The sequence below is a fragment of the Corvus cornix genome, chromosome 22 (genome assembly GCF_000738735.6).
Source record: "Corvus cornix cornix isolate S_Up_H32 chromosome 22, ASM73873v5, whole genome shotgun sequence".
NCBI classification, from domain to species: domain Eukaryota; kingdom Metazoa; phylum Chordata; class Aves; order Passeriformes; family Corvidae; genus Corvus; species Corvus cornix.
Window position 1 is genome coordinate 3595468 of NC_046351.1, and position 71117 is coordinate 3666584.

Sequence of the window (71117 nt, forward strand, 5' to 3'; positions counted from 1 at the left end):
TGTCCAGCCCTGCACAGGGGTGGAGTCCCCATCCCTGGGGGGATTTAACAGCTGTGGGGATGTGGCACTTGGGGACATGGTCAGTGGTGGCCTGGCAGTGCTGAGAGTTGGGTGGACAGATGATCCTAAGGGTCTTTTCCAACCCAATCCATTCCATGATTTTATTCTGTTTTATTTCTAAGGGACTCCACTACAGCTGTGAGTAAGAACCTGCTCTGCCCTCAGTGTCCGAAAGTGACAATTCCTGTTCTGAAGCCACAAAGCCCCATCTGATGATCCAGATGTGGCCAGTGGTTGTGCAAACTGGGCTTCTCCCGTTCCTCTGTTCCAAAAAATATTCCCGGAATGACTCATGGCTGCATCACCAGCTGGATGGGAATGTTTTACTTGATTTGTCACGGTTGAGAAATGCGGGAGTTTCTAAGCAGATTTTTCCCTGGAAGTTTTGTTTCATCCCACAAACGGGCAGAAGATAAAGCACTGCAATGTCCCTGCCCATCAGCCACCCCCGGGTATCTGCCCTTGTTTTCCGAGGCGCACTGATAAAAATGCAGGAAGGAATTTCTTAATTTTCATTCTTTGCGCGTTGGGGTGAATTTACTCTTCAGGTGCCTCCAAATATGGGAGGATTTGGGGGTGGGGAGGTGTTTTCTTGGGAATGTGTGGAATCCAAGGAAAACAGGAGCACTTGTCATTAGCAGAGGCAAAAAGAAATTTTCTGTTCCAGGTATTTTTGATGGCCAGGGAGCTTCAGCCACCAGCTCAGCCACCTCCCCCCACAGCAGGAATTCTTTCATTCCCAATATACTAAAAAATGACAGCTCTGACAAATCCACTTTTACCGGAGGTTTGTGCTTAACAGGTATTTTTTCCAGCATTATTTTTCCCTTCTAAAAGCAAAGCATTATTGAAAGTGTCAGCCCCCAAAACTCCCATAAATAATGAGCTGGGAAGCAGGGAAGGCCACAGGCTTCGGCTGCTGTGAGAATTCCAGCATTTACTCAACTCCCAAAGTCCTAAACCAGCTCTTTCCCTAAAACATTTGCAACCAAACTGCTCCCTGCAGCACTCGTGGATTCAATGACAGAAATTGTTAGGAGTGCTGTAATATAATTTGTAAATGATGTTGATTTACTCATTCCAAAGGCTTTTGAAGGAAATAGATTGTGTTCATTTTCTCCAACAAGCTGCACATTCAGAATAACCATTTAAATATATATGCAATTAAACTAATGATGTTTTAGAACATCCTAAATAACAACACAGAGCAAGGACAGCTGTCCACAGCCTCTATTTAGGTTTACATTTCTGCTGCACAGTTTGCTGGTTTAATTTATTATAAATATTGGTCAAAATTATCCTTTTTGCTGCGTCTCCAAGAGCAGCAGCTGCCCCCGGCTCAGAACTGGCCATGAGAGGAGCAAAGGATGGAAGTAAAAGACAATAAAAACCGTTCAGGTGTAAAATTGGGGTAAATCTTTGTGCTTTCAGATGGTGTAGAGACACTCCAGGGGAAAGGAGGATTAGGCCTTGGAATATCCAGTGTAATTATGCAAATTGGTGCTACAGAAAGGGCTTTTAACTGGGGGTGCTCAACAAGACTTGAACAATGCCAGGGCGTTGATCTGGGTGGGTTGGTTCTATCAAAGGCTTCTCATGGGCTAAGGAAAGGAAACATTCCAGGACCTTCGCTGAGGTGTTCCACCTTCATGGAGTCATGAAATCAGGGAATCATGGAATGGTTTGGGTGGGAAGGACCTTAAAGCCCATCCAGAGCCACCTCTACCATGGGCAGGGACACCTCCCACTGTCCCAGGCTGCTCCAAGCCCTGTCCAAGCTGGCCTTGGGCACTTCCAGGGATGGGATCCTTGTTTCCTATCCAGTATTTCCCAGGAAGGGATTTTCTTTCCCTGCACAAATTTCCTGATTAATTTTGTCTTCTCAGTAAATAAATCTCCAAGTAAAACTCACTTCCAGGTAATGGTTCCCCGTTTGAACTCACATCAACTCCCAACATCTCCATCACCTCTTCACTTCAATAATTGCTGCCTCTGTTTGCCACCAGCCCGTCTGAGGTGCTTCCAGTCCGTGCAGGAATCACCAACATTCAGCTCATTAGGAGACGAGACCCCTCATTAACTGCAAGTATTGAATGAAACAGCTGAGTTGGTAACCAAACCAGCAAAGGCACGGCCGCCTCTCCCTGGGCTTGGGGACTTTGTCATCTCCTTCATGGATTAATTACATGGCCCATTATACTGAAATGTGGGGTTTGATATTGAGACCGGGTTGCTTCTTGAATTTTTCTACTCTGCAGCTGCTTTAATGTCCTTTATCTTTCCGGGAACCAGCAGCAAATCACAGATTTCTGAACCTGAAGGATGAATTTAGAGTAGTTTTGGATGTCTCTTATTTAAAATGAGTTCAAGGAGAAATGTCCATGGAACAACCTGCAGAGGGGGAGGCTGGTGCAGCTCTGCCCTGCCGTGATCCCTCTCTGGAGGCAGCCAAAAAAAGGGAACAGACCCCAGCCCACCCTGCCCTGCATCCCTCGGCACAATCCCTGCCCTTGGAAGGGATTTCACCCCTTTGGGTTCCCCTCTCCTCCAGCCCTGTGGGTCTACAACCGTGACCCACCAGTAACTCCTGATTTCAGACCCCTGAAAACCTCTGGAACTGGGCTAAACTGGAAAAAAAAAAGCTCTTTGGCTCGTGCCAAAACTGCTCTGGGGACTGAACCAAAATGTTGTAAATGAAAAAAAATCAGGATTTTTTCAAAATCCACCCAAAACAAACAAAATTGATGGGATCAAAGGTGTTCTACAGCTTCAGGACAGCCAAGCTTGGATTGAGTCTCTGCTGGGATGGGGATAAAGCTGTGGCTTTATCCAGGCTGGGAGGTGACATCCCACCAGGGGATGGGGGGGTTCTGTTTCCCCTCCCAGCTGGAGCAGCAGCACCTGAGGGTGGGGCACCACATGCGGAAGCTCAAGGAATTCTTGGACATCAGTGCTGGAGTCTCCTGCCCAGTGTCAGGGAATGAGGGGATTTTCAGGCTAAAACACCCAGAATAAATTAATTAACTGACTAAAGGAACACTAACGAGCTGTGCAAGTACCTCCATAAACTCAGCTCTGCTCCAGCACCGAAGGAAAATTCAGGTTTTGATGAGGGTGGTGACACTTCAGATGACACTTCGAAGCCAGGGATAAGGACCAAGCACTTGGAAATGAGGGATGTGTTTATCTGCAGCAGCTGCCGAACTGGGGGAATGGGAAAATTCAATTTGTCCCATAATTATCTTTTGTACAAACAGGCAGTGGCCCTCCAGCCAGGCAGCTCCTAAAAAAGCCTCTAATTATTGCATATAATAACTCCCAACATTAATCTTGGCTGTTGCTTGTACAAAAATTATAAATTACTGCACCAAATCCTATTACTGCAAATATTAAAAGTTACTCAGCATTTATTGGAGCTTTGATTTTTTTTTTGCCTTGTAACTTTGAGTTAATTCTCTCCATATTTCACAGCTCCAGCAATCACTGCAAGAGAGGTTTGAGAGTTTCAAAAAATTCATCGCTGTGAGATTGGACTCATATGGAAAAAGGAAACATCATGAAGCCAGGAATATTGGGAATATTTCCTGGATTTGGCCAACTCCAGAGTTTCATTCTTGCTCGTGGGGTGTTCCTCACGGGTTGTTGAGTTTATAAATCAGCTGAATATTGAAGTTGTGTTTTTGAGCCCCCAAACCACCCCAGTCTCCCATTCCTGCAGGAACCCTGGCCGGGGAATTGAATTCTGGGGAATTTACACCTGATAATGCTCTCGGGAGCTTTGCTGGAGCTGGACGGGGAAAGAGGAAGAATTAGCACAGAATTCAAAGGGATCCACAAATATCATCGAAATCCAGCCCAGATTCTCACAGTTATTATTGGTCTGACATCCATGGGTGGAATTTTCAAGGCTTCTGTTCCAAACCGGATGGGTAAAGTCTTAAATGAGCTTCTACCACTTTCATTACTGTCAGAACACGAGGTGCTTTGAACACTGGAAGGTTTTGGGATTCTGATGTGCAGGAGGACTCGAGACCTTCCAGGACCATCTTTACATGCCTGAAAATTCATGGAATCATGGAATCATGGAATGGTTTGGGTTGGAAGGGATCTTAAAGCCCATCTAGTGCCACCCCTGCCATGGGCAGGGACACCTCCCACTGTCCCAGGGTGCTCCAGCCTGGCCTTGGGCACTTCCAGGGATCCAGGGGCAGCCACAGCTGCTCTGGCAATTCCATCCCAGCCCCTCCCCACCCTCACAGCCAGGAATGCCTTCCCAAAATCCCACCTATTTTGTAGCAGGAACAGAGACAGGCCCAGGTAGCAGCTGAACAAAAAACATTGCGCCCATTTTCAGAGCTTTTTCCAGAAACCAAAGAATCTTATTTTTCCTTTTTGTCCTTTTGCTGCTGTGCTGAAAAGCAGGAGAAAAGTTTGGGAATGCAGTCACTTAAGTCATGAAGAATTTAAAGTGTAAGACAATGTTCTTTTTTAGGCTGTGCTGCTACAGAAACAGAGTTTGGAAATTTTTCTCCAAGGTATTTATAGAATTCTCTCTGTTCTCCCCTAAATAATTTCAGACTTTTTTTTTCCTGTCTAATTCTCAAGTTTTGAAGGTTTCTTTGGGTGGGTTTTTGGCATTTGATTTTTGATGGGGAGCTGGGATGCTTTTGAATATTTTTATACCTTGATTTGGAGGATGAAGCCAAGACTTGAAGCCCTCAAGCAGCTGAGTTGGGGTTGAGCTTGGGGACACAACTGAGGAGCCCCAACTCTCTTGGAGCAGGGAATTGGGTATCCCATAATAATTATCCTCGTCTGCATTCCCCCCTGCCCCTTGCACTGGCTGTGGTTGTTTTTGCAGCAGATTTTTGCAGCGTTTGATCCCATTTTTCCAGCTGGGAATGTGGACAGAGCGCTGTGTGCCCAGAGGCTTTTCCAGGCACGGGAAACCAGCACAGGGACAACTCTGCCAGCTTCCCTTGGCTGCAGCTCTGCCTCCAGGGAGGCTTTTCCTCCCCAAAACCATCCTGCAAAAGTAAAGGCTTCAGGAATCTCCCAGACCAGGGGAATTTTGGACCAGGAAGTGGCGTTACCCCAGCGGTGTGGAGCTCAGCAAGAGCTGATTTCCATTCCGTGCTGTCCCCTCAGAGTCCAGCCCGGCTTTGCTTTTAAAAAGCCTGATGATGGTTCCGTTTAAAGATTTTTTTTCCCCTGGATTGTCAATCATTCATTTATCACTCTGTCAATGCATAAGGAATTCCTGTCAGAACTGAACTCGCAGTGTCTGATTTTCCCAGCCCTCAGGACTGATCCTTATCTCCAAGTGGAATCATTCAGCTGCTTCAAAGCACCACATTTCCTCCTCTCTTTAATAATAACCCTCTGCTTTAGGCAGATGGGTTGTGCCCCTCAGACTGATTTTAGGGTGAATATGGTCTGCTCCTCCCAATGCCAGATTTTTGGTGGATGGAACTGCTGATTTCCCTGTGCTCAGCCCAGGTTATCTGAAATAACTCTGCCTGGGGATTTCTGGAGTTCAGAGCTTGGTGTGAGGCCCTGAATCCTACAGAAATCATTAATTAAATAGTCACTGAAATCAGTGATGGATGTGGTGTCTTTCCAGGAGAGGGGATGGGACAGGGAAAGGTTTGAGTCCTTTGGGAGATTAACTCCTGGGTTTGTTTAATATCAGCTTGTTCTACTGTGGAACTGCACAATGGCTCAGGGATTAACAGTTCTACAGGTATGGAGATACCTCATTATCCTCGGGGGTTGTTAATTTGTTAATCCAATTAATACTTGATGGAAGGAAGGGAAGCGGCTCCGAGGGTGTTGTGCTCTTAAGGTAGAGCAGGGCCTTGGGTGTTTGTTAGGACAGAGGAAGGGAGGAATATCTGAAATTCAGGGATTTTTCATCCATTCTGCTTACAGGAGCGTGCTCTGGAGTGATGGAATCAAAGCCCAGGCAGGATCATGGCAGTGAACTCCCCTCCAGGCTGTCCTTGAGGAGTCATGGAATCACAAAAGGATTTGGGTGGGAAGGGACCTCAAAGCCCATCCAGTGCCACCCCTGCCATGGGCACGGACACCTCCCACTGTCCCAGGGTGCTCCAGCCTGGCCTTGGGCACTTCCAGGGATCCAGGGACAGCTACAGCTCCTCTGGGAATTCCATCCCTGCCCCTCACCACCCTCCCAGGGAAGAATTCCTTCCCAGTATCCCATCCCACCCTGCCCTCTGGCACTGGGAAGCCATTAAGATGCTGTGGCTGGTGCCGGGTGTGGCCACCTCTGAATTCCTCCTTTTTTGACTCCCCCCAGCTGTGTCCTGGGAAAAGCCCCCTGGTACCCAGGTACTGTTTTTGTTAGGAATTCTCCCATTTTAGGGACAGAGGAGGGTCCAGAGAGGATTACCAGGCCCACAGCTCTGCTATTCTCATTGCCAGAGCTGCACCTCCAAGGTACTTCATGAGTGCAGGAAACCATCCCAGGGAACGAGCTGGAGCCATGCATGGAATAGTTTGGGAATGTTCAGCAATCTCATCCAGTTTGATGTCAGGTTTTACAGGACTCTCCTTCCTAATCAACCTCATTAACTGCGGAATTCTTCTGCTGCTCCTTCAGGAGCTCCAAGCTCTCTGCAGGCCGCGGTTTGTGCAGTTGCAAACTTCAGTGCAGTTCCCAGCATTGAAGCCAACCCAACAATGGTTTCTTTGATACTGATATTCCTGGAGGGAAAAGCAAAGAAAAGGAGCCCTTCAAGAAACGCACTGGCCTCTTTCTCCCCCAGTCCCCTGCCCTCTCATCTCCAAAGGAATTTCTTGATTGTTCTTTCCAACACTGTTACAAACTTAGCTTCAAGGAAAGGGAAAAGAGCTTCTTTTTTTTGGGGTTTTTTTCTCTCTGCTCCCCCGAGTGCTCCTGTTTTGAGTCCTTCAGCCTGATCTCTGTTCAGCAGGGCTCCTTTGCTGACCACAAAGGCGGCAAAGAAACGCTTTGAGCAGAAGTTACTCGCGAACTTTTTTTTCCTCGTCTTCTCAGAAAATTTCCTAATGGTGTGGGAACATCAGGAGTTCAAGGTTGCTTTCCTGCAGCTTCCACTGTTTCTCAAGGCTTTGAAATCATGTTTGAAATCCCACAGACGTATCCACACAGCCCTGGGAGCAATTCCGAGCCATTTACTTCCAAAGGTGAGTCCTCTCAGGGAAGGCAGCGCAAGGAAGGGCTGCGGGGTGGGTGTAACAGGTCTCTAAGTGTTTCTTTGTTAGCTTAAGGAGCCTTAGAAGTCACCTGGGCTGTTTTCTTCCACCAAAAAAAAAGTGCCTGTTTATCACCACACCAGGTCTATTTGTGGGCCAGCTCAAGCAGAGTGAAACCTGCTCCTTCACCAGCTGTAATCTGGAATTGTTGCAGGGAAAAATCGAGTCGATCCTATTGATTTCTCAAAAGAATACACATTTTTGTTGTCTTTTTTTCTCTCCCATCTTCACTTCTTTTCAGTTCTCTCTCCCATCATTTCTTCCCCTCTTCTTTTTCCCTTTTGCAAAGCATCAGCGCCCAAAATGTCGGACCCAGCACCTTGGTTTGTTTAAAAATCAAACAAAAAGAGAGTTCTAACACCTCAATCCTCTCAAAAGCTCCGGATTAGGTGTCAGTCCCTAAAGAATGTAAATTAAAGACCTCTGTGGACTAGATCTGTTTATTCCAGCTGGGAATCTCACCCTGAGTTTGTGAATTCCTAAGTTCAGGTTCAGGGCAGGTTCAGGGTTTGATATTCTGGGGTAGAGCTGAGCCTCAGGTCAGCCCAGTGTTCTCACTTGGGGTTTTGTGTGATTTGTGTTTTCATGGGAGGAAGGATCATGGGCATCAGGGAATAACAAAACAGCTCTGAAGCAGCTGAGGTCCCCCAGCAGGGAAGAACCTCCAGGAGGACTCTGTGACACAACACACCAAATAAACACGAGTGGCACTGAAAATACAGCTCTGCTTTCCCAGGAGGGCACAGTTTGTGTCCTGTCCGAGCTCCTCAGCCAGTCAGTGAGTAAATGCCAGACCTGTTCTGTGTTTCCCAGCAGACTGACCCTATAAAGATTATCCTCAATTCCTCTCCTCCTGCCTCCGTTTGTTTCATCCCTGGAAGTGTCCAAGGCCAGGTTGAACAGGGCTTGGAGCAACCTGGGATAGTGGGAGGTGGCCCTGCCCATGGAACTGGCTGGGCTTTAAGGCTTCCCCCAACCCAAACCTTTCTGGGGCTCTGTGATTTAAATCTGGCACTGTCCAGGCCACATATCTAAAATGTTGGCTTTTTTCTCTGGTTTCTGGAAGGTGCTGAGGAGTGAGAAAAGATCAGTGGTACTGCTGGGTTCCTGCCGGCTCCGTGGCTCACGTGCATGAGCACAGACACAGGATGGCTCCAGTAATATTAAGCCAACGGCAAGGAGTTGAGCAGGGTCCTTGCTTAGAGTTCCACAGAAAGCAGTTCATTGCTACAACTTGTGAAGGGTTCTAGAGGCAAAGGACCCCGAACAGCGGCAGCTCGAGCTCAAGTACAGGGCTGTGGCTAACACCAGGAGCCAGCCGGGGAAGCAGAACTGGGGTCCATTGCCATAACCAAACATCCTGGGAGAGGCTCCTTTCCCTCACCATAACCGCGGGGTCTTTGGCACCAGAGACTGTCTTACCAAGAGCTCTCTGTGTCTCTTGTACCGCAGGTCAATCAGCCACCATACAGTGGCTCTGTGTTGGGACAACTGCTTAGGATTTTCATCAGGAGCCGTCAGGAAGCGTCACCTTAGCCCTCGGCAGATCCGTGACTCCAGCTGCCTCCGCAGACCAGAGCTCGCATCGGTCAGGTTGGTTTGTCAGAGGCCTCCTCTGGTGGATTCAAAACTCTCCTCAAAGGAGGCAGATGGAGCAAAGTCAATGCAAAGCCGGTTCTAAAGCTCGGCTCTAAATCGTAAAGAATCTTTGTGATTTGGGCTGGGTTACCTGCGTGTCCTGAAGGTTTCGAGAGTCCTGGAATGGTTTGGATGGGAAGGACCTTAAAGCCCATCCAGTGCCACCCCTGCCATGGGCAGGGACACCTCCCACATCCCAGGCTTCTCCAAGCCTCATCCAACCTGGCCTTGGACACATTTCCTCACTTTAACCCAATTATGCCCTGACTGACAGCAATAAAATGGGATATTTTGCTCTTTTCTTTGGCTTTGCAGAGATGTTGCTGTGACAACAACCTGTCCCAGCTATTAGAGAGTATCAGATGATGGAAAATGTTCTTTCCATTCCCCTCTCTCTCCTTTATTTGCTTTCTAACCTTGCCATGTGCTTTCTGTCCTGCTCAGGGATATTCTGCTCTCACCCCCTGTTCCTGCTGCTGGATTGGGGTCAGGAGGTGTCCCCAGGAGTGATAGACTGCAAAGGTGCAGCAGCAGATAAACCCTCCTCAAAACCACTTGTGAGAATGAAGCCAAGGGTATATATTTAGAAATCCATTTAGGTCTCCCCATCTTGCTTAAAATGGAATTGATAATAATAATAATAATACCTGGCTGGGCCGTGCACTTAATGAAAAGCAGCGAATGGGAAAGTTAACAAATGTAAAAGTTGAATTTTTTTATGGGAGCTTTGCTTTTCCAGGAAGCTTTTAAAGCCCTGTTCTCATTGGAAGCAATCTAGTGATACATTTAACAAATGTCAAGATGAAATGCTTCAGCAGAGATCAAAAGGAGCGAGGTTTTATTGTGCTGCTCTTGCAGCACTGATAGCCTGGATTGAACTTTCATGCTAAGGATCAATAGCTTTATTTGATCAAATATGGGGTGCTATCAAAGCCATCAGGCTCTACCTAAAGGACACTTCAGATTGAGCTGCCTCCCTCGAGAGCACTCGGGCTCTTCACTTCAGGCTTTGATATTTGCTCGTGTCCCTGTTTGTTTGGAAATTGGGTTTTAATTAATTTAAAACAAAAACCACGCTTGGGCTGTTGTCTGTTCCTGAGTACTCTCCACATTCCGTGGGGATCAAAGCCACCACGTGCACCAAAAGGCCAGTGCTGGTCCTGGGCTTGAAATTTGGTGGTGTTGGAAGGCTTCAAATCCCAAGGAATTCCCTAAAAGTGATGCAGTGAGGCTGGAAGGTCAAAGGGCCTCAGAGGGGAGGACGCCATACCCCTTGTGTTGATGGCCGAGGAGAAGGGGCAGAGATGCCTCTCCTGAGCTGGAAACTCAACAATTTGGCCCCAAAACTCAACAATTTTCCCCCAAATGTCCCCCCAGTCTTCCCCTCCCTCCATCCCACCTCCCCCATCGCTGATTAAGAGTTTTCCTGGTGAACTTGGAACAAACATTTGTGTTGATCAGCAGAAAATTTGGTGGCTTTAGAAGGCGTAAATCCCAAGGAATTCCCAGCAAGGGATGCAGTGGGGTGGAGGCTCAAAGGAGCATTGGAAGGGAGGACACAGCAGCCCCTTGTGCCGATGGCTGAGGAGGAGGGGAAGGGGCAGAGATGCCTCTCCTGAGCTGAGATCTGAAGAACTTGGCCCCAAAACTCAACAATTCGTCCCCAAAACTCCCCCGAGTGTTCCGCCCCTCCATCCCACCTCCCCCATCGATGATTAAGAGCTTTTTGTGGTGAACTTGGAACAAACATTTGTGTTGATCAGCAGGAAATTCGGTGGTGTTAGAAGACTTAAATCCCAAGGGATTCCCTAAAACTGGTGCAGTGAGGCTGGAAGCTCAAAGGAGCACTGGAAGGGAGGACACCACAGCCCCTTGTGCCGATGGCTGAGGAGAAGGGGCAGAGATGCCTCTCCTGAGATGGAAACTCAACAATTTGGCCCCAAAACTCCCCCAAGTCTTCCCCTCCCTCCATCCCACCCCCACCATCGATGATTAAGAGCTTTTGGCTGGTAAACTTGGAACAAACATTTGTGTTTATCGGCAGAGCTGCCGAAAGAGGAAAGCGGTGGGAGCAGGTGGAGGTGGCGGGGGGAGAGGGAAAGAATTGGAAGGACACGGGGAGGAGAAGGAACAAACACCAGAAGTGAGCTTCCCCCCACACTTGAGAGCAGCTTGGCTAAAGGAGTGTTTCAGCTCCAATAAAAGGAATGGCAGAGGCTGCAGGAAGTGGAGAGGGCTGGGATGTGGTGGCAGGTCCTGGTGGGTGGAGAGGGGGTTCTGTAAAGCCCTCGGAGCATCTGTTTTCCTCTGACAATGGCCCCTGAGCCTTACGGCTGATTCTTGTGACAAAAAAAGGGCTTCAACTTCTCCCGAGCTGGATGAGCTGCGGGGTTTGAGGAGCTCACCTGTGTCCAGGTGAGGATCTGTGTGGATGAAGGAGCTGGGGGATGAAGCACCTCTGCAGGGATGGGTGTTATGCTGGTGATGAGAACCTGTCCTGTCAGCAGAGATGAAACACCAGGGCCTCCCTAGTGAGACTGGAGGTGGGGTTTAGCCCTGAATCCCAGCTCAAAGAAGTGTCAACACCCCTGGAAGTGACATTACAGGCAGAAATGTGGCTTTTCTCCTTCCTCCTGCCCCATCTTCGCTGCTTTCTCAGCTTAATTTCAGCACGAGACAGTCAGGAAGGAGGCTGGGAACAAGCTGGAGAGGAAAACTCTGCGGTGCTGGTGGTGCTGGGAGCCCAAGAGGCTGAAGATTTGAGGGAATATTTCAACGGTGCATTAAATCAGCCTGCAGTGAACCCGGCTTTATTTCACTCGTTGCTGCAGAGCTTGTTTGGTGCTGTTCCAAACAAATCAACAACCAAATAAAAGGCTTGGAATCCCAGAAGGATTCCGGTGGGAAAAGAGCTCTGAACCCATCCCTGCCAGCCTCAGGGCAGGGTTGGATGGGATATCGGGAAGGAATTGTTCCCTGTGAGGGTGGGGAGGGGCTGGGATGGAATTCCCAGAGAAGCTGTGGCTGCCTCTGGATCCCTGAAAGTGTCCAAGGCCAGGTTGGACGGGGCTTGGAGCACCCTGGGACAGTGGGAGATGTCCCTGCCATGGCAGGGGTGGCACTGGACGGGATTTAAGGTCCTTCCAACTCAAACCATTCCATAATTCCATAAATATCCACTATTTTGAGCTCAAACCTGCCCTGTGCAGGGGTCTGAGCCTGCTCAGTGGGATCTGGAATCTGGGGACACTGTGGCAGTGACATTGGGAATAACCCCTCTCTTGCCTTGGCAGTCTGAGTGTCCCCTCGAATCTTCAGCCTTGAGCACAACAATCCACTGAGAACGACAAAAATGCAGAGGATTGTTCTGGGCCAACCACCCTGAGAGCAGGAATCGTTATTTCCTTAACCAGATTTACTAATTATGGGGGTAATTAGAGCCACTGAGCAATGGCTGCTGCCTTTCTCCAGCCTCTTTAGATTTCGGGGGGGGTCCTGCTGATCAGTTTTAGTGTTTTCCCTCCTTTTAGCTGCAGTGGAATCTGTATCCCTGCCCTTGCAGACACACCCCAGTCTTCCCTAATTAAATCCCCTGGGAAAGCGAAAGATTCGGCAGGTGATTGTTTAAATACCCCCTAAAATTAGCAACTGTTGAAGAGAATCCTCATTTAATCTGGAAAGACAAGAGGAAACGTGATCCCATTGAATGGGAAATGGCATAACAGGGCACACAAGGTGGAGTTCGCTGTCTTAAGTGTCAGCAGGTGTTTAGGGCCTCGAAACGGGAGCTAAATTCCTCAGAGGAGTAGTCCTGGATCTCTTTATGGGGATAAATTTCATCTCCCAGCAATGCCCGTCCTGACTGAAATAAACTGCTGGATGGAGTTGCTGTGCCTGGGAGGAACCGTTCTGGAAGGGGGATGAGCGATGCTGCAGAGATTTCTCTCCTGGTGGATTCAGTTCCGTTCATACCCTCCCAAGCACTCCAGGAAAAATGCTCCTGGTTTACATATTCCAGCCCAAAAGAGCCGAGCAGTCAGAGCTGTGCTGGGAAGTGATGGAAAACCCGGATCTGGGTATACGTTACTGCCTGCATCGCATTCCAGGACACCGGGAATTAAACACCTCACCTTAGTGGTCTCCCCTGACCATTAAGAGTCTCCTTCTCTCCGTTTGCTCTTTGTCATCTGGACATTTTGTCTTTTATCTCTTGGAGATGCCGTGAAAAATAAATTATTTCTGCAAATCTCCAGAAAGGAGAGCTTGGAGCCATAAAAAACCCATGGAGGAGCTTTAATTGGATCTGGGGGAAGGTTTGGGGGAATGTGCTGGAAATCAGGGGTAGGAGCTCTCAGGGAACAACCAAGGACCTGACAGAATGGTGGATGGATGCTGGGTAAGTGAGGACAACCTGCCCTGGGCACCGTGGATCCGACCCTCGTGAGGGAAGAGAAGGGATGGAAGAGGGAAATAGCCAGGAAAGATGGAATTGCTCTGTTTTGGAGCTCAGGGTGTCCTGAAAGTGTGGCTGCCCCATCCCTGGAAGTGCCCAAGGCCAGGCTGGATGGGGCTTGGAGCACCCTGGGATAGGGGAAGGTGTCCATGGCAGAGGGTTGGAATGAGATGATCTTTAAGGTCCCTTCCCACCCAGTTCCATGATTCCATGACACAGCCGGGCTGTATTTCCGAGCTTTCAGTTCTTTGCCTCCAAAATTGACTTTTCATCTGCAAAATTGCCCCTTGGAGGGTTTGCTCTGCCACAACAACACTTCTGATGGTGTGACCTGTCCTTTCCTCCTTTCCAGGCTCACTGATGGTTCTCGAAAGGATTTTTATGGGATTTGAGTTATTGGGGTTCATCAATCAAACCTGAAGGGAATTAGGGATGGAAACTGTGCTGATTCCAAAACAAATCCCCGAGCTGGGGTGTGAAATCCCAGATCCCATGTGCACATCCCTGCTGCTGGTGGGTTGTTTCCAAGGGATTTTCAAAAGCGTTGTTTTTCAATTCCAACATTTATGCCTTTGTAGGTATTTTGTCTGTTGGATCGAGAACACAAAAATGTCACTTCCAAAATTTCCTCCAGCTCCTCCTTAGGAGGAATTGAATATCCTAAATCTTCCTTTAGTCCCTGAATCCTTGGCAATATCTTTCTCCCACTCAGCTGAGCGGGAGGGCTGATTCCAGAATGTTTAATAAAAAGAAAATGGCATTTCAGGCTTTGCTGATGCAACACTGCATGGAGCTGTCACTTCCCTGCTCCCTGCAAACAACCTGGGATAAAACACCCGGAATCTGGGAGCTGCAAATGGAAAATTCTTCTGGCTCCAACCCACTTCCCTTTGTTGCATCAGCAGGAGGAGTATTTCTGGAGGAGGCAGAGTGACAGATTGGCATCCCTGCCCAGGCACGTGACTCCCGATTTATCTTCCGATGGATTCCGTGGAGTCTGGAGGTGTCAAAATAAAGGAAAATAATCCCGAGCTCTTCCAAGCAGCTCCACTGTGAGGCAGCTGATTGGTGCTGTCACTTGTTACAGGGTGAGCTGCACCGACTTCTCAGGGTGGATCCGCCCGTCCTGGAGCTGAGAGGAGCTGAAATTCCACATTCCATGGGAGTTCCAGTTGTCAGATCAAAGGAGCATCTGTCAGCTCCGATTTGCTGCTGCTTCCTGAAATTTTCAAGGGCTGAATCCTCCACCATCCCCATCCAGGTGTCAGCTTTGCAACACTCTGAATCCAACCTGTTGCCTTTTGATAAATGTAGCCCAAAAAAGTTCATTTTAAATGTCAGGGAACGTGCCTGACATAGCCCAGGAAAACCGGGAAATGGGAATCATCAAAATTCCCAACCCACCCAGCTGATTTCACTCCTTGTTTGGCTTCGTTTGCCTATTTCTGCCACTTAAGAGCAGCAAAAAGCCAAGCTCGAGGCTGACAATCTCAGTTCCTTTTAATTAGGTTTAAATCCTGCAGGATTGAAGTCAATAGCTGGGAATTGTCTCCATGGCTGCAGTAAATCATTGGGAATTCGATTACTGGAAGAGACAGTCCCGAAATACAGGTTGGTGCTTGCTCTGACTCAGTAGGTGTTTAATGAGGTAAATGCAGGCGATTCTTCCATTTTCAGTGTTTCTGTGCAATTTTTTTGCATGTATTGGCCCAAAAAAATGTAAAAATTTGGGAGCTGGCCTGCTAAATACCTGAATAATAAATACTGAAGGGTTTTATTACATTATAATAAAAATATAATATACAAATACTATAAAAAATAACCAAGTGCGTGCAGAAGTTCCAAAAAAGATCAGAAGTGCATCCATTAAGAAGTTAGGGTAGCACAAATTTTGCCATTTTTCTCTGTATTTAATATTAAAAATATTAATATTAAAAATATTTAATATTAAAAGTTAAATGCCATTAAATTAAGCTTTGGAAAGTGAGCTCAAGACATCAAAGTGATGATACAGGGAGAGAATATTTTGGTTGTCCTGGTCTCTGCTGTCACATCCTTCTCCTGCCCATCCTCTTGGAGAGGTAAATTCCCAAATTCTCCTTTCAATGTGTGATCTCAGCTGGCACAGGAATTGCCTACGGATGGTCAGCTTGGGTCTCTTCTTGATCTCCAAGTGGGAATTTCTCAGTGACTTTTGGCAGCGGTCAGTGTCTACTCATCCATAAAATCATGGAATTGTTTAGCTTGGAAAAGCCCTCTGAGGTCACCGAGTCCAACCGTCCCCAGCACTGCCAAGGCCACCCCAATCCATGTCCCCAAGTGCCACATCCATTGGGAAATCCCCCCAGGAATGGGGGCTGCCATGGACAGGACAACCCTTTCCATGCAGGAATTCTGCCAACATCCAACCTGACCCTCCCCTGGCACAGCTTGGAGCTGTTCCCCCTCCTCTGTCCCTTGTTGTGCCATGTGGGCATGGGTTCCTCTGCTTCCATTCCCTCCAATTCATTTCTCTGCCAGTTGCAAAAGTCCAGAAGGAATGTTTTGGGTGGAAAACCGGGATCTGAGTGGAAGAACAACACAAGCAGAAGGCTCTGGCTGATGCCAGTAAATTCCTCATCACTGTAACTTCTCCATAAACATGAGCAGAGAAGGATTCAAGGGGAAGAAAGGACTAATTTTGAAGTGATTGAGTCAAAATTCCTTCGCACGGAATTTTTTACACGGTGCTCCTGGGAAAATCTGGCGGCAAATTTAATGGGAATGGATCCCAAACACACCAACATTTGTGTGGGTTGAACTGGAAGGGGTTTAGTGGTGGCTGCACCTCATTTCCCAGGTTAATAACGAGAGGTTGGTGTCTCACAGACTGGATTTCAGCTGGATTTGTGTGTGTGGGACACGGATACAATCCCAGGAATAAACTCCAAGGGCTGAGCCTCCCCCAGCACGAGTCAGGAGGAGCGAGACAGGAAAAGCCTGAGAGAGCAGAAGGGATGTGGATGGCAAAGGACAGGAGCGGATTTGGCATTGATTTGGGATTAGAGCTCCTGGGATTCAGCCAGCTGTGAGCCCTGATGCTGCTTTTGGGTGGAATCCCTGGAAGTGGGGGAGCAGGGTTAGGTTGGGGTCACTTCAGCCTATTAAACTTTTATAGGGGGATCCTTTCTTTTTGCTCCATTTCTGTTCCAGATGGACAAAGGGCAGGTTTAGGTGGGGTATTGGGAAGGAATTCTCATGTGTGTATCATTAGGATAAGGCTGGAGCTGCTCTGGAGCAGGGCCGGGAGAGCTGGGAATGTCCAGCCTGGAGAAAAAAAGAGCTCAGAGCCCCTTGCAGGGCCTAAAGGGGCTCCAGGAGAGCTGGAGAGGGACCTGGGACAAGGGATGGAGGGACAGGGTGAAAGGAGACAGTTTTAAACTAAAAGAGGGGAGATTTAGATGGGATATTGGGAAGAAATTCCTCCCTGTGAGGAGGTGAGGCCCTGGCACAGCTTTCTGAGGGAAGCTGAGGCTGTGCCATCCCTGGATGTCCCACTCCAGACCCTTGTCCCAAGTCCCTCCTCAGCTCTTCTGGAGCCCCTTTAGGCCCTGGAAGGTGCTCTGAGGACTACCTGGAGAGGGCCTGGAGTGCCAGGACAAAGGGGAGCAGTTTTAAATGAAAAGAGGGGAGATTTAGATGGGATATTGGGAAGAAATTCCTCCCTGTGGGGGTGGTGAAGCTCTGGCTGCCCCAGGCCTGGACGTCCCACTCCAGTGTGTGAAACAAGGATGTTCTTCTTCATTCCTCATCAGAGAGCAATTCCAGGAGGGGAGGAGAGAAAGGCAAAGTGGAGCAGTGCAGCAAGGCCAGGCCTGGCTTTGTTGGCAATTTCCTTCCTTATTTCACCACACAAATAATCGAGTGTGAATATCGGGAACGTGGCGCCATTTCCCGCAGGATCCGGACCCGCCTCACCTGTTTCAGATATTTCTGTATTGGAGCTGTCAGTGTTTCCCACTCTGTCAAGGCTGAAACAACCACAGGATCCAGGGATGAAAGAGGAGACTTGAAAAGGCAAAGCGAGCAGCGTTAGGCCCATTGAATTTAAATGTGCTGGATCCAGCCCAACGTTCCGGCTCCGCTGTGTCCGTGCAGAGAGAGGGGAGGGGATTTAAAGCAGGCCTGGCTGAAGATGAGGGGAATTGGAATCAGCAGAGCTTTGGGATGGGTCTGTACTCAGCTCGTTGCACTCGCAGATGAGGAGGGAGGGAGCTGTGGCAGCAGTGCTTGGGAATGCTGGCTTAGCTGGGGAGATTCCCGTGCCTCAAACAATGGGAAAAGTGCTTCCTGGTGGGGCAGAGAGGAGGGAATGATGAAGGGAATTTGGGATTTGCCCTCGGATGGCTCTGAGAAGGACAGCTCAGCTCTGTCCCACTGCAGGGATTGTCCTGCGGGTGTTGATGGAGCTGCTGGGCTCCAAGTGGATGTGGGTCCTGCCCGGTCTGCCAGGTGCTTCCACACACTGCGAAACATCCCGGGAAAGCTCCTCAGGGGACAGAACCTTTTATTTGTCAGTTCAGAGCTGGCAGAAAACAGGGACAGGGGAACTGTGGGACAAAGTCATCACTGGGTTAACCCCAGTGACAGAGGGTCCCTGTGAAGCGCCTCCCCGGCTGGTGTTAAAGTTCAGGACAAAAAAAAGGGATTGTAAAAGGTGCTCCAAGGGCTGGAGCCCCTCTGCTCTGGAGAGAGGATGGGAGAGGTGGGAAGGTCCAGCCTGGAGAAGGGAAGGCTCCAGGGACACCTCAGAGCCCCTTGCAGGACCTGAAGGGGCTCCAGGAGAGCTGGAGAGGGACTGGGGACAAGGGATGGAGACACAGGACACAGGGAATGGCTTCCCAGTGCCAGAGGGCAGGAATGGATGGGATATTGGGAAGGAATTCCTCCCTGGGAGGGTGGGAAGGAGCTGGGATGGAATTCCCAGAGCAGCTGTGGCTGCCCCTGGATCCCTGGAAGTGCCCAAGGCCAGGCTGGAGCACCCTGGGACAGTGGGAGGTGTCCCTGCCCAGGGCAGGGGTGGCACTGGATGGGTTTAAATGTCCTTCCCAACCCAAACCAAGATTCCATGGTTTTATAGGACCTTCCATTCCAGGCTATTGGCCTGTGATTGGAATTTCCACGTGAGAGATTTAATAAAAGCCACCAGAGCTCATTGTGCGATTTAATAAAACCTCAGAGCCCTGGGATTAGGAAGATGCAGCCCAGAATAACCCATGGAGCTCCTGATGACTGGGAGACAATTCCTGCTCCAGCCCCACCCATGTGAGTGGGATTTCACAGCAGCTGCTGTGCTTAAGGTTTTCCTGAGGCAGAAGAAAAGGGAGGCAAAACCTTGGAATATAATTAAATCTTTTGGATCTTTATGGATTCAATTACTGAGGGAAAAACAAGGAGATTTGGGTGATACAATGTTCCCACTCAGGAATCTTTGGGGGTTTTCCAGATGATTTTCCCGTTTGCTTTGTTTTCTTTTTTTCATTTAAGGGGTTTTTTGAACAACAAGGTGTTTTTCAGAACAAGTTTTCCATCAGCTGAGGAAGGATCTTGTTTGGTGCCAGGGGAAAAACCTGCATTAGCAGGAGCAGAGCAACATTGTTTGGATGGAATTTCTGTTTGGATTCCAAACCCGATGCTGAACAAGCCGCAGTATTTGTTCTCCCTGTCTTTGCAATCCCCACGGAAAACCTCAGGGAGCTGCACGGCTCTTTCCTCTGCTGCTTACTCCTGTCTCTACTTCCAGGGAAAAGAGTCTGGGTGGGAGGTTAAACTACTCAGAGAAGCTTCCAGAGGCAAATCTTGGTAGTCCCACCATTCCCAATCAGTTGTTATCAATCTGGGGGAAAATCACCCGGAATTAGATAAAACTCCCTCAATAATTCCCATTGCAGAGGGGGCTGGAGTTAAGGAATGACCACTCTTGGGGTTAATTTTCAGCAGGGTTTGGTTTTCTCTCCCTGCTCCCCTCAAAGCGCACTTCCAGAGCTCTTAATGACAGGGAACTTGTTGGATGGAGCCACCCCCTGTAATGGGATATTCCAGCAATTTATTCCCCACAAGATTTTATACCCAAAAAGGAGAACTTTGGGCAGCCTCGAGGGCAGCTGGGAAAACCCTCCCCGTAGACAAAAATCTCTTCACCAAGGAAAATTTTCCTCCAGGATGTGTTTTTGGGGCTGTGGGAAATGGAAGCAGAATGCTGCACACTCAGAAAAGTTCATTTATTTGACAGGAGAACTCCAAATTCACCCTTCCCCTGCTTGACGCGAGCGAAAAAAAATTGGAATTTGAGGTCTTGGAGGTTATTTTAATTCAGAGCAAAAACTGTGTTTGAGGTCAGCTACCCTTTGGATTCGGTATTTGTGCAGAATATTCCTGAACTCCTCTTTCCGGGGTTCAGCAGGGATGAAGCAGCAGGGAGTGGTTTCTTTGTTCCCTTCTCCAGACCATTTTTAGCCGGATTTTACCTGGACTCTGCCTCTCCTGCTCTCCCCAAAGGCAGCAACCTCTTGGATTGGAGACCAATCCTTTTCTTTCCAGACACATGGAATGAATTCCAGCACTGCCAGTCCCTGTTTTTCTGCCTGGGGTGCTGCTCCCTGTTGTTTTAATGGACTAAAACAGAGTTTGGAACTTGCTCTCATCTCCTCTGAGCCCTGAAATCCTGGAGTTTTCCATCAGTGGAGTTTTTCCACCCCTAAAGTGATTTTCCCTCCCATCCCAAGAAATGGCAGCTCCATGGAGTCCTGCCCTGCTCCTGAGCCCAAGCTGGGATGTGGAAATTTATTTCTATTTTAAATTTGTCTCTTAGTTCTGACCCTCTTTGCCTCTCAGCAGTGGGAATTTGTGAGCTCATGGAATCCTGGAATGTCCTGGGTTGGAAGGTCCATCCAGTGCTACCCCTGCCATGGGCAGCAACACCTCCCACTGTCCCAGGGTGCTCCAGCCTGGCCCTGGACACTTCCAGGGATCCAGGGGCAGCCACAGCTGCTCTGGGAATTCCAGCCCAGCCCCTCCCCACCCTCATTCCTTCCCAAGATCCCATTTAAATCTCCCCTTTCCCAGTGGGAAGCCGTTCCCTGTGTCCTGTCCCTCCAGCCCTTGTCCCCAGTCCCTCTCCAGCTCTCCTGATGTTTGAGCCTCTGATTCCAAGCAGTGCCTCCAAATGAGTAGGATCTCTTCAACTGCATGGAAAATTCTGGATTTTTCAGTTCCAGAGCACCAGGGTTCCTGAGAAATTGGAATTCCAGCCTTGTGTCCTTCCGTATTTACCGAGGAGCTGAGGAATTGTAAACACGGAATGATCTTCCCTGGGACTCATTAAAACCTGGGACCGAGGTCCTGCTTTGATTTTCCTCGTCTGCACAGCAATCATTCCGATGAAACCTGGCAGCAGCATTCCCAGCAGCGCTCAGCATCCTCCCAAATGGATAAAAATCGGGATTGTTTGGTTATTTTCCAGCTAATCAAAATTAGGGATGCATCCTGGATGGATGCTGGTACCTGGGGCTCCTTTTCCTCCTCTCCTCCTGCTCCTTGTGCATTTCAACACTGCCAGGACAGGCTGGAATTGCACATTTTGCAATCAGGGCATGTTTTTCCAAGCCTTGCCAGCCTTGGAGCCCCTCTGGATTCAGGGAGGTGCAATCACACCTGGGAAATCCGAATTTCCACGGTGATAAGGCTGGAACAGGAATGGATCTGGGACAGGAATGGATCTGGGACAAAATGGATAAATCCTCGCTGGGAAGGGTTGGATCAAAGGGAGACACCTCTTCATCCACCCTGGGCTGGAGCTGGGAGATACAAAATCCCCTCCCTGACATCCTCATTCCTGAGGGGTTGTTTTGGGGCTGTTTCCACCAATAAATGGAATTTCTGGGTGTCTCATTTTGGGTTAAATTGTTGAGCCACCACCCTGGAGAAGTTTGATCCCTGCCAGGAGATTTTTTGGGAATTCCCTGGGGGTTTCTGAGTGCAGGCAAGGGCATCCCAGACTGTGGAGTCACAGAAAATGTTGGAAAAGATTCCCAAGATGATGAAGTCCAAGCGTGTGTGTGAAGACAGCTGGGATTTTAATGGGATTTTCCTGGTTTAACTCCTGATTTAAATAATCACAGAATCCCAGACAGGTTTGGGTTGGAAGGGACCTTAAATCCCACACCTCCCAGTATCCCAGGCTGCTCCAAACCCCGTCCAACCTGGCCTTGGACACTTCCAGGGATCCAGGAGCTTCCCTGGGCACCCAATAACGAAGAGTCTGTGCGATGCCAACAATAAAATCCTCAGCCAGGAGGAAAAGAGAGGATTTTTTCCCATAGTTCATTAAATCCATGGCAATCCAGAGCCTTTCTGCTCCTTCCAGTGCATCCTAATAAGTCTTATAATTATCACAGAATCGGGCACAGAAAACCCTTCTGACCCAAATGAGTTCTTCACAGGTATAAAATATACAAGGCTCAGACCTGAACTCCGAGTGAGTTGCACTGGGATTCTTTCTCTCATCCTTGTGAATGTTTAAAGTTTAAAAAGTGGAGTTTAGTCCTGATTACGAAAAGAAATTGGGAATTTTCGTGCTTTCAGCTGCCAACAATGGGCGCAAATGGTGTTTCCCTGTTCCATCTCCCATGGAATGAGCTGTGCACAAAGAGCCCCCAGGTATCGTTATTATCACTAATTACACACTTTGTGTTTAATGAAAGGGTCCTGTCTCCTGTCAGAGGCTTTCATGAAATGTTAATTTTTGCTCCTAATCAACTTGAAACATAAAAGCAGCAGCTCCCGAACAAATCAGTGAACTTTGTGTTTGCCCTGTGCTGCTTTGGAAGTTTTCCAAGCTCTTCCTAGCATGATCCACCTTTTCTTGCAGGCTTGGGGAGAGCAGCAGCTCAGCAGGACTCCCATAAATCCGTCACACCTGGAGCAGAGTGGAACCAATGAAATCCTTACCCTGGCTTCAGTTCGGCACCACAAATGCATTTTCCCGTGGCAGGTTTTCCTCTCAGCAGCCTGGGAAGGTGACTGCAATGAGCTCTGGAATTCTCTCCCACTAAATAAAGATGATGAAAGGCTCTGTCACGTGGAATAAGTCACCTCCCTAAATCCTGCCCCTCTCGAGCCTTTCTGAACCCGTCTCTGAGCTCCTGTGGGCCCCAAAATCTTCGGAGATCTTGGGAATTTTAAAACTATCCAGGGAATGGTTTAGGTTGGGAGGGACTTTAAAATCCCAACCCACCCCTCCCACTGTCCCAGGGGGTTCCAACCTGGCCTTGGGCACTGCCAGGGATCCAGGGGCAGCCACAGCTGCTCTGGGAATTCCATCCCAGCCCCTCCCCACCCTCATTCCTTCCCAAGATCCCATTTAAATCTCCCCTTTCCCAGTGGGAAGCCACTCCCTGTGTCCTGTCCCTCCATCCCTTGTCCCCAGTCCCTCTCCAGCTCTCCTGGAGCCCCTTTAGGCCCTGCAAGGGGCTCTGAGCTCTCCCTGGATCCTTCTCTTCTCCCTTAGACACTTCCAGGGATGGGGCATCTTCTCTGGGAATTCCATCCCAGCCCCTCCCCACCCTCACAGGGAACAATTCCTTCCCAATCCAATCTAAACCTGCCCAAAATGGTTTTGTTTTGATTATTTGTTTGCTAATTAGCATGTAAACACCAGCCTGTGGGGAAATAGGATTGTGCCATAGAAACCAGGCCTATCCCTCAGCGTTAGGAAATTCTGTTTATCCAGGGAAAACTGAAAAACACCCCCCAGACTCCAGATCCAGGGAGTATTCCTGGCTGGTTTTTGGGAAGTTGGTAGCTCCTCTGGCTTTGTGATTGGCCCCATTCTCAGCTCCTTTTTGGAAGGAGCAGGAAGCAAAGACAGTTTGGGGATATCTTTGTGCTTCCCATGGTTCAGGCCCGTGGAGTTTTTATATGGATTTGGAATTCAAAGCCAAAGTGGGGAAGAAACCAACCTTTGTAATCAATTCCTCAGCATTTCCTTGGTTTGTTCCCTGCTTCCCCTTGGAAGTGGGTGTGGAGGAACACCTTTGGAGCAGGTGGAGCTGTGAGGGGCTGGGATCTGGGATAAGAGGTCAGAAAGCTCCCAAACCTTTGGATAACAAAGGGGCTATGGCACAGCCAGGTGAGGGACACTGATGGATGTGGCAGGAGCTGAGGATTCGGGAAAAAAGCAAAACTTTTTGCATGGGAGGGGATAAAAACCCAGGAATTCTTTGTTGAGGAACCTCAGAGGCACCAGCTCGGGCTGTTCCTGTGTGGCTGCACCAGGAATAAACTGATTTGAGCTGGACATCCAAGACTCTGCCTTGGGAAACCTGGGGTGGAACCGGGGAAATCTGAATGGATTTCAGCGGCCACAGTCTGGGGGTGGGAGTGTGACTGCCAGAGAATCCCAGGAATGTCAGACTGGGAAGGTTCCTAAACAACGAGACTGGTACCAGATCATGGAATCCCAGAGTGGTCTGGAAGGTTCCTTAGCAATGAGATTGTTACCAGATCACGGAATCCTGGAATGGTTTGGAAGTTTCTTCAACAGCAAGATTGGTACCAGATGACAGAACCATGGAATCCCGGAATGGTTTGGAAGGTTCCTTAACAGCAAGACTGTACCAGATCATGGAATCATGGAGTGGTTTGGAAGGTTCCTCAACACTGAGATTGGTACCAGATCATGGAATCCTGGAGTGGTCTGGAAGGTTCCTAAACAACGAGACTGGTACCAGATCACAGAATCCTGGAGTGGTCTGGAAGGTTCCTTAGCAACAAGACTGTACCAGATCATGGAATCATGGAGTGGTTTGGAAGGTTCCTCAACAGAGAGATTGGTATCAGACCATGGAATCCTGGAATCCTGGAATGGTTTGGGTGGGAAGGGACCTTAAAGCCCATCCAGTTCCCATCCCTGCCATGGGACACCTTCCACTTTCCCAAGTTTTACACGAGCTGTTTTGAGGGAGCACCCTCTGCTAAAAACTCCGGGTTTTGGCCTATTTTAAGCCTATTTCTGCCTCTTTTAAACTACTATAAGGCTGAGTGTTGAGGGAGATCTTGGTGTAAATTAAATCCAGCCCCATTATCCATTATCACCCTCATCCTTTGCCTTTCCTGTCCCCACCTCTTTTCCCTGAATTCAAATAATTAAACAAACCTGACTTTGGGGTGGGCTTTGAGCTCCTCGTCCTCACTGGTTCCTCTCTGGCTGCTTCAATCACTCCGCCATTTGTAAACTTGGAGCGTGGATAGAGCATTTTCCGGGGAAAACTGAGGTCTGACTTTGAATTCTCACTTTCCTGGAGCTCACATGGATTCCCGGAATGTCTCTGGGCATGGCACAGACCCTGTTTTCGATAATGCTCCTGTGACCAGAAAAACCAGAGCAGCCCTTCTGCCCCAGAAAGCAATTTAAGATTTAATTAATACTTGAGGGCCGCGCCGCTCCAGTGAAACGAGCAGGAAGGTCTCCTCATTTCAGGCCCTAAGTGTCCTACATTTGCCGCTAATTAAAGCAGAAATTTGATATTAAAAAAACAATTTTAAAAAAAGAAAATAAAAGAAGGAATCCAGATTTAAACCGAGGGCTGAGCAGCCCCTGTATTGCTTGGGTGTCTTTTATAGCTGGTGTTAAACGTAAAGTGGTGGAGCCTTGGAGATGGAAATCGGGAATGAGAACTCGGATATATTTTCTTCCCTCCTAAAAATACCTCTGTCTATGAGGAGGGTTTGCTCTGGGGTGATTAAGTGGTTCATCGGTGCCGTAATAGTTACGGAAATTCACGGAAAACAGTGCTGGAATGAAAGGAATCTCTGGGTATTTGTGTGGCTTCTGTGTGGAAGCAGCACCTGATACCGATTTTCTTTTTTTTCCTTTTAGGTTGATTTGATTTTTAGAACTCATTTAAAAATCAAACCTGCTGTGTTCCCCTTTGTTCAGAGGTTCTCTGCTCCCACTGGGTGCATTTCACAGGGCCTGACCTGCTTCTAGGAAAGGGGTTTCAGCTTTTTTGGAATTCCCATCCTCCATCCCTCAGGGAGGATGGACAGTGTGATTCCAGAAGGGATCAGGTGTCCAAGAGTCTTCAGCTCTAAGGTTTTAAAAGGTTTGGAGAACAAATTTCCAATGGATTTTGTAAAATCACTCCTCCAAACTTCCCCCTGTGCCACTCACGGCCACATTTCCAGGTTGTTCCACTTTTCTTGGGATGGGTTGAATTTTTATTCCTTGTTTTAATTTGGCCATTTCGATGCCTGGCCAGGAAGTGACTTTTTTAATGATGTTTTGCTCAAAATGCACAAGACCTGCTCTAAGTGTCTCTCCCTCCTCAATGAGCTGCTCCTCTTGTCCTGACCCAGCTTCCCATTCCCAATCCAGGGCTGAAAAATTGGGAGAACCATCCCCTCTCCTCCTCCTCCCTTTGGCTCTGGGGGCTGCACCTGCCCAGCATTTTCTCCCTGCCATAAATCAGGATGGGAACTTGCTCCACAGATTACTTTAAAAACATCAGAGACCTGACATATTTCTGGGATCGTGACCGTGGTACCCTGGGATGAGAGGGAGTTCGCTTCCCTCACATTTTTTCTGTGGGAAATGAGGGTGGGTTCTCCTTTCAGCACGGTGTGCCCGTGATGGATGGGATAAAGCAGGCCAGGAGTTTAGTTCCGATGTTTTATAGGAGCCCTGCACTCACCTATTTTTCCTCTGGCTCCTGTGGTGTGGTGCCAGGGAGGCTGTAAACAACCCATTGCCCCTTCCAGGAGTGTGCAGCCATCGACCCCAGGGCTTCTCTGTGTGATCGATCCCGGATTCCTGGCACGGAGGAATTCCTCTGGGAGGAGGGAAAGTGGTTTTTTGCTCTCTCTGTACATGGGGGCTGCCAGCACTTCATAAAACCAAATTTTTTGTGGCCTTTCCCTGTGTACAGAGCTGGCTGTGCTTTAGAAGGGAATTGCTGGAGCTTTTAAAGGGTAAATCGACTTCCCATTCAGAGAGAAAATGTTTAGCGCCTCAAAGAGGTGGGCCCAGGCTTCTTAATAACATTTTCATTTCATTCATGGCCTTGAACCCCTTGACAAAGTGATATTAATGTAATAATTGCCGGGTTATGTACAGTGCCTTGCCTGCCGTGACCCAGCTGGGTTCGTGGCTGCGCTCCATGGCCTTGGAGATCTTTTCCAACCTAAATATCCTTTTCTAACCTAAATATTCTCTGAAATCATGGAATAAAACCATGTCCTGCCCACAAAACCAGGTCTTTGGCTGTGGGTGGCAGTCACCCCATCCAGCAGGGCAGGGAGGCGCCTGGGCTGGGCCCGTGGGGGATTTCAGGGTGCAAAAGCTGAATGAAAAGGGTTCAGAGCAACCCTAAAATGAAAATGGCTCAGAAGGACCCTAAATGTTTCAGTGACGTTAAAATGCAAACACGGAGCAGCAGCAAAGACTGAGCCTCTGTTTTCAGAGGGCTCAAGGCAGGGCCTGGACTTTGGAGGGATTTCAGGGTGATTCAAGCAAACCTGCTGTGGGTCACAGGTGCCATAAATGTGTTTAAGCACCGTGACAGGGAAGAATATTTGGGAGAGGAGCTTCTTTTCTGCCTCTTCCTTCACACTTGCCATCTCCTTAATTAATTCACCCACAAGCAGAGCAACTTCCTTGAGCTGGGAAGAGTTAAAGGGCCTGGAGCTGGGGAGAGGTGTCTGAATTTGCCTCTTTCTCTTCCAATGTGACCCTTTGCACTTCTTAAACCTCGAAATTGGGCCATGGACCACTGCAGAGGCATGAATATAGCCCTGGCTGCAGCGAGGAATCAGAGACTTTTAATTTTTTTATGCTTTTTTCTGCTTATCCTGCTGCTAAGAAAGGGCAGGGAGAGAAGCACAGAGAACCGAGACTCTTCTGAGGACTCGTGGGCATTGTTTCGGGGACTCCATGGAGTGTCCACAGCAAAGACACGGCACAGCTCTCGCTGTAGCAGCACCATGAAGGAGTAAAACTTATTCCAGGATGGCCACAAGAAATTTCTGATTGTTTGGGATGCTGTGGAGCGGGAAAAGCAGGTGTAGGAATGAAGAACAAGTGCTTGGTGTGTTTGATGCACTGTGTCCCAGGCAGCCTCCTCTCTTCAGCAGCCTGGGATAAATCAATCACTTGCTGATAAAAGTTCTTTTTCTCTTTGTTTAATCTTAATTTTTCTTCCTTGCAGCCTCCCCTGCTCACAGAAAGTTAAAGAATCCAGATTCACAGAGGCACCTGTGACTCTGGGCTGGTTTGAAAGGCACAGAATTCTGGAATGGTTTGGGTTGGAAAGGACCTTAAAGCCCACCCAGTGCCACCCCTGCCATGCCCAGGGACACCTCCCACTGTCCCAGGCTGCTCCAGCCTGGCCTTGGGCACTGCCAGGGAACCAGGGGCAGCCCCAGCTGCTCTGGGAATTCCATCCCAGCACTTCTTACACCCTCACAGGGAGGAATTCCTTCCCAAAATCCCATCCAGCCCTGCCCTCTGGCACTGGGAAGGAATTCCCTGTGTCCTGTCCCTCCGTCCCTTGTCCCCAGTCCCTCTCCAGCTCTCCTGGAGCCCCTTCAGGCCCTGCAAGGGGCTCTGAGCTCTCCCTGGAGCCTTCCCTTCTCCAGGTGAACACTCCCAGCTCTCCCAGCCTGGCTCCAGAGGTTCTCCAGCCCTTGGAGCATTTCCATGACCTCTGGACTGGCTCCAGCAGTTCCACATCCTCCTGATGTTGCTTTTTCCCCACAAAGTCCCCTCACACAACAGTGAAAACAAAACCTCTGAGAATTAGTCCTTAAAACTGCAAAATAACTTTTTCCTTAACTTTTAATTACAATTCCCCCTGGCTGTTGTTTGATTGGGTTTTTTTCCTGGGAGCCCATTTTGGTTGTTCTCTACCCCAAGAAGGATTTGTTGGGAAGAGAAGCCAAAGGCACTGCTGGAATCAGACAGGCCAAGGTACTGGCAAAGTTTTTGCCTTAAAATCCATGGAAATAAATGTAATCCTGTCAGCATAATTAGTCTGATGAGGAAAAGTGACCTTTCTAGCAGGGAACAAAATTGCATGGTCATGGCCCATGATTTGACCTTCTCTGAGCCCTCCCTCCAGACCGCTAATGAGGATTGTGCTGGATCCTGTTGACAGCCAGGATGGTGGTGGGATGTAAGTGGCTCCTGGAAACCAAGCAAAATATTATAAAAAATATTATAAAAAGCCCCTGTTAACGTAACTCCTCCTGCTGCAGTAATTGGTGAGAGCTTGACACGGTTTTTTCACCCCCAGTTCCTTGTGGAGCCTGAGGTCTGTTCTCTGTAACATCCCAGAGCTACTGAGACCCTAAAAATAATTTTAAAAGGGCCCTTAAGCTTCATGTTTTTCGGATTCAAAAGAGCTCAGGGCCTGAACAATTGGCATTTCCACCTTATTTTTCCCACATTCCAAGTTAAGGGTTTGTTCATGGATTTTGAATAATGCTTTTCTTCATTTTTTTGAATAACGTCGTTTGCTCAAGGGGTGAATTTTGGTGCCACCTTCCTCAAATGCCTGAGAGAAGCCTCTCATCTGAGTTTTTATTTCTGATTTAGGGGCAGTCCTTCATGCAGGCCAGAGGAATCAGTTTGAAAATCGGCTCCTGCATCCTGGGAAACAGAGGCTGGAAAACTTTCCCTCCCCGACATCTGCCTTGCTCAGCCTGTGAAAGTCCCTGGGAGCTCTTGGATGTGTTCTAGAAAGAAATCAAGCCTTGATTTAGGACTCCAAGTGACAGGAATTTGCCATTCCCCTCCCTCCAGGGTTTATTGCTTTCCAAAATCGTGTCTCTTCTGGGTAAATTTATTTAAAATGGTCTTCCCTGGGTTTTGTTTTACTTAATTTGAGAGTTTCAGGTGCTGTGGTGGTTCTGCCAGCAGAGATTCCACACCCTCAGGAGCAGCAGCTCTTTCAGTGCCTCCCCAGTTGTAAGAACTTCTCGAATTTGTGAGGATTTGGGGATAAATTAAGCTCTACCCACAGGTTTAGGTGATTCACACAGGGGAGGAGTAATTCGTGCTCAGTTTTGACATTTTATTTCCTATTTCCCACCTGTTTCTGGCATTACAAACTCCTCGTTGACTCCTTTCCACAGACTTGGAACATCCAACTAATTATTTTGTTGACTGCAAAGGGAAGGAAACTCTGTTTCTGCCGTGGCTCCCAGTGCTCCATCCCAAATGGAATGTCTAGGCAGGATCACGGCGTGAGTGTCTCCAGCTAAAACTATCCCAAAAGTTGTGGGTTTCCACTTCTACTCCTTTGGAACAAACCTGTTCCCTCTGCAAAAGGCAACACAGGTGTTGGAAAACCCTCTCTGTTGTTTTTAGTGTCAGATGGCCAGGAAAAGTCATGGATTTTTCAGTGTTTCCAGGGGTTGTGGTGGTGGTGGAGTGGGAATCTCGGTGTTCTCGCCTCTCATCGAAAGTGAAAGCTGGTGCTTAAAATTCCAACAGATCCCACAGCTCCCCCTCTGCAATCGCAGGGATTAATTATTGAGGCTGTCTTCAGGAAAAGGGGGGTTTTAATGACTCTTTAGAGGGATGGGAAATGATTTTGATTCCATTTCTGCAGGGGATGCCAAAGGACAGGTGGCTCCAGGCTGGAATATTCCAGGTAATGAGGCCCTGGGGGATAAATCCCACCAGTCCCACACCCAGGACATGCCTGGCAGGAAGGAGGCTGGTCCTGATTTATTTGATGTGTTGTGGCTGCTCTGCTGATGGAGCAGGAGCAATATCCCACACTGATCATCCAGGAACTACTGGGAAACATCAGGAAAACTCATTGTTCCCACTCAGGGAGCACCAGCTGCCTTTAAACGTTGTCTTTGCAGCACTCAGGCTGCTGTGGATTGGGATATTGATGGGATTGAGCAACAAAATTCCCGAAAAATGTGCTGCAACCTGGACACAGCAGGAGGGACTCGACCCTCTGCATCACCAAAGTCTTCAAAGCACATCCAGCACCTCCAGGGATGCTCCCACACTCAGAAAACGAACTTTAAAAAATGTCCAATTGCTTGGGTTTGTCTGGGGGTTATTTTTTATCCAAAAACGCCAGTTAAATTCAGAGATCTGTGGGCTGCATCTCATTATTAAAATGGAGCCAGGATGAGGCTGAAAGTCAGAGATGCACTTCTGATGAAAGAAGAAAAAAAGACACAAAGGAAAAAAAATATCCTTGGAAATTTTACTTTTGAGGAAAAACGTTTGGTGTCAGCACTTGGCACTCTTGGAGCCGGACTCAGTGACCCTGCAGGACCCTTCCAGCTCAGGATATTCCACGATTTTGTGTTCTGTGACAGCACCAAGAGGGTGTTTGGCTCTCACCTCCCTGCACAGGCACACAGGTTGATTTTTGTGTTTCATTCTTTGCCTTCTAAAGGAATGAAGTGTCTCTTGTAGCTCTGGTGCTTTGGCAGGGGCTGCAGACACGGAGCTGCTTCTCCACCGCTGAGATGCTCCTGGTACCCTGGGGGCCATTTGGGAATTGTCTGATAAGGCAGGGAACTGGATTTATGGCATTTTGATCACACAGAGAGGACACAGGTTTTTAGAGCAAAATTCCCCTGTTAAGAGAGGTTTGTTTGGTCGTTTTTCATGGAGCGACTGAAAAAAAAATTGTCTTTTTTCCAACTCCAGATGCAGGTTTTGTGTTTGTGTCTCACTCCAGATAAAAGGTGTGACGCCAATAGTAAATCTTTGCCTTTGTCAAAGGATTTCCACAACTGAAAGCAAAATGGGCTTTTATTCCTCAGGGATTCACTATTTCTGCAGATCAGGTGGAGAGAAAAGGGGTGACAATCTCCCCTGCAACAAAAGAATTAAGGAGTTCAATTTATTAAGTTAATCAAAATAGTGCCGAAGGAAACCTGATCGCAGCCTGTCCCCCCAGGAGGAGTGACGTGATTATAAAGGGCTTTTATCCTGAGTGACAATGAAACAGCAGTTCCTGATAGCTGGGAGTTATTTAGGGAAAAAAATCTCAAAACTGAAGGTGAACTCTTTAAAGTGACTCTAAAAATCACCTTCTCTGGAAGTTAAAAAAACCGTGTGGATGTTTGGCATTTGGGGACATGGCTCCGGGTGACCCTGGGGTGGTGCTGGGTTATGGCTGGACTTGATCTGAGAGGTCTTTTCCAACCTTAACAACCCCATGATCCTGTGAAGTGAGTGAGAATTTGGAGAAATTCCTACAGTTGTGGTTTATCCATCACTGGGAAGACACAACAAAACCCCACTCTAAGACCGGGGTAAATTTACTTCATATTTGGCAAATAACTCCACATGGAGCAGGAGGAACCACGAGCTCCATGTCCTGCTCCAAGTGACCTCCTGCCTTCCCTGCCCTGCCTCAGTTTCCCCATTTTCCTGGGAGGGAGAGGCCCTTCCCTGTGTTTTAGGGCCATTCTGCTCCGTGGATGTTCGACAGGAGCCATGGCATTGCCATCCCCAGGATCCCTGCCCGTGCCTGTTTTCCCAGCTGTGCCCGTGATGGTTTAAGAGTGGAATTCTGCTGCCACATCCCCTCCTGGACACATCAGGGCTGCCTCATTAACACCGATCCCAAACTCTGGCGCTGACGAGTTCCTCTTTGTGCGCTGCCACCGTGACCCACTTTCCTTTCTTAGATCAAAGCTGCCCACGAGCAGCAGCGATTCCATTCTGCTCTCCACTCCCACACATTCCCCTTCCCAAACATTCCTCTCGCTGAACTTTGTGCCTGTGATTGTTGCCACACGTCACTGATCCGCTTTAAACAGCGCCTTTAAAGCCTTTCCGTTGGGATTTCGGGAGAATGGAAGTGGTAATGAGGGAAGGGAGAGCATCCAGCAGGAGTTCATGGATGCAGCCACACAGCCCCGCGTCTCTCCGTGGGATCTGGGATGTTCATGCCCATAAAGGGGCTGGTTTTTCCTTTAAAGATCCTGTTCTGTTTGGATTCGCTCAGGCATCGGCCAGGACCAGACACCTGGAAGCATCTGGAAATCCAGAAGCTCTGAGTTGGTTGAGCTCTTGATTTTCCTGATACCTCAGTGTGATATGGAAAGAAACTCTTTTTGTCCCAATAAGTTATTATGGGATGCTCAGGAATTCTCATTCCGTTTTCTCCAGGGTTTATTTCGTCACACTTTCCCACATTTTCCCCACACACAATACCACACTTGGTGTTTTCCCCCTCTCTAAGATGAACACCGTGATCTTTTCAATATCTGCAGCACTGGCATTAAAAAAAAAAAAATAGGCTTTAAATCATTCCATAAAATGTTGGCTGTGCCATGGAATTCTGCTGCTCCAACCCTACAGAAAGGTTATCATTTTCTATCACAAATACAGAATTTAATGCACTTCCTGGGAAATCCTATCGGGATTTACTCCTATTAAATTCTATAGGACTGGAAATGCCCCCAGGGATTACTCTGGTAACAGCAAGAGACCATTTTGGGGGGATGGATCTCAGGCTGTTTCCCAGCTTCTTTTTTGCTGTTATCTGGGAAAACTTTATCACCCCTCTCTAATTTCTCAGCTGTCTTTCCTTTCTGAAAAACACCTTTGAGATCCCTCTCTGGTGGAATTTCCGATTATGAGGCTGTCAGGAGTGTAAATATTTCATAGGTGATGATTTGCCTTGCCAATAAATCAGCACTTCCTGAAGTCCCCTGGAACTTTTGGGGCCGGGTTGATGAAATGTTGTCAGTTCTTGGCCCAGCTCGTTGCTTCTGCATCCTCTGCTCTGCTTTCCCAACGTGGATCTGATTTTGCTGTATTTTGTGTCTCTGAGGGGTGGATCCCTTCCAGGAGGTGTTTCCAGAGGCGGTGAAGGAAATTCCATGTATTGGTCCTCAATCTTTGTCCTTTTTGCTTCCCAGCTGTGGTGCCAGCACTGGTCAGTGCCTTCTCCTCTGATAGCAAAGGGTTTGGTGAGCCCTTCTTGAAGTCCAGAGTTCCCCAAAAAAAACTTCTGTGAAAGTCATAAATCCAAAAAGTTCTGTGGAAATCATAAAATCATGGAATGGTTTGTGTGGGAGGGACCCTAAAGGTCATTTTGTTCCACTCCCCTGCCACGGGCAGGGACACCTCCCCTATCCCAGGTTGCTCCAGCCTGGCCTTGGACACTGCCAGGGATCCAGGGGCAGCCACAGCTGCTCTGGGAATTCCATCCCAGCCCTTCTTACACCCTCACAACCAGGAATTTCTTCCCAAGATCCCATCCAACCCTGCCCTCTGGCACTGGGAAGCCATTCCCTGTGTCCTGTCCCTCCATCCCTTGTCCCCAGTCCCTCTCCAGCTCTCCTGGAGCCCCTTTAGGCCCTGCCAGGGGCTCTGAGCTCTCCCTGGAGCCTTCCCTTCTCCAGGCTGGACATTCCCAGCTCTCCCAGCCTGGCTCCAGAGGTTCTCCAGCCCTTGGAGCATCCTGGCATCCCTTCCCTCCAGCACAGCAACCACACCATGGAGCTTGGTGCCATTGCCAAAATTGAAATGGGGACATGAAAACTCACGGATGAAAGGGTGCAGAAAGAGCTGGAGCATTTCTTCAGAGAGGGAATGACTCCATGGCAATTCCTTCAGTCTCTCAGTGAGGTCCTGATTTATTCCCGGAAGGAGGAAGGTGAGCACAAGCCCATGGGATCACAGAAATCCCAAAATGCTTTGGGTTGGCAGCGACCTTAAAGAAAATGCCTCATTCCACCCCTGCCATGGGCAGGAGCACCTTCCATAGACCAGGGTGGTCCAAGCCCATCCAGTGTGGGGCAGTTCCATCCAGTGTGGGGCGATTCCATCCAATGTGGGACGATTCCATCCAGTGTGCGGCAGTTCCATTCAATGTAGGGTAGTTCCATTCAATGTGGGGCGATTCCATCCAGTGTGAGGCGATTCCATCCAGTGTGGGGCGATTCCATCCAGTGTGGGGCGATTCCATCCAATGTGGGACGATTCCATCCAGTGTGCGGCAGTTCCATTCAATGTAGGGCAGTTCCATTCAATGTGGGGTGATTCCATCCAGTGTGAGGTGATTCCATTCAGTGTGGGGTGATTCCATCCAGTGTGGGGCGATTCCATCCAGTGTGAGGCGATTCCATCCAGTGTGGGGCGATTCCATCCAGTGTGGGGCGATTCCATCCAATGTGGGGCGATTCCATCCAGTGTGAGGCGATTCCATCCAATGTGGGGCGATTCCATCCAGTGTGGGGCGATTCCATCCAATGTGGGGCGATTCTATCCAGTGTGCGGCAGCTCCATCAAATGTGGGGCAGTTCCATCCAGTGTGGGGCGATTCCATCCAGTGTGGGGCAGTTCCATCCAGTGTGGGGCGATTCCATTCAATGTGGGGTAATTCCATCAAGTGTGGGGCGATTCCATTCAATGTGGGGCGATTCCATCCAGTGTGGGGAGATTCCATCCAATGTGGGGTGATTCATCCAATGAGGGCGATTCCATCCAGTGCGGGGCGATTCCATCCAGCGTGGGGCATTCCCAGAGCATTTCCTAAGATGGGAATTCCATCTGACGCTCCACACCTTGGCACCATCACCAGGGGGGTTTTGTTGCAGGGACCTGGGTGTGGAAGAGATGAGATGGATCTGGAGGTGTGAACTTGGAAGGGACGAGGGAGAGCTGGATCAGAGTCCTACCCTGGGAAACAAAAGTGATGCAGTGATGAGGGGCAGTGATAACACTCAGTGATAACACTCAGTGATAACACTCAGTGATAAAATGCAGCTCTGCAGGCTGGGAAGGCTCATGTTCCTCTGGGATTTGGGATGTTCACATTCCCTTTATCTCCTCCCTCCTGGAGATCAGCTCCAGTGGGGGATGTCTCTCCTCATGTAGGGGTTTCTCCTGAGGGTCCTTCCAGCCCTGTCTCTGCTCCATGAGGACCACATTTATTCCAATTCCATGGAAATTATGGATTTCACCAAAACCCACTTTCTGAGAGTGCTCTTTGCTCCCTCATTCCCACAGCAGTGAATCCTCCTCTGTATCCCGGTGTTGCTTTGTTGAAGCAGAAAATGAGCTCTTGGCTGGATGTAAAGTGTGAGAACAGCAATATTCCCTATTCCCTGAGTGATCCTGCCTGGCACACGGAAAAGGTGAGCACATCCAGCCCTGCTTGTCTTTGATTCCCTGGATAGGCTGAAATACGCCTGAACTCCTCACGTTGTAATTAGGAGCAAAGATGTTGAGCCACAGGATATAATTTTAAAACATCTGAGTGTCTTAGGAGAGAAGAAATCATCATTTCTTCCAAAATATCCTTTAAAAAAAATCTGATTTCATGCCGTGTTCTCATCCAAGGCCTGTGCTGGCTCATTTTGGCACTTTGGGAATGAATCATCGGCTCCAATTGTCTTGTCTAGGAATTCCCATCTATCAACATCCTTCTAAGAAACTGCAAGGAAAACAAAAAAAACAAGATTAACTTTCAGCCCCCCTTCTTCAGTCCCCTGTACCTGACTCAGATGAGATCAGGGATTTTATTTCCCTGGCCAGAGCCTGGGAATTTTTCCCTATATTAAAAATAACCCAACACAGCCTCCCGCAGCAGATCAGAATCTTTCACAAAGCCTGATTTTATCTTGCAAGAGATAATCTTGCTTCTTCATTAGGAGCTATGGGACTATCTGGGAAACATTCCCCTTGGAAAAAAACAGGCCTGGGTGGTCTGAAGCAGAAAATGTGTTGGCTCATCCTTTTAGTGGCTTTTCTGCATTGGTGGCAATGAAGATTTTTTCAGGTAGAGACAAAAAAAAGAGAAAAAATTGGGTTTTTTTCCCTCTAAACCCAAAGCACGGAGTCCATCAGGTTCTATCCTGAATTGATGGAAAATGGATTCTGGAATGTTTAGGGGAAAAAAATCTGTGTTTTCAGAAGGATAAGAGGAAGCAATTCCACAAGAACAGGTGGACTGGACCCTGTTTTCCTCCCCAGGCAGAGCTGCTGGGCTCCGTGGGTTCCATTTAAGATGATCCAGGAGAATGTGCCTCCTTGGACAGGTGACATTCAAGGCGCCGTGGTGGCTCCTCTCACCTAAACCCAAAGCTGAAGCTTAGTCCGAGCCTCAGGCGGGGATTACCCAGCCCAGGCATCAGGCTGGGCCCCCGTGAGTTGTTTAATTCCCCCCTTGATCCAGATGGTCCCAGCTCACTCCGAACCCAGCCAGTCTGGCCTTTCCTTCCAGCCGGTTTGGGTTCTTTGATTCCCCTTTCCCCCCCAGTAACCAAATCGTGTTGGACATTTCCCGCTGAACACACGGAGAGTCTCTGAAACATCCAACGCTTTATCCCCAGGAGCCCCTCAGGAGCTGCTTTTTTTAATGGATTAACTATGACAGGGACTGCACTCCCACAGTTTTTAAAATATACAATAAGTATATTACATACTTTTAAGGCTATAAATAAGATTTATACACAACCCATGGGGATTTTCCATTAAAACTTCATAAATCACATTGTACATTATCCTTTTTAATCCTCAGCCTTGCCGTGGTAGTCACCAGAAAATATATTTAACCCTGTATAAAATTGATGATAAGCACGGAGAAAGAATGTTAACGAGAGCTTTTATGGGCTCTGTATTTTCCTAGCCTGATCCATTCTTTTTCCTGGCAATTATTTGTAATAGGAGTAGTTATCTCCTGCCCTTTATTAACTGAAAACTCAGGTGCTCTGCCTAGAACGGAGCCAGTACAGCCCAGGCTGAGCTTTTCCTGCCTAATCCTCTCTTTAGCTGGGGGGGTTTGGTGCTTGGAGAAGGCAATTTTCACACTCCACGTCTCATCCACGCTCTTCCTGCTGATTCAGCTCCTCCTTCGAGTGAATGGCATCTGGAGAGGAACGTAGATTTAATTGTTATCGTGGAATTAAAGCCCCATCCAAGGTGAACCTTCCAGCTCTCGGCTGTGGATGCCCAGGGAAGGGAATCAATTTTAAAAGTTGTTTTTTAAAGCCCTGGTTTTAAAAGATCTTCAGAGCTCGGTGCTGCTTTGCTGTCATGTCTCAAGCTCTGCCCAGTCCATGCCTTTCCCACCCCTTTCCCAGCAGATCATTTTCTCCAGAAATACTTTTGTCCTCTGCAAAGATCTCTTAAAGATCCACTTCTCCTTCTTCCTTCTGCTCCTTGTCACTGTGGCTGCCCCTGGATTCCTGGAAGTGTCCAAGACCAGGCTGGACACTGGGGCTTGGAGCTCCCTGGGACAGTGGGAGGTGTCCCTTCCCACGGCAGGGGTGCCACTGGATGGGCTTTCAGGTTCCTCCCAACCCAAACCATTCCAGGATTCCATGATTCTAAAAAATTCCCATTTTAGATGCTGTAAATTGCAAAGATTGGAGGAGGAATTTGAAACTGTTGGGGGACCAGAACACGTCAGGAGTGATTTTCTCAGTGCCCTTGGTGGCATCCAAGCCACTGCCCTTCTCCTCCTAAGGACAGGGAAAATTATCCAGATCAGTGAAATTCCAATAATCTGAAAGTTTTACAGTTTATAAAAGGATCCAACCTCCAAGTGCTTCCCACTGCCAGAGGGCAGGGTGGGATGGGATACTGGGAAGGGATTCCTCCCTGGGAGGGTGGGGAGGGCTGGGATGGAATTCCCAGAGCAGCTGTGGCTGCCCCTGGATCCCTGGAAGTGCCCACGGCCAGGTTGGACAGAGCTTGGAGCACCCTGGGACAGTGGGAGGTGAATGCGCTTTCAGGTCCCTTCCCACCCAAACTATTCCAGGATTCCATGGTGATGCCTGGCTCTCCAGTAGAGAGTTCACAGTGTGGGAAGGATCCGGGTGCAAATGATGATGGAATCCTTGGCTGTGTCTGAAACACTGGGAACAGCTCCGTGTTGTCACCTTGCACTTCTCACCCAACCCTTTATTTATTAATTTTAGATATTTTCTCCTCTTTCCGTGCATTTAGGCTGGGAGCTCTTTAAACCCAGGACCATCTCCTCTCACTTGGAAGCGTGGAAGGCAAGGATACAATCCACAGTCACGGTCCTTTAGGAAAACCTGATCCCTGCAAGGTGATGTCGGAGCGAACGCGTTCCCTCCATGTGTTAAATGGGATCCAGGAGGGAGCTGGAGAGAAAATAATGTGGAAAAATTCCTGGAAACAGCAGGATGCTTTTAAAACCCCAGGAGACGCGGGGCAGCTGCCTCCCCACCAGGAGCCACTGGCAATGGGACTTAATTAGCAGATCCCTTCCCGTGCTGCAGCAGGGAAGATGCTTTGTGGGAAAGCACCAGCGGTAAGGGTTGGGAGGAGGCGCCTCAGCCCCGTGGAGACAAGGAGCAATCGGGAATGTGCTCCAGAGGCTCTCAGGAACAAGCAGCTCTGATTAGCTCCTTGCCAGCCCAGCCAAAATAATTCGTCAGGTTTGGAAAGCTCCGCTTAGGAGGAAAACGGGAGGAGTTTTGGGATCTACAGGTGTTCCGTACCCAATTCTAGCAGTTGTTCCATGCCCAATTCCAGCAGTTGTTCCATGCCCAATTCCAGCAGGTGTTCCATACCCAATTCCAGCTGCCCGGATGCTGCGGTGGGAGGGATGGATCCTGCCCTGGAGTGGGTGGCAGGGAAGGACTTCCCTGATTTTCCTCAGCTCCTGCTCGGCTGGTTCCGTCAGGGGATCAGGGCTTGTCTGATCATGCAAATGAGGGTTTCCTCACCCCGTGCAAACAAGGTGGAGATTATAAATAAAGTTAATTAAGAACTTAGCAGCAGAACCCTGCTAATATGGACTGTGCCAATACCTGTCCAGGAAAACCTGGAGGTGAAGCTGACTTGGAAAATATTGGCACAATCCCTATTTGTCCCCTGGGATTGTCTAGGGATGAAAAAAGCAGCAGAGTTGTGGAGTGATGGGAGGGTTTATCCAAAAAAAGAGGAATTAAGGTAAATATGAACCTGTTTGAACCTGAGTTTAGGTCAGAACTGATCTCCAGTGAGTCTTTAATCCATGGGACAGCAGGCTGGGAAATGGGCGGAATTCCAGTGTGAGAAGTTCCCATGGAGGGCTTGATAGGTGGTGCTCCCATCACAGGTGAGGGATGGATTCCAGAGTGATATGGGAGGCAGCAGAGAAAATCATGGAATCATTTAGGTTGGAAAAGGCCTCCAAAACCATCGATTCCAGCCTTTTTCACAGCCCTGAATGGAGAAGGTGATCCTGGGAGATGCTGGTCTGGAACAGCACCCAGGGACCCAGAAGCCTCCTGGTTTTATTGCGGAAAAACTCCATGTTCCCCCTCAGCTTCCCAGACCTGCACGAGAGTTCCTGCCCAGAGGTGGGAAGGCTGCACAGAAGGATCCTTGGACGCTGCAGCAGGACGGGAAGGATGGGAAGGACAGGAGGGAATGGGAAAGACGCCAGCTGCTGTCACACAGGGGGAGGCACTTGAGGAGTTCTGGCCCTCGTGTGCCAGCAGCTGCTCCCGCAGCCCCTCGGAAGGTGCCAGATGCTGCCTGGGCAACCACAGCTCCTCTGGTTTGTGTGTCCTGCTCGGAATTTACAGCCTGGAACGTTGGTGAGGGACAATCTCGCGGTGCTGAGCAGACTCAGCTCAGCCAGGTCACCTGAAAGCGCCTTGGCTGATCCAGGGTGAGCTCCCCCCCATCCACAGAGGATTCCTGGCATTGCTTCCGTGTCTTCAGGATTGTCACGACCTTGGTGGATCCTTTGTTCAGCATTTAAGTTTGGAGGGAATAATCTTTTGTTTCAGGGATCATCCACCTGAAGGAGCCAACAAAAATGATGGAGAGAGACTGTTTACAAGGGATGGAGGGACAGGACACAGGGAATGGCTTCCCACTGCCAGAGGGCAGGGCTGGATGGGAGATTGGGAAGGAATTCCTGGCTGGGAGGGTGGGGAGGGGCTGGGCTGGAATTCCCAGAGCAGCTGTGGCTGCCCCTGGATCCCTGGCAGTGCCCAAGGCCAGGCTGGAGCACCCTGGGACAGCGAGAGGTGTCCCTGCCCATGGCAGGGGTTGGAGTGGGGATGATCTTAAAGGCTCCTCCCAACCCAAACCGTTCCAGGATTCTGTGATCCGGAACATAGGGAAGAGGATCATTCCCAGGAGCACTGTGGATCCAGCCCTCATCATCTTAATTTGTCTCCATCCTTTAAAGTTCAAGTGGCAAATTTGAAGAGGTTCTACCACTAATTAATGAGGACAGGCCCTGCAGGGCTGTGTGGTGGTACCTGGCGTGGGTGTTCGGTTGCCTTGAAGAGGAAACCCCTGATTTTCCCACTCTTTTCTGTCCCAGAGTCCAAGAGCAAATGTACCTGAAAAATATAAATCTGGGTAAGATGAAAAAGAGCAGATTTGCATCAAAATGTTTTGTTAATCAAGGTCAGAATTTGAGTTGCCAGGAGGACAGAGGATATTTTATCCATTAGGATAAAAGAGTTGGTCATCATGGACTTCTCTTCTGGTTTCCCTTATGGAGAAGGGTGTTCCCCATAAAACGCAGAAAAATTTGATATAAAATCCATGGGTGTTGTCTGCACTGAAAGACTGAAGGGCAAAACCCTTTGGTTTTCCACTCTGACATCCCAAAGGTCATCAAATCCAGGAGTGAGCCCAATACCTGAGTTCTGAATATTCCTAAATATGAATATCCCAGACAGATATTGATGACTCCCGGGTAACAGTCCCATCTTCCCTTTGGGATCAGATGCAGGAAGCTAATATGGCTAATGAAGGACTTTGAGGGTTAACAAGCCCTAAATCAGGTTTCCCAGGCTTTTAATTATGCTCCATAACTACTGGAGATTTCCCATCATCGTTTTTCATCTGATTGATGAATAAGGGGGTCAGACAATCCATGGAGCACCTTGACTGCCAGTGGAACCATTCCAGAGGCTTCGGCTAAGCGGGAAGAACACCAGTGGCTGGTTGGTGTGAGGCACATTTATCAGGAGGGTCAGGGATAACTCTGGATTCCTGCTTTTCCCAGCTCAGAGGCGGCCTGGTCGTCATCCCAGGCTCCTCAGGAGAATCCAAGACCACCCAGGTACCCCCAGGAGGGAAAAGATGGGAGAGGAAGGGGCAATAATTGTGCTGGAAAAAGGAAATAGAGCTGCTGGGGCTGTTTGAGGAACGGATGGATCCTGGAAGTGCTCAAGGCTAGCATAGACATGGCTTGGAGCAACCTCTGGAAGCAAAGCCCAGGCAGGGGTGGAATTTGATGGCTTGTAAGGTCCCTTCCAGCCCAAACCATTCCATGGTTCTACCATTCCGTGTCCAAGGGTTCTGCAGCATCTGCATGGCATAAAAATGAACTGAGAATTAATTTTTATGCCAGTTTTTTCCTGGTTTTTGCATCCATGCATGTGCAGTTTGGAGCATTTCAGTTATTGAATGAAGCTGCTTTTTTATGGATTCTCACTGGAATGAGGAGGGAACGTTTCTGGGTTTATATGGGAATTCAGACGTGGGTTTAGATGTAAAACCCATTTACAACTTTTATCTTCCATCAGAACTCGCAATGTCTTGTGCCTGATCCTTGATCCATGCTTCGATTCCTCAGCCGAATTCCTTGGATTTGGGCTGCTCTGGCCTGGACTCCTTATTTGTGCATGTGTTGAACTCCACTCTCAAATCCCAGGGGTTTTAAGCAGCTCCACGGGCTGGTTTGGGACTGTGAGAGCCGAGCATGTTGTGATCACAAAAATTGGGATTTTAATGCCTTCCCCATCATCCGTATTCCTCCTTGGACAACCCCTCACGCCAAGGTAATTTCCCCTAGGAAATATTTCTGCGCTGAACAATTAATAATTCCATGGAAGTGGATCACACTGTCGGGGCAGTTTGCTGAGCTCTCTGCACTGTTTGGATCTGGGGGGGCTGGAGTGACCATTCCCACCTGGATTTGGGATTTGGGATGTAATCCAGCCTCACTGATCTGAGGATTACCCACACTTATGAGCACATTTTGGGTTTCTCCAGTAGACTGGTGAATTCCACCTTTATTGCTCACTGGGGGAGCTGGAATGACACGAACTCTGTCATTCATTCCGTGACAAGCCTGGAAAACCACTCCGCATTATTTCTGACTGCGCATCCTGTTCTGGAGCCCAGGGTGCAGCGAGGGAGTGTTTTAAAACATTCCTGCTCTGCACATTCACAGATGCAGCTTTAAAATTCCCCTCCCCAAGACGGATTTTGGCAGGGAAAAGCCAAGCACCGAAATGTTTGGAGGAAGCAAACATGGGATGTGGGGATGCAGGGAGAGCTGGAATGTCTCAAGTTAACCCTGGCAACAGAATGTGGGGAAAATTCCCTTTGCTTTTCCTGAAAGAGCCACCTGGCCCTTGGATCTCCTGCTCCTGACCTCTTATCCCATGTTTTCACCTCTGGCTGTGCACGGGGAATGTTTAATGTCCCAAAACCAGGCTTGCAAAGTGGCAAATGTTGTGGAATCCTGGAATGGTTTGGATGGGAAGGGACCTTAAATCCCATCCAGTTCCACAGGCAGGGACACCTCCCGCTATCCCAGGTGGCTCCAAGCCCCATCCAAGCTGGCCTTGGGCACTTCCTGGGATCCAGGGGCAGCTGCTCTGGGAATTCCATCCCAGCCCCTCCCCACCCTCATTCCTTCCCAAGATCCCATCCATCCCCGCCCTCTGGCACTGGGAAGCCATTCCCTGTGTCCTGTCCCTCCAGCCCTTGTCCCAAGCCCCTCTCCAGCTCTCTTGTATTTCCCTGTGTGTTTCTGCAAATAAACATTCCAACCCCACAGCCTTTCTCCCTTTCTCCCACCTCCTCCCACCGTGATTTACAAGGAGAAATTAAAACTCCGCGCATCCCCGCGCTTGGGCTTTTACATCCTGGGCCACTGATTTATAAAAGCTGCCAGTGAATTTAAAACCCTTGGTTTTGATTTAGAAATCATGGCCTGAAAGTTGCGTTTATCTCCAATATTCAGCTGCACTGCACGTCACCGAAAATATGATTTATGGGTTGCAAAATGTGTGCAGAGAGACTCCGAAAATATTTATGGCTCCCTCCCCCTCGGAGGAATCCGTGCAGCCCACCCACCCCAAAATATGCACATCTCTCTATGCATGTGGAAATGCGTTTATGTGCATATATCACAGATTTATATCAAATCCTTCTTTTCTTCTGCTGCTGCGTGGGTCCCATGCCAGGATCTGAGGAGAGGCTCTGTGATGCCTTCCTTCCGCTCCCTCTCCTTCCCATTCCTCCAAAACCGACAAAATCCAGCTTTAAACTCCATTTCCAGCTCCCCAGGGGCCTCCTCCTCCTGCTGCTGCCGTTGGAGGTGGAGAGGCTGGAGGCTGGAGTCAAATGACTGCAAAAAACAGACGGAAAAACTGGATTCTCCAATTCCAATCCAAAATTGGATTCTCCATCCCATCCCATTGGGGAAGGTGTGGGATTGCTCCTGTTTTCCTCTCTCCCCACCAAATTCATCTCTCGCTGCCGGGGTAGGAAGAAAAGAGATTAAACAGCACCAGGGAGGTGTTTCTTACCCTAAAATTGAACAGGAAAGAGCTGCTTTTCCTTCTGGACTCATGAATACTGGGAAAAAAGGAGGAAGGGCAGCAGAAGGATGAACAGGAGAGCAGTTTCTCAACAGCTTCATTGTCTTTTCCCAATCTGAACTCTTCCAAAGCCACCAATCCCTGGTGTTTCTGACCCAAAGCACATCCCCAGCTAACGGCATCGCACAAGGGCTCCTCACGCCCTGATTGGTGCTGAGTGAGCACAGCAAAGGTGGAAGATGGGTCCTGCTGTGTGTGCGATGCTCTAAAAAGCTCTGTGGGCCTTTCCTCCAAAAGTTCTCCCTCCAAACCAGCACCTTCTGCAGGGAATGGGGTGTGGGAAGCAACGAGATGGTTAAAAATTGCCTAAAGTTGATGCCCAGAGGGTTTTAGTGGGTCTTTAGCAGCGTCACAGCTCTCCTCACCCACCCAGGTGTTTTCAGCTCAAAGTGAATCGGACTCTTCGTGCAATGGGTCGGGGAGGCTGGGTCAGGGCTCCAAAACTCCACAAATTCAGCATAAACCCACAGAATCCTCCTCCATCCCCACCTGTCTGACTGCCCCACCCAAGAGCAGCCCCACAGAGCAGTGAATGACCCAAACCACTCCAGGGGCATCACCCCTGAGCCAGCGCCTCCTCCCGCTCCTCCTACACAGTTTTTAGGGACAGTTGTGGTTGTCCCACTCAGCTGCTGCCCCTTGTCCACCTCCCGAGATGTTCTGAGCCAGGAGTGGTCGGACATCAGCAGCAAAAGGGCGGTGGGAGGTGTGAAAAGGAGTTTAGGGCACCTTAAACTGTGCCAAAGAGCAAAGCAAACCCCCCAAGGGAACCCCACCCCGCAAACCCACCTTGTGCTGCCTCCTCCACGCAGGATTAACATCCCCCCTCCTCCTCCTCATGGTTAAAAAACCCCGTCCTGGTCACCTGGGATTATTTATGGGCTGAGGAGGTGCCGTGTCTGTGCCAGCAGCTCTTTCTGGGCTGATGAGGTTGGTGTTACAGCTCCATGAGGAGCTGTGCTGGCAGCTGGGTGTTCGTGCAGGTTAAACACGAAATTCCCTGTCCAACAACTGCAGGAGACTCCCCTCCCTCCTCCCCAAAGGCCATCGGGAACACCGGGATGGGAAAGGGGGAAGAGCCTCTTTAATCTGTCTCATGAATGGGAACAGATCAGGAGATCCACTGTGAATCTGCTTTATTGATAACATCATTAAATATTATTCAGTTACTCAATATTCTTCAATGTTATTCAATTCTATTCAATTAATCAATGTTCTTCAATATTCTTCAATATTATTAAATTATTCAGTATTCTTCAATATTCTTCAACATTCTTCAATATTATTCAATTATTCAATATTCTTCAATATTATTCAATCCTATTCAATTATTCAATATTATTCAATATTATTCAATATTATTCAATTCTATTCAATTAATCCATATTCTTCAATATTCTTCCATATTCTTCAATATTCTTCAATTCTATTCAATTTTTCAATATTCTTCAATATTCTTCAACATTATTCAATATTATTCAATTATTCAATATTCTTCAATATTATTCAATCCTATTCAATTAATCAATATTACTCAATCCTATTCAATTATCCAATATAATCAAGAATCCTGTTATCCCAGCTCCTCCCAGCTGGTAAATGCTTCACCTTTGGAGGGGATTTCACCGTCTTCGCTCCAGAGGCATCACAGGGAAGCTCAGCCTCCCACCCATGGGTCAGTCCCAAAGCACCACGGGAGCTGGGAGGCTGAGGCTGAGCCTGTCCCTGAAAAAGGAGGAATTTGTAGGGTTGGAATTCAATTCATCCTTTCCATGAACTCCAGAGAAGGGGTTTATCCATGAGAGACGTGGTAGCTCTCATGAGTTTATAATTTGCAGTCTCACAGTCCTGCAGGTTTTATAGTTCACTCCGAATCCAAGAGCTGAAGGAGTCAGAAACTCTGGGAAAGCCTCTGAGAAATCGATCCCAAACCTCTCTGAATCCAAATCCAGGAGTTTCCAAGGGCCACCCAGAAATCCTGCCCTGCTGAGCTGCACCTTCTGTATTGTTTTCCATCGTATTTGTGCGAAACAGCTGGAGAACACCACGAATCCCCTCCTTCCTTTTGGTGTCAGTGAGTGAAGCAATTCCAGAGCTGGAAGCAGCATCTCTTCCTCCCCTTGGAGTCCCCTCTGAATCAGAGGAGAAAAAAAAATCCTGTGGAGGAAAAAAAAGGTGAGAAAAAGGCATTTGGGAACCTTGTTTGGGACATTTCTGGACAAATGCCCCGTGTTTGGAGAGCATTAATTGGTGTTTGTTCAGCCCCAAGCTGAGGAAGATCCTCTATAAAATACCCACGCTGAGAGGAGATAAAAAGCAATAATAAAAATATAAAATACAGGAATCATTCTCTGCTTTAAATCAGGGCAATTAAAAGCTGCACGTTTCAGCTTCCAAAAGCGAGGATTCAGGTCCTACCCCATCTTTAGGGACACATTGCCACTGAGGCCATCGGTTATGAGTAATATAATTTCCTGTTCCCTGGGAATTGCTTCCTAAATTCACCTTTTCCTTGATAATCCACATTCCTTGATTCTCCAAACAGCTGTGCCATTGAACTGGTAAAAATCCAGGGATAAGGCTGCCTGAAATTCTGGACATGGAAAGCAAGATCCAGAATGGGATTCTTCTAAAAAGATCGCAAATTTGGGACAGCAACAGGATTTGGAGCAACGGTTTCAAAGGTGCAATTACAGTGATGAACCAGGGAGACAAAAGATGAAGATTTTTATTATTCTGTAGTATTTTTTAGATTTTATTGCCAATCATTGCACAGGTTTCCCTTCTGCTTTCGCTGCCCCAGCATCTCCCAGGTTAATTACGTTGTCAAGATCGTGTCAAAAAGGCGCTGCTGGAATTATGGTTCTCATTAGAGGATGATCGGATCAATTCCGTGTGGGAAGTTTGGGCCAACCTCTCCCACCAACACGTCCTGCACACGGGAAAATTAACTCCTGTGGCACCCTGTGGCTGTTGTGGCACCACAGCTGAGAGCCTGGCACAGCCCTGCTGCCACCCCTCGTATCCAACGATTTTAATATTGGCATTACAGGGGGAAAAGGGAAACTCTGGCTATGTTTGATGGGCAGATTCATTATGGACTCCAATTATATTTATCTGAATTTTGGTTCCGTTTGGATTGCGAGTCTCAAGCCTTGTTATCTGGAGAGCTGTTAAAATTCGGGATTGAGGTAAGAGACAGAATCCCAAACCTAAACCAGGCTTGAAAGAGAAATAAAAATGAGCTGCTTCTCTCCCTGGAGATCAGAGCGCTCCATGTTTGGAGTCTGGGGCTCGGTTTTAGCAGCATCACAGGGCTGAGAATGTGACAGCCACAAAAACCCAATTATTGGAGGATCTGCATCCTAACAACTGCCGGAGGTTGGGATACAAAAAAATCCCTGAAAACATCCCAAAGGGATGTTGTGTAAAACCCTTGGGTTTGTCGTGGATAAGGAACAGGAGCTGTTTAAATCCAGGTGTACAGGGGTAGGTAAATAGGGAATATCTGGGGGTGTCCAGCCTGGAGAAAAGAAGGTTCTAGAGAGACCTTAAAGCCCCTTCCAGGGCCTAAAGGGGCTCCAGGAGAGCTGGAGAGGGACTGGGGACAAGGGATGGAGGGACAGGACACAGGGAACGGCTTCCCACTGCCAGAGGGCAGGGATGGGTGGGATATTGGGAAGGAATTCCTGGCTGGGAGGGTGAGGAGGGGTTGGGATGGGCTTTAAGGTCCTTCCCGCTCAAACCAGGATTCCAGGATTCTCCAAGAGAGTCATCCCTTCATTCCCTGGATTTCCCTTTGCAGCAGAGCTGGGATCACTAAGCCTGCACAGCTTGTCCCGTGTTTCCTTTTCCCGTGTTTCCTTTTCCCATTCTGTTTCCAGCTGGCAGACACAGTTTGGTCTTGGCTCAACAAACCAACGGTTTGAGCCTGGGAAGGGAAATGTCCAGGACGTTCCAGGAGTGCAGGGAAGCCCCAGCTCTGTGGGATCCGATTAAGGCAGCAAAGCCGCGGCTTTCCCCAGATTGTGGGAGCTCAGGGATCTGTTTTCTGGGAAAAAACCATCATTCGTGGCAGAGCTGGGGATCAGCACAATGGTTTAGATGAGCACCCTCAGTGCCTGTGTGGTCTGCAGGCCAAAAACTGGTCAGGACTATGGAGTTTATCCCTCATCCCAAAGAACGGCCTGGCTGGCAGCATCCATTGCATTTTCCATGGCAAAACCTCCTTGATTCCACTGGCATGAGTGAAGAAAAGGGCGAGCTGGGCTTCAAACACCCTCAGCTCCTGCAACGAGTATAAAAAATTAACATTATCACTTCAAAGAGCTCACAGAACCAGAGATTATCCTGAGGGACCCTCAAGGATCATCGAGTCCAACCCGATGCTGGACTTCAAAACACACAAATTGAAGACAAATCAGCCTCACATTATTTAATTGAGCAAATCACAATCAGCGCTGGAGGAGCTGGGCCCAAATTCCTCTTGTGTAACCAATATTTAGTCACAGAATGTGGAAGCTCGCGCTCAGGCTGACTCATAGGAGGCTCTGTTAGAAAATAGTTCCTCTCTATTTTTCCAGAGCTGCCTCATCAGATGTACACTGAGATTGGCAGCTGCTTCCCTGCATATGCTGGGGAAATTCGGAAGGTTTGGAGGTTCATTCCAGATATTCCAGCTTGTCCCTGGCTTGCTGGAGGTGTGAGAATGTTTGAGGTGCGTAGAACTGAGCTGCAAATCGAAGAGACTTTTGTCAGGAGACACTGCAGGTTCTGCCTCTCCCCTCGTTCAGAACCAAAGCTGTCCCGGGAGTGTTTGGACAACGCTCCCAGGGAAAAGGTGGGAATTTGGGGGGTCCAGGGGTTGGATCTGTGATCTCTGTGGTTCCCTTCCCATGGATTATGATTTTATTTGGCACAAAGAAACGGCCAAGGATGGAAAGAAGGCACTTGACACCAACACAAAGAGAGCAGGAAAAGCCCGTTCCAGTTTTGGTTGGATTTCTGAGAATTTCGAGATTGGATTTGTTCAGCTTGACTTCAACACTGAGCAGCTCCACGGTGTCACACCAGGGGAGCTAATTAATCCTTTTTGTCCTAAATTGTGTTAATTCAGCACCAGCCAGAGCCCAGCTGACTTTGGGCAGGGGCTTTTCTGATGAAATATGTTGGGCTCCATCATCCTTGCCTAAGGATAGCAGGGATGGGACATTCCCAGCCTCTTATCCCACATTGGCTTAAAATTTTGTGTGGAGACTTTATTTTAGCAGGTCTGTCTCCATGGAGAAGTGGCTGGTGGACTTTTTGGGGGATGTTGCCTCCTGGAAATATGCAGATTTCCTGCAAATTAAATTGGAATTGTGAAAGCAAATGGGATTTTATGCATGGGGGTCTTTGCAAGAGCTTCAAAGTGAGCCCTTACCCTGTGGGATATTTGAGAGCACTGGCTGGGATTGAGAAGGGCTGGAGGGACAGGACACAGGGAATGGCTTCCCACTGCCAGAGGGCAGGGATGGATGGGATATTGGGAAGGAATGAGGGTGGGGAGGGGCTGGGCTGGAATTCCCAGAGCAGCTGTGGCTGCCCCTGGATCGATGGCAGTGTCCAAGGCCAGGCTGGAGAAGCCTGGGACAGTGGGAGGTGTCCCTGCCCATGGCAGAGACGAACTTTAAGGTCCCTTCCCACCCAAACCATTCCAAGATTCCACGCAGCCTTTTCCCCAGCTCACTGAAACGCTGAAGTCACAGTGGCTGTGGCTCCCTGCAGGAATATCAGCGCTCGAACAGTGCCTCTCCTAATTCCGAGCAGCTCCAGGCGGGATGTGGGATATCCAGATGGTGCCTTTGACACCTCCTCCTCACAGCCTGGGCGCAGCTTTGCACATTCTCCCTCCTCTGACAAGGCTCAGAGCCTGTTCTGAGCGTGCTCAGGTCCTGCCGGTGCAGATGGGCGAGATGTGCTTGGAAAGGCCAAACGACGGCAATTAGCGCTGTTTAAAATTAATGATGGCGGTGATTTGCAGGAGAGGGGGAAATACCTGCTCCAGAAACAACCAGGCTGGGTTTAACCGTCACTGATTATATTTTTGTGATGTGAAGAGGCAGACCAAGGTGGGAAACGAGGGGGTTAATTTACCATGTTTCTGGTAATTAATAATCCATATTAATTAGTGGCTGCTACTGGGAAATTGGGAAGTGAAATTCCTTGCTGGTTCCAGGTCCAGGCTGGCTGTGAAGAGCAGCGACCTCTGGGTGATGCCATCCTAAGGATTGTGTTCCCTGGGCTGCTCCCGCTGACGACGAGCTGTGTCCTGCTCCCAGAGACATCCAGACCCTGGGCAGGGGTGGAATGGGGAGGGATAATCCACGAGGCCAAGTTGGACAGGGCATGGAGCAACCTGGGCTAGGAGAAGGTGTCCCTGTCCATGGTCCTTCCCAACCCAAACCATCCTGTGGTTGAGGGGAATTCCTTCTCCCTCTGGCCCCACTGAGAACGGAGCATCCAAAACTGGTTCTTCATCTCCGGAAGAAACAGGGATTCCATTTTTCCTGAGCTTCTCTGTGTTTATTTCTTTTACTCAAGGTTTTGTCATCTCAGACCTTCCTGCCAAGAGCCTTCCAGCCCCCCTGGTTTCAGGGTGGATCCAAACGAGGCGGAATTAGAGGAGGAAGAACTGGAAGCTCCGTCAGCTCCAGCTCCTGCAGAGGAATAAATCAACAAATGTCGAGCTCTGCCCAGGATTATGTAACACAGGGAGCTGCTGGCTGGCTCTGAGAGCAGGAAATTGTGTGGTTTGTGTGACAGATCCCAGAAAAGGCGAGGAATTAAGGGATTTGTGTGGGTGATTGGTGCATGGGAGGCCACAGGAGTGTCCTGCAGATGGACACGCGGACAGGGGGGATGGAATAGGCAGAGCCAGAGGTCTCAAATTCCCTTTTACTGCACTCACATCAGTGCCAGCTGACAGAGCCTGCAGGAAAACCAAGGAAAAGTGGTTCCTGAAGGCAGGGATCCTGTGTTTTCAGGCTCCCCACGCATCCTGCAGCCCCAAGGTGCTTCATGGTGGGAATGGGCTGGTCCACGTGCCTGCGGATCATCAGGTTAATCCAAAAGGAAAGAAACGGCTGGGTGGTCGTTCCTCATGGATGCTGGAAAGTCCTGCAGGTGCAGGTGTGGCCGGGGGTTGTTAAAATCCTGCAGGAACGTGTCAGCTCTGTTACCTGAACTGAAATGAGCGGGATGAGTCCAGAACGCTCACAAAGCCAGAATCAGGTGTGCTGGCAGGAGGGAGCAGCGGGAGAGAAACATGGGGTTTGTCCTGGTTTTTGAGACTTTAAATTAACTTAAATTACAATTTCGGCCTTTTCTCTGAAGACTTTGGGCTGTCATTTATCTCAAAAGGAAAAGGAGGGGTGGGAGCCTCCACAACGCTTCCTCAGTCTCCGGAGTGTGGCCATGTGGAATTGGAAGCTGCTGAAGTTTCGGAGGTCTCGGGAGGAAATCCAGAATAGCTCCGTGGCCTTTGGCCCAGCTCGCTCAGCGCACTGTCAGAACAGCGCTGGGATTGGACCAGCGCTCCCGAAGTTCCCCTCAGGGCTCCTCCTCTGATCCGCTGGCTCTTCTTTGGTTCCTTTTTAAAGCTGCCCCATTGAAGTTTCCTCTCTCCAGCACAGAAACGTCGCTTCAGGAGGAGGATTCGCAAGAGCAGTTAATCAGCCTGAGGGTCAGCTCGGAGGGTCACCAACCCTTCAGCAGGTGGGGACAGTCTGAGTGCAAGTGCTGGCCTAGAGCACGGCTCTCGTTTAGGATCAAATTGGATTCTAGGGAAAATTTCTTCCCCAGAAGTGCTGTCCAGCCCTGGGCAGCGGTGGAGTCCCCACCCCTGGGGGGATTGGATGTGGCACCAGGGGACATGGGCAGCGCTGGCCTTGGCAGTGCTGGGGATGGTTGGACTCAATCTCAGAGGGGTTTTCCAGCCCAAACAATTCCAGGATTGCTCTCCCTGATCCTGTGAGTGCAGCTGAAGGGCAGAGCAGCCACAGAGTTCCGTGCAGGTGGAGCAGCCAGAAGTCTCAGCACTTCTGAGTCTGTGGGGAAGGTGCAGCAGGAACCGGGATGGATGGGATATTGGGAAGGAATTCCTCCCTGGGAGGGTGGGGAGGGGCTGGGATGGAATTCCCAGAGCAGCTGTGGCTGCCCCTGGATCCCTGGAAGTGCCCAAGGCCAGGTTGGAGCCCCCTGGGATAGTGGGAGGTGTCCCTGCCCGTGGCAGGGGATGGAACGAGATGATTTTAAGGTCTTTTCCAACCCAAACCATTCCAGGATTCTATGGAGCAGCTGCTCCTCATCATCGGAGACCGTGAGCTGCTGCAGGAGGAGGGAACTGTGCGGGTTTGGGGTTTGGGGAGTGCCTGGTGCTGGGAGAGGACAGAACTCACCTCCACCCTGCAGGAGAGCAGGGAGGGTTTGTGGAGTCTCCATCCTCGGAGATCTCAAAGCTCAGCTGGAAAAGCAGGGAGGACCCTCCTGAAGCTGTCCCTGTTCTGGGCAGGGATTGGACTGAACAACCTCCAGTGAGACCCTGCCAGCCTCAAAATTCACCATTTCCCCCATAAAATTCCTCATTTCCCCCACAAAATCCCAATTTCTGTGAGATTTTGTCTGGGAAATGGGGAATTTTGTGTGTGAAAGGATGAATTTTGTGTGTGAAAGGATGAATTTTGTGTGGGAAAGGGTGAATTTCATGTGGGAAATGGGAAATTTTGGGTGGGAAAGGTGAATTTTGTGTGGTAAATGGGGAATTTTGTGTGGGAAAGAATGAATTCTGTGGGGGAAAGGGGGAATTTTGTATGAGAAATAGTGAATTTTGTGTGAGAAATAATGAATTTTGTGTGAGAAAGGGTGAATTTTGTGTGAGAAAGGGTGAATTTGGACACTCAGAATCCAGAATTATTAAAGGTGTCTCAGAACCCCTCTGTCCATTATATTTAGGGGATAAAATCGTGAGTCAGGCTGTCCTGCTGGAATTGTACAGGGATTGTAAGAACAGTTCCGTCAATAAGAGTCCAGGTGAAGTTTTTGTGGGTTTAAATGTTGGTTTTTATTAATCTCTGCCTGGATTTCCCTAATTTTGCGTAACAAAGGAATCATCTCCTTTCTCTCTGATTGCAGCTCGGTGTTTTATTGATGGAAGTTTCTCCGCTGAGAGCTGCTGTACAAAAATGTAAACTCTGATTATTATTATTATTATTATTTCCCCAAAGCCTGTTGTCCATAACTCACAGAAAATACAGAATATGCACCACGCCAGCAATGCAGTTATTTCTCATCCTTATTTATGAATGCCTCTTCCGAGCACTTTAGATAAGGATTTCAAAACCCAGTTCCAGCAGAGCCGTACTTTGCACATCGCACTTTGACCGGGGAAAACATTGTTGTCTGATTTTAATCATCAAAATGAAATGCTCCTATTAGAGCGAAAAACCCAATTTCCTGCAGAAGCATTTGCAGGCTGATGTGGCTCCGATATTCCTGCCATGACAGGAGAGTGATGCCTTGGGCATGGGAAAATGTTCCGGATATCCCGGAAACAAATGGAGCTGTGCTGGATCACTTTGAGTTTTGCATCATTGACTTTCAAATGTCATTTGTCGATAATTAATAATTAACCTCCACAGCTCCTGGGCTTTATTCCTGGGGGTGGGTTGGGCATCAGGTGAGAGGAGGTAAAACCCCACCAAACACTGGGACAAGGACAAGATTCGAGGATGGTTCTCCCATATTGATTCCTAATTTCCAGCTTGTTCCGTGCCTCCTCTTCCTCCTCCTAATTATTCCTGACACAAGCAGATGAGTGACTCGGAGGGGACAAAGTGGGAAAGAGCTTTGGAGGGTCAGAGCTTAGGGATGAATTGAGGTCCTGATAAGTTGTGTCTCTTCCCAAAATTTGGCTTGGAAGGCAGGAGCATTTTTTAAGTTGCCGGTGTTGTGGGGTTTGAATTCCTTTCCCAAAGTCTCACTCCAGGATACCGGGAAGAGTCCGCCAAGCTCTGGTTTGGGACTTTTTGGATCCAGTTTTTAGGGATCTGTCGCTGACATGGAAGGAGGATGGAGCCAGGTGGGGGTTGGTACAAGCAACAGGATGAGAGGAAACAGCCCCACATTGTGCCATGGGAGGTTCACGTTGGATATTGGGAATATTTTCTTCATGGAAAGGGTTGTCCAGCCCTGCACAGGTGCCCAGGGCAGGGGAGGAGTCACATCCCTGGGAGGGTTTAACAGATTTGGGAATGTGGCACTTGGTGACATGGAAACATTTGGACTTGATGACATTAGAGGGCTTTCCCTAGCCAAAAAATTCTGGGATTCCGTGTCATTTTCATCTTTAGGCTCCTTCAGATGGGAATTGCCTTCTGCTCCTGGTTTGTTTGGTGCTGCCTCTCATGAGGATTTCCTACTGATCAACCTTAACACATTCTCCCGACCCAATTATTAATCCCAATTTTGCTGATTGGATCTGCCTGTGCCTGGCTACGGGTCAGGAAAAATGGGATTATTCCAATCTATCACAAAGAACTCCAAGATCTGAAGAAAGCAGCGATTTCTCCCTGCAGGGTATCAATATTCCCAACTCCACTGGCAGCCACCTCCCGCAATATTCACAGGAATCCCATTCCATCCCTCTCCCATGCGAGTGGAAGTGCTAATGAAGGAAAAGTGTCCTCAAACACAGGATGGTGACAACATCAAGATGAAATTTGGCTAAAAGTAGCACCCAGCAGAGTTGGTGAGCGTCCAGCACAGCCAATATTTATCCTCTCCTTTTAAAGAAATAACAGGAAAGGAATGTTAATGGAATTGTGTTCATTGGAATAACCATGACTCTGGAAAAATCTCCTGTTTAATCCACAGGTCGGGTTGGTTTGGGCTTCACCAGCGCTTGAAGAATAACAAAATGGGGGAAGTTGTAGGATTTTGCAGCAGGAATTATTTAGTGCCCCGTGGTGACACCCATTAAATGTTAACAGACAGTATCTTCCAGGATTTACTGCTGGAATTTCGCTGCTTCCCCATCCCGAGCTACGGAGCAGAGCTGAGAATTATTGCCAGGTGTGATGAACAGCAACAGCGCCTCATGATACGTTTGGCCATAACTCCACATCTCCAGCAGGTCCCCACGGTGGTGGCAGAGCCCAGGGAATTCATCTGTGGCCATGGATAAATGGATTCAGGCGTGGAAAGCCTGGATAAAGGTGCCCAGCGCTCCCATGGGGATGTGCCATTAATAAATGGGTTTAAAAAGAGATTTTCTGGTCAATAAATGCTGTTCACATCATCTTGGGTTCAGAGATGAGCAGGAGGTTCAGAATTTGGTCAGGAATTAAGATCCCAATAATCCAACCCCAAAAAAATTCATGTGATCTCATAGAGGATGGAGAAGGCACCAAAATCATGGAATTGTTTGGGTTGGAAAAGCCCTCAAAGGCCATCGAGTCCAACAGTTCCCCAGCACTGCCAAGGCCACCACTGACCATGTCCCCAAGTGCCACATCCAATGTAAAATCCCCCCAGGAATGGGGATTCCACCATCAACATTACCTGGATCTTGGCTTTGTGTGAAAGAAATCCATGGAAATTTAAATTCCTTCACCGAGGAATGGTGAATTAACCCTGAGCTCAGCACGGGGGCTCTGAGGCTCATCAAGGGCTGGGGAGTTACTCACAGACACTTGGGACACTGGGGGATTCTCCTCATCCAAAGGGAATCTCTGTTTTCCTGGATTTACAGGAATTATTGAGGTTCTGGAGGGCTTTGAGTGCTGGGAACAGTCTGGGAAGGGACACGGATGAGTTTGTCCAAGGACATTCCAGGGCCAGGTGCTGAGTCTGAGTCTGGTGAATAACATCCAAAAATTCCGAGCATCCTCCCCTCCTGAGGAGGCAGAACCCAGGAGGTTCATTCCCCGGGATAAACAGGACCAACCTCCCCTGTGCCATTTGTTTACCACTCGAGTTTGGAAAAATTTTTGCACTGTCCTGGCCCTGATTGTGGATTTTTAGCCAATAAAGAGAGATAAAGTCAACCCCATTCCACATTTTTCCCCCAGCCCAAAGTCCTCTTCTGCCCATTCACACCCAAAGGCTGAAAAATGAAAGCTCATCCCCTCCATATCCTCTGTCCATTTCTTTTCCCTGCATTCTCCAGTGTCTGGAATATCCTGGATGAGCAGAAAAATCAACGAGGCCTTCATTTCATTTTTCTTTGCTTCTGAAATAATATTCAGAAAATAAAAAAAATAATAATAAAATAAAATAAAAACAAATTAAATTAAATTAAGTAAAATAAAATCCACATGCTTCTCCCAGATTTCCAGGCAGAATTCAGCTCTGGAAATTTGTTTTTAAGGAAATCAGTCCTGGGGTTTGTGTCTGATAAGGTTCACAAAGCAGGGGAGTGTGATTGGCACATCCTCAGTTCCCAGCTCTTATCAGAGTGGGGGGTCCTGAGGTGGAAATGGACTTGTTCAACTGAGACAGATTTTATGGACCATGGAAAATGCCAGTTAGGCTGAAGGAGAGAAACAGGAAGCCACCATCAGGAATTCTTTCCACAGGGCTTTTCCCCAGCACTGAACGCCAACCGTAGAATATCAAAGAGAGAATTTGGCTGTTTAATGAACTCTTTTTGGGGACAATCATTGTTTTTTCTGGCCCTTCATTGGAGCTCAGCAGTTCCATTTCTTTGTCACTGAGTGAATTCAGGGCTGGGAGTAAATCTTAGTTTATTTTATATTTGTGGAGAAGTTTTTTAAGTGTCATCCTGGAGCAGCTTTTTTTGAAGGCAGAGGACACATTTAATACATTAGAGAATCACCATCATGCTCTTCTTCCCCTGATAAATATCATAAATAGAAATAGTTAATCAAGACAAAAAAACCTCCGCTATCCAAGGAATATCAACTTCTCCTCATTCCCGATATTCTCTCTGAGCCCTGTCTTATTTAAAGGCTTTGATAAATTTAGCAGGGAAGAGCTGCCGAAAATGATGAAGGGTTTTTTTTTTCCTCTAGATCAAGAAGCACAAATAGAGCTGTAGCTGCTTTCAGTCGCTCAAATATAGCCCTAATTAGTGCTTAAGTGCTAATTGATAGTCATTAGGTAGGTCTGTGCCTGAGAGCGGGGGAAGAAGTGTCTGAGGAGGAAAAGCTGATGAAGGTGACGTCACCTGAGGTGTCTCAGGAGCGGCACAAGTTTGTCCTGACTGAGATGTTCCCCATGGATTTTTCAGAAATTCCTGAGCAGTGGAAGCCTCTGCCGTGGAAACAGGCTGGGAGAGCTGGGAATGTTCACCTGGAGAAGAGAAGGACCCAGGGAGAGCTCAGAGCCCTTCCAGGGCCTAAAGGGGCTCCAGGAGAGCTGGAGAGGGACTGGGGACAAGGGATGGAGGGACAGGACACAGGGAACGGCTTCCCACTGCCAGAGGGCAGGGATGGATGGGATATTGGGAAGGAATTCCTGGCTGTGAGGGTGTAAGAACGGCTGGGATGGAATTCCCAGAGCAGCTGTGGCTGCTCCTGGATCCCTGGCAGTGCCCAAGGCCAGGCTGGACGGGGCTTGGAGCACCCTGGGACAGCGGGAGGTGTCCCTGTGAGCAGACACAGACAGAACTGATGCAGGTTTGGTTTTGGCAGCTGTGACAAAACCGTGTCCGTCCAACCCCCTCCAACTCAGGGAAGATAATGAATGCACCAGAAAATGAGGCGGTTTTGCCCCTAAATCCCGAGGAAATGTTGAAACACTGGGAACAGGATGGGCGGCCTCAAGTGGCACCCATGGAAAGGCAGCCTCAGACATGCTTCGAGCGCTGGATGAATTCTTGAGGAGCTCTTCAGAGCGGCCGTCACTGACGGGGCTCTCTGGGGAGCTGCTGTTCAGAGCCGCTTGTCGCGAGCCTGGGAATAACGCACGGCACACTTGGAGAACAAAGGGAATTTTCTGCGGAGCTGCTGAGGGCAGGACTTGGGAATTGCAGCTGGAGGCGGGGCAGGAGAGGGGCTGAGTCTCCTCTCACAGGGTCTTTACTCAAGGATCTGTTGAGGGCGGAAGAGCTGTTTGTCCACCTGGGCAGGGGCTCCAACCACAGCAGAGCTGAATTAAATCCCCCTTTTCCTTCTCCATGCCCGTCTTCCCATCTCACAAAACTTCCTGCTTTTACCGCCTCGTCCTTGAATGAAAATTTCAGCAGCCTTGAGCCAGGCAGACGAGCAGGGTATGAATATTCCAGCAATCACACCTTCGTAGCGTTTGAAAGGGAGATTCTGAGCCTTGGGTTTCAATGTTTTACAAGCTCCTGTCCCCTGTTTGTCGGTGCTTTGCTCCTGGATGTAAAGAGGGACTCGTGGGGCCTGGGAATCTGATTCCCAGTGATTCCAGTGGTGCAGCGGAGCCTTTACTAGACGTTAGTGGGAAGTCCAGTTCCACTTCTAGTGGGAGGTGTCCCTGTCCATGGCAGGGGTGGAACTGGGTGAACTTCAAGGTCCCTTCCATCCCCACCATTCTGGGATTCTGTGATCCCACACAGAGGGGAAATCTGTGGAAAACAGCTGAGGATCTTGGGAAGGGGACACCTCAGAGATTCTTTCATTTCTTTTATTCACTACGGGAAAATATTGAAGTGATTTTTCTTGCAGACTCTTCTTTTTTTAAATCATGTTTGCTTTCCACAAAGACAAACCCAAATACGACCAGAGGTGCTGTTTCTCCTCTGGACCACTGATAAACTCGGGTATTTTCACCCTGATTTTCCCCATTTGGCACCAATTCAAACCACGTCATTTTATAAATTCCTCTGCTCTTCCTTTTCCTCTCAGATCTCTTTGTTTCTTACTTTGTTAAGGATTTTTTTCTCCTTTCAGCTTTCCAGAGTCCTCTGGAAGTCAGAGCTGGGTTGGGTCCCCTTGCACTGGAGAAAAATCACCTCAGTAAGAGTCATTCACCCAGGGGCAAAAAGTGGTGAATCAACAAACCATGGAATTGTTTGGGTTGGAGAAGCCAAATCATCAAATCCTACTGTTCCTCAGCACTGCTGAGGTCACCACTGACCATGTCCCCAAGTGCCACATCTGCTGCTAAATCTCCCCCAGGGGTTTAAAATCAAACTTCCTGAGGCTGCACTCGATCCCCTCATCCAAGTCGTTGTTAAACATCTGACCACGGGAGGGGAACTGGAATTGGATGATCTTCAAGGGCCTTTCCAACCCAAACCATTCCGTGATTCCATGATCTGGGAAGCTGCCCAGTCTCTTCTGAAGGGTTTTCCTTAGAGCACAGAGGGAGTTACAGTTGGACTGACACCTTGTGCTGCCCAACCAGTCATTTTTACTTAAATAAGGGGAAAAAATGATAAAATTATCCTGAAATTATAGTTTGGAGAGGAGTGGAGAGGCAGAGGGGAAGAGAGATTTTACTTCCAGAGGAACCCATTGCAGAGAGGACTCGGTGACAAGGCTTTCTCAGAGAGGAGGGAAAATCACTGGAAGTGGAAAAGCTGGAAGTGGCGCCCAAATCCTGTCCCCCATCAGCATCCCACTCTCCAGACCGCGTTAATCCCTCAGTATTTCCAGGCTGCAGCTCATTCTCCCCCATCCCAGAGCCATTCCCAGCGCTGGGAATCACATTTTTCCAACAACCTTGCACAAAAACTGGACAACACAAACCAAACCCCAGCAAGGCCCTCAGTAGCCCCGGGAAGGCCATTTATTACCAGGGTGGGACAATCCATGCACAGCACACGGAGTGAGGGTAATTAAGAGTCTGGGAGCTGTAGCATTCCATGATTAATGCCTTGGGTGGGCACTCCAGCTCCTAAAACTAATGGGAAGTGACTCAAACTGCACCGCGAGCGGCACCGAGGTCCCCAGGAGGAACCCAGGTTGCTCCAGGCATCTTGCAGATTCCTTGGCTCATTAATTATAGCTGCTCCGAGTGGAAAGTTTATAATTAAACATATAGTTTACTCCTCAACTTTGGGATGGGGAAAATGGAGGGAATTAGATTTCTTTCGGGATAAGCACTTGGAGGAGTTCGCGGGGCGTGCAGGTGACAAGGTGGTTTTGTCTGGAGCTCATCCAGGATCCAGTGTGGGATGATGTCATGGTTATATTCAAATTTATCAGTTTAATCACCTCTCTAGGCGGGGTTTGACTCTTAAAAAAGGAGGGAATAGGCAGTTTCACCTTCTTGGCAGGATCCTGTGTTGGGATGAAGTCAGTCCCATTTCCTTTCCTGATCAATTTCCTTTATTGATAAATCTCTTTACTGAGATTTTGAGCTGAAAATAGCAGAATATGCAATTAAAAAATGAATAAATAGAGGTACCAATGCAGGTGTGTGTGGTTAAAAGCACAAGGGTTGTTAGTGTTAAGTGTTAATTGTTTTGTGTATTTTCTGATCATGGTCGGTATCTGATGCCCGAATATTCCCATTTTCTGTGTGGGGTGGGAAATCTCAGCTCAGCTTTGCAGGGAAGCTGAGGCACAGGGGCTTGAGTCAGTCCTAGGGAGTTTCAGCAAGGAATTGCTCCTGAATCCTAAAGTTGTGCCCTCAGCTTGGGGCAACTCTTTTACCTGCTGGGATGAGCCAGACAGGAATAGAGGGACTGCCTGGAAATCTGGGAATTGCAGCCCCTCCTTTCACTGTAGCTTTTTGATTGCTTTTGAAGGCTGGGCGCAGCCGTGGCTGGTGCTGGAATCAATACTACAAAATGAACGAGGCCTTTGTGTTATTTTCCATTCTCAATCCCTCTGCTCCGTGCACATTTCATCCAGCACAGGCTCACCCACAGACACTTCTGTGGGTTTGTACGGGTACAAATCTGAGCACAAACTGCTCCCCGTGTATGGAATTTGGTGTGGAATTTCAGCTCCCGGGAACTGATCTGGGTTGTGGAATCAAAGCGCTTGGAGCTGTTCATATCACGGTGAGAAAAAAAGTGACGGGGCCTTTGGTGGCTCCGGTCTCAGTTCGGATCTGGGCCTCTCTCCCAGTGCCAGGAGCTTTTCTTTGTGCGCTGGCAGCCGCTTCAAGGGCTGCAGCTCCGCTCTGGGTCTGTTGAGTCAATAGGAGTCAGACTCATTAATCCTGGCCTGGGGCGAGCCTCCCTAGCTGGGAACAGTTCGGGACCTCTCCTAATGACTCCAGCATGGAAATCAGGGATCTCAGTGCAGGGACTGCAGGAAGTGTGTGGTGGCAGTTCAGTGTCGCCGGGTTTGTCCCTGTTGTAGGCAGATATGAGGTGGGTATTGATCGCCCGAGAGCACCAAGGGGATTGGTTCCTTTGCAGAATTAAACCTAACATCTCCATAATGATGACTGTGCCACGCTCTGCCTTTAATGATCTTCCCCAGGCCCTGTCTGTGACTCTGGGAGGGGTTTTCTGCTGCTAAAATAGTATGAAAATCAAAGATAAAGGCTGGGAGAGATGAGGGTGTTCAGAAGGCTCTGGGGAGACCTCAGAGCCCCTTCCAGTGTCAAAAGGGGTTCCAAGAGCTGGAGAGGAGACTTGGGACAAGGAGTGGAGTGACAGGACAAGGACGAATGGCTTCCCAGAGCCAGGGTGAGATGGGATATTGGTCAGGAATTCCTCCCTGGGAGGGCGGGGAGAGGCTGGGATGGAATTCCCAGAGCAGCTGCCCCTGGATCCCTGGAATGTCCAAGGCTGGGTTGCAGTGGTGGAGCTGACAGCGGTGTTTGGTCCAGCCAAAGGCATCACGGTCAGGGAGGGGCATTTGCCCCCCTGACAGTGCCAGCAGAGTCCTCCTGCTGCTGGATAATGGAGCAGGCACTGACAGGGGCTGGAGCATCCATCAAAACCTCACTTCCAAGGCCTGTCCTCGTGGGGTGCCTCTAAAAGGGATTGGAGACATCGATTGCTGCTCTCAGGTGGAGCGGGAGCGTCGCTGTGGCTTTGTGAGTGAACCTTATCTCAGTTCCCTCGCCAAGCAGAACAAAGCAGCTCCCTGTGTTTGATTTTCCTTGCTGGAGGCAGGGAAGGGGAGCAGCTCTGTTGCACTTGGCTTGGCTCGAGCACTGGAGCTAGACAAGGACTCCCTTATGTTGTTTTGCCCAGTATCCCTGAAACTGAGGCGTTTTCCATTTCCAATCTGGGCTCTCTGGCTCGTCCCCTCCCCATGTTCCCTTTCCCTGCCCCAGCTCCCTCCTGTCCCCCTCCCCTGCAAGCACAGCCCTTCTCTTACATCAGGAACTCTGAGCTTCCATCAGGGCTTGCTCTGTACCATCCATACCTGGGCTGGGAATTGTGGATTTTGAACTACTCTCAACTTTCTTCTCTCTGGGCCAGGTCAGCTCACAGAAAACCCTCCAAAACTGGCTCCAGATGCTAAAATAAAACCTGTAAATGCTGCACCTGCACAGGGACTCCCATGGATTCCAGTGAGATTTCTTTTCATGGCATTTCTTCCCACAACATCACTTCTCCATGAGTTCCTATTCTGCTTCCTGCTGCAGCTCAGGATGCTGGATTTAATCTGTAAAGTTCAGGATTTATTCTGTGAAATCCTGGCCTTTAATGTGTGAAATTCTAGATTTAATATGTGAAGTCCTGGATTTAATGTGTGAATTTCTGGATTAGATCTGTGAACTCCTGGATTTATTCTGTGAAATCCTGGCCTTTAATGTGTGAAGCTCTAGATTTATTATGTGAAGTCCTGGATTTAATGTGTGAATTTCTGGATTTATTCTGTGAAGTCCTTGATTTGATCTGTGAACTCCTGGATTTTTTCTGTGATGTCCTGGTCTTTAATGTGTGAAGTCCTTGATCTGATCTGTGAAATCCTGCTCTTTAATCTGTGAAAGCCTGTGTGCCAACACTCCTGTGCGTGTATTTCCATTCCCCTGTTCAGCCTGACTCCTGTAAATCCCTGAGCGCTGCCTGTCGGAATCGCTGTCAATCCGAGAGGCACAATTAGCTCCTTCAATCCTGTGCCAGGTGGGAATTGTGCAGGTTTCCAGGGTACTTTTTTATTTCCAGGGTGGCAGGAAGTCAGACAAATGTGGCAAACACCTCCTGAACTTGCTAAAACATCGAAATGTGTCACCCACGGGAGAACCGGCAGGAGCAGCTCCAGCCTTGTGCCTGTGGGAAGGAGGAAACCGGTTTTGGGATGGCTTACAGGAGCAGAGAGGAGGAATCCCCTGGAGCAGCCCAAGTGCTGACATTCCCAAATTGCTGTGAAACCCCAGCAAGCCCTTGGGCAAAGGTGTGGGCGCCAGAGGAGCTATGATCACGCTCCCTCCTCTTCCAGCACAGGGATTATTTAATGGGATGATTTTAAACCTGGCTTTAAGGAGAGGTTTTGTGCCCCTGGCTGGGTCAAGTTGTCACATTAACCGTGCCTGCACGAGAGCTGTCCTCGCCCTGTGACAGCTCTGGGGCTCCTTGTGGTGTGTGGGTGTACTAGCTTGAAAACAAACCAGCGGGAGGCACCAAGTCAGAATAACAATTTAATAGGGAAATTTAAAAAAAGAATAAAAGGCAGAAAACACTGGTTCAAAGTAACGGAGTCAGGATACAACCTGACACCCTGTTAGTCAGGGGGGCAGTAGCAGTCCCATAAGATGGTGACTCCTGAAGTGCTGGATGTGGTTCTGTCAGAGCAGTGATCCTGTAGAAGGGGCTGCTCTTCCTCAGAAGGTCCAGTGGTGGCTGTGTAGCTCCTGTCCTCTGGGAATCCCGTGGAAAGGGTGTCTGTGGTGTTGGGAATCTCAGATGATATCCAGGATGGACTGCTTGGTTCCTCCCTCTGGGTGGAGCATCTCACAGTGGGATGATGAGTGATGAGGCCGGGCGTTGATGGGTTCATTAACAGAAGATAGTCTGGAGGGAGGAGGCAAGGAAACCCTGCCCCACCTGGTTCCAACAGCTCCTGGGGATGGGCATAGAATACAACACTGCAACCCAGGACAGTAGGGAGTGACCCTCAAACAATCAATTATTGGGTACAGCAGAAACGCTTTGGATTCACCCTCAGGACGAGGAGTTGTGCACAAGGAGGGAACCCTGATTCCTGTCAGGGTTCTTCACCCAGACGGTGCTGGGCACTGCCCAGGCTCCCCAGGGAATGGTCACGGCCCCGAGGCTGCCAGAGCTCCAGGAGCATTGGGACAGTGCTGCCATGGAATCAGAGAATCAGGGAATTGCTGAGGTGGGAAAAGCCCTCTAAGATCAAGTCCGACCCAGCACTGCGAAGGCCACCACTAACCCAGGTCCCCAGCTGCCACATCCACACGTTTTTGGAACACTTCCAGCCATGGGGACTCCACCAATGTCCTGGGAACATTGGATCCAATGCTTGACCACCCTTTTGATGAAGAAATTTTTCCTAAAATGAAATGTGATTGGGATGATTCTTGGGTTGATTCTTGGGGTTTCTTGGGTTGATTCTTGGCGTTGTCCCTTGCCAAGCCAGGACACCGATTCAAAGATCCTTTCAGATCCTTTCCAGCTCAGGATATTCCACGATTCCATGGAAACTGAGGTCCAAGCAGCAGCCAGGCTGCTCACTGAGCCCAAGAAAAGTGTGTCTGAAATCCCCTCTTTGTCTAAATAATTCCTACCAGGCTCTGCCTGCTAAAACATCAGGCTCCTTCTTGCCTTAAGGGACGTCTGGAAGGGAAACAGAAGGGGAACAGGATGAAAGATTTCCCAGATATGAGCGGAAGGTCAGCAGATGAAATACGAAATGTCACATTTGTTGCTCAACTGAGCAGGATTGCAACTGGAAAAATGCAGCCCTTCAGTCCCGCCGCTGAAAATAAACCCAAGTCAAACAGGAGTCCTTGAGTGCAAACGCGAGGATCAGAATTAAATTCCCTCCTAACTCCTGGGTAATGGAGTTCTGCCAGAGCCAGGAGTCAATTAAGGGGATAAACACTCCCATAACTCACCAACACTTTGCATTTCAGGGGTATTTTGCTGAAGTAAGCACTTAATGTGATTATTGTGTTTCAGCCTGATTTAAGATGACAACTTTTGCATTTCCTAAATATTAATTAGCCTGGAATTTCTATTTATTTAAACTCGGAGGCAGCAAGTGGGTAGTTGTGTGATTTACCTCCGGCTCCTGGCATTTCTCTCAGCTAGGACATTAGAAATGCAATTGTGACCAATTAACCTTCGTGCCTGTCAGCAGAAAGGATGAACGATGGAGCTTGGTGGGTTTGTTTGGGGGAATAATCATCCCACAAACCAGGGCAGGGATCTGCTCCTCTGGATGAGGCTTTTGGATGCCTGCTCAGGGCAAAAAAAATGGGATTTTAATGGATTTTTCAGCTGTTTGGGTCCTGCTCCTCTGGGATTAGGCTGTTCCCTTAGGGGTGGCTTTTAGGGACACGTTGCTGCATGGCTTGTATGGAGCTCCTGAAGTGTCTGCCCACCTGAGGGTTTGGAATAATATCATCGGAATGGAATGAGAGAGATGGATTTTTTAACTGGAAGAGGGGTTAGATGGGATGTTGGGAAGGAATTCCTCCCTGTGAGGGTGGTGAGGGAACAGAATTCCCACAGAAGCTGTGGCTGCCCCATTTCTGGAAGTGTCCAAGGCCAGGTTGGAGCACCCTGGGATAGTGGGAGGTGTCCATGCCCATGGCAGGGGGTGGCACTGGATGGGCTTTAAGGACCCTTCCAACCCAAAACATTCCATGGTTCCATGAAAAGGAGAGTCTTCACTGCAGAGATGGAACATTTTCCACAGCAGACCCTTCAGAGCATCCTGGGGCTGCCTGAGTCCCTTTGACACCTCTGAAATCCTCACCCTGTGGTATCCAAGAGCTCCCAGGCCAGCTGTGGACTTGTGTCATTCAACTCCTGTGTGGCAGGGAGGGAAGGTGGGTATGGAAAACCTCAGATAGGCTGAGATTAAAAGACTCTGGACACCCATAGCTCCTTTGGAATCTAACGGGAATTTGTGTACTCGGCTGCAAAAATGGAGACTTTTTATCAAACAGCACCAAGTGGAGCATGGCAAATCTCCCCCCAGGAATTCTGCTCCGCTTCTCCACCCCAATTAAGGCCCTCGTTGCGCTCTCTTGGCTCTGTTCTCCATGTAATGAGGTGATGGTTGAAGGATTCCAGCTGTAATGGACCAGTGGCCACCAAATTCCCTCGAAACATCTTTCCCTTAAACACCTCCCCTCTTTCAGCCATTGAGATGCTGAAATTCCTGCATTTCCCCGGAAGGAGCTGCTTGTCATCCCAGAAAAAGGGTGTCACCCATCTTGTTGATGTTTATTGAAACTTTGGATCATCTCTGGCTTGGAGATGTATTTTTAGCTCTGTACTTTTTGAAAGTGTTGTTGGCCCCCAGTCAGGGAACAGCAGGGTTAATGTAGAGCCTGGAGGAGCTCTCCCATCTGTTCCAGCTTCCATCCAACCATGGAGTTTTACAAGAGCTCTCTAGGAGGGCTCGGAGTTCTCCAATTTGTAGTATTCCCTAATAAAATCAGCTTGGAACACTGCCTGTGCCGAACAGGAGGGTGTAAAGTCTTCAAAGAGACAAAGAAACTTGGAAATATCAGATTTCTTTCACATTTTCAGGAATTCTGTTTATTTTGATTGACGTTGAAATTAGAGGTGGAACAGATGGAGTGAGGGTACAGCAGGATGAGCTGAGCTGAGGCTTTGACACTCTAATGAGGAAATTAGGAGATAGAAGCTGCTGGTTGGGTTCTTCTTTGGGGTCTATTTATGTTTTATTTGCCCTGATGCTTCTGTCAACAGCAACAAATCTCCAACCAGGCTGATCCCCGACACATCCCCAACCAGGCTGACCCCAACACATCCCAACCAGGCTGACCCCAACACATCCCCAACCAGGCTGACCCCAACACATCCCCAACCAGGCTGACCATAACACATCCCCACACATTCCCTGGCCCAGCCCTACGGACAAGATGGATGATCAAGACTGGGTAAGTCGTGTTTATGCCAGCTCCTGAAATTCCCAGGCAAGATACCCGGATTATTTCATGGATTTGTGTTGGTAGCAGGTGGATATTTTGTGATTTTGGAAGCTGGGGTGGAAGTTAAAGTCAAACATGAGGGGATGCCACAAACTCTTGGCTGATCTTTTCCTTACTCTGCCACTGGAATTGTGGGAACCGATCCAGCACCAGGACACTCCTCTCCTCAGGGTTGTGTTTGTGATGGTGGCCTTGGTTGGGCACCATCGTCACCAATACAAATGTTTGCACTAATTAGTTATGCGTTAAATGGTTGGACTCGATGATGTTAAGGGTTTTTTCCAACCTGATTCCCTCATTCTGATATGGGCTTGGATTTTACACGTGGATGTGGCTGCAGGGAGATGAAGCGTGAAATGCTTCATGCATCCATGGATACATTAATTTCATATATTCAATACATTCAAGACTTTCTGTGGACAAAGAGTTCCTGGTTTAGTTTTTGATCTCAGCCTTTCTCAGCCTCCATCAGCATTAAAGCCACAGAATTAAAGGAAACAAAGTAATTGAAATCCTTCCCTGCTAGCACATCTGGGCAGACATTTGGAAATGGAGATGTTATTACAGAAACCTAATTAAATCATTTTCTCCACTTGCCCCCCAGTGATGAAACAACCGTGACATGTGGTGACTTTTCTCCAAGCAGCCACCATGAAATCAGCACAAATTTTCCATCAAAAATGGACAGCTGAGGCCATCAAACCAACAAGTTCTGGGGGCGTCAGACCTGGGCTGCCTCACTAAATGCAGTGTTCGTGTGGAGTGGGAGGGATTTGCTCTCCTGAGCCTGGACCTCAAACTTCCCACGTACAAAAGGAGCTGCAAGAAATTCCTTTTCTCAATTAAGCAGGAATTCCCTTTCTAAATGGAGCAAGAATTCCTTTTCCCAATGAAATTGTTGGCTGTTAAGGTCCTGGCCTTGTCCTTGGAGCACAGCAAAGCTGGGTTTGAGAAGTTCCCATTCATTTCCCTCTTAACTTGTTGGAGGTCAATTAACAAGAACCAGAGAGGTATAAAAATGGGCTGGAAAGGGATCTGATCGTGGGTGTTAATGAGGGACGGAATCATGGAATGGTTTGGGTGGGAAGGGACCTTAAAGTCCATCCCATCCACCACCTGCCATGGGCAGGGACCCCTTCCACTGTCCCAGGCTGCTCCAAGCCCCATCTGACCTGGTCTTGGACACTCCCAGGGATCCAGGGACAGCCACAGCTGCTCTGGGAATTCTATCCCAGTCTCTCCTCACCCTCCCAGGGAGGAATTTCTTCCCAATATCCCATCCATCCCTGTCCTCTGGCAGTGGGAAGCCATTCCCCCTTATCCTGTCCCAGCTTTGGACTCCACAACCCAAAATCCCCTCTTAGAGTTCAAAGTTTCACATTTACAACATGAAAACATCGAAGCTCTTTTACACAAGAATATGTGGAACAATTGGAGTGCTTGGCAGTTCCTGAACATCCCGGTGGGAGGAAACAGGAGGACTGAGGCAGATCCAGAAGGAGTTAAACTGCACCTGAGCAGGTCGGGCAGCTCAGCCGTGTTTGTGTCCCAGGCTCTAAAATCAGGATTTGTTTTATTTTGTGCACCTGTGATGTGTCGTTTTTCATTGTTCGCTTCTTTTTCTGCGCTGTCTCTCGCTCCTCAGCCAGCTTTGTTGGGAGCTCTCCATTCCTGACAGCCATCCCCTGGGAACAGCTGGTGCAGAGGAGACAGGGGTTGTGTTCTCTCCTTTCCTTTCCTTCCCTGGCATCGTGTGTTCCCTGTCGGATGGCGGATGTCACCCAGCACTTGGTGACAGTGCTCTGTGTCCTGGCACACCATGAATTGCTGGGGTGTCCTCTCTTGCCCTCCTGGCCCCTCTTCCCCAGCTCTCCACTCCTCACCGAGCAGTTTCCCAACTCAATGAAGGGAAAGGCTCTCAAAACCACTCATCAGAGGCAGAACCATCCTGGAGTAATTGGAGGGACTGGAAAAGGATCATTTTGTGTTTCTTTTCTCCCTAATTTACTGACAACTGTGGCAGCCGGGACTGGGAGCTGAATCACCTCCCTGAGACTCTACGTTTAAATGATATTTTTATTATTTCCCATTAATCTGTCCAAGACAGGGGAGGAGGCTTTCGAAGTTTCACAAATGGATCAGAACACACAGGGGCCCGTGATTTTCAGTGGGAAACGAGCATTTAACTGCTCCTTTGTGCTTTTGAAAGCCTTCTCTGCTCAGGTTCTCCCCATGGTGGAACCAGCCCTGGTGTGGTTTAGTCCTTGTTACCTTAATTTGAGGAAAAAAAATCCTTCCAAAAGTAACTTGATGTGGTTTATCCCCGTCCATGTGGGGAGGATGGTTCTGATCATCGAGGCTGTTTAATGTGTCTGACAAAAGCATCACAAGACCCAAGAGTGGGAACCTGAAAGCAGCCAAGTTCAGGCCAGACATGGAATTTATATTTTAAACAGTGTGAGTTGTTAACCCTGGAAATAACTTGACGGATTCTCTCTCACTGAGTTAAATTGACGGTGGCTCATGCTCGCTGCACAGGGGGACCAGACCAGACCCAGCCTCATCCCGTTAATTATCCCAAACTGATGCTGGCGGTTTTGGAGCTACGGGGCTTCTGGGACAGGAGCTGGATCTTCCCTGTGCTGTTCCTTTGGATGAATCCAATTTTTCAGGGCTAATTAGGCTGTGCCTGAGACAGAACTTTATTGCTCTGTGCAGCTGGTGAAAGTTGAGGTCAAGTAGATCGAAAAGAAGTTGGACCATGACGTGAGAGTTCCCTGCCGCTGTTGTTATAAACACCAGAAAAAGCAGGATTATTACCAGACCTTGGGGTTTTTACATTTTTTTGTGCCTCTTGAAGATCTCTGTTCTCTTCTGATGCCCTAAAAAGCAGCTGAACTTTGTTGAAACCCCTCCCATGCCGCAGAAGCAGAGTAAATCCAACAGGGCTTGTTGCTGCCTGCATCGAGCGTGATGTCAGCCTCATTTCCTCCCTCTGCCTGCAGCCCTTCTCCAGGGACATCTTTTGGAAAAATCACTTTGTGCTGCTCTGTGTGACACTCCAAACTCACAGCCACCATGGCTGAATCATTATTTCAAGGACGAGGGGGGCTGAACTTGCCATTGACTCAAGACTCTGCTGGAATTTCACTGCCATCCCTGGTCTTCAATAGGAGCTTATCTCTGTGCCACTCCAGATTTTAATGGCATTCGTGTCACAGCAATAATAGGGTCAGGCTCAGTCTGTCCCAGCATTGCCAGCGAGGTCTGGTTTATTCATTTTTATTTTCACAGCCATCAAAGCCTTAAACAGAGCTTATCTGATGAGACCTCCATGGGGAAGGTGATGGGGCCTTGGAAAGGGAAACTAAAGTCAGGTTCCCACAAGGAAACTCCTGTTGCAGATCCCTGCTAGTCCCAGCCTCAGCGGAAAGGTGGGAATTTGGTGAGTGGTGAAACACAGTTGGTCCTGGCTTTGGTCCTGGCAGCAGGTCAGAGTTCTCCAGGTGGATTCAGCCACTGGCGAGGGCTGCCTCTAAACTTAATGAATCATGGGATCGTTAAGGTTGGAAAAGACCTCTAAGATCCCTGTCTCTGGAAGTGTTCAAGGTTGGATGGGCTTGGAGCAATCTGGTTTAGTGGAAGGTGTCCCTGCCCATGGCAGGGGGTGGAACTGGGTGATCTTTAAGGTCCCTTCCAACCCAATCCATTCCATGATTCCATTCTATGAAATGACGGCTGACCGTCTGTCCAGTTTAGTTAAAATATTATTTGTTTTAGCTGTTTTTATTGTTCTTTTTTTGGTGTTGCGTATAAAATTGTCAGAGTCTGTTTGTATACTTTGCATGCTTGGCCTCAGGCCAGGAAGAAGCTTCTGGTCCCTCCTGCGTTCGTATATTTAAATTTGCAAGGAGGAACAAACCCTCCAAGGAATCCTCCCCAGGTCCGGGAGTGCAGGCACTTGCCCGGGGCTGTTTACTGTAACAAATGGATTTGTACAGCACATCCTGGCGCTCGGCTCCCCACGGACACCAGG

The 71117-nt window shown here is 48.7% G+C and overlaps 1 long non-coding RNA gene across 2 annotated transcripts; it reads left to right on the forward strand.

The window, feature by feature from the left end:
- The first annotated feature begins 6600 nt into the window (after positions 1 to 6600).
- On the forward strand, positions 6601 to 40264 carry LOC120411181. 2 transcript variants are annotated; one of them, XR_005603572.1, is made up of 3 exons: positions 6601 to 7248; positions 8770 to 8910; positions 38394 to 40264. It is a non-coding gene; the product is annotated as an uncharacterized LOC120411181 (long non-coding RNA). The 2 variants fall into 2 exon arrangements; XR_005603571.1 differs by lacking the exon at positions 38394 to 40264 and adding an exon at positions 22317 to 22692.
- The last annotated feature ends 30853 nt before the right edge of the window (positions 40265 to 71117 follow it).